This window comes from Urtica dioica, chromosome 4, assembly GCF_054948205.1.
Source record: "Urtica dioica subsp. dioica isolate 48M chromosome 4, U.dioica_male_clone48M_v1_H2, whole genome shotgun sequence".
NCBI classification, from domain to species: Eukaryota; Viridiplantae; Streptophyta; class Magnoliopsida; order Rosales; family Urticaceae; genus Urtica; species Urtica dioica.
The window spans coordinates 4478008-4540415 of NC_142759.1; the positions used below are offsets into that span (position 1 = coordinate 4478008).

Sequence of the window (62408 nt, forward strand, 5' to 3'; positions counted from 1 at the left end):
GAGTAACAAAATTGTTAATCCGTACCCGAGTTCCCAACCCGTTAACATTTAATAAAGTTATATTTCACTATGAATCCTACATTAATAGTTAAGAAAAATGTAAGAAAATAATGCTGATAAAAATGAAAATGGATCCACACATGAATTCATACTTCTTCTTTTTATTCAATTGACTAAGATAAAGTAATATATATGTTACCAACCACTGACCCACATGATAGTATATTTTCTTATTTGAAAATTTGAAATTAATTTTTAAAACATGGAAATGAGTGAAGGGTATTAGTTATTTTCTATTTATTTACCCGGCGAGTAACAAGTTTACTCGGTTAGCCTAGAAAATTGGATAAATTAGTATGAATAATTTACTTGAGATTGAGCAAAAGTTAATAATTTACTTGAGATGAATAAATAATGAAATAGGTGTACCTTGTTTAATTGTCATCTGTTACCCGTGAGTTAATCTTTCACTATTTAATTAGAGATAGCAAATAAACCTTTGGAGGACAATCCAAAGCATACATTTCGTTAAATGGCCAATCTAGTTGAGAAATATTTCATATGCATATATATATATATATATATATATATATATATATATATATATATATATATATAACCAACAAAGCCACGTGAAATCGTTATAATTACTAAATAGTCAATATTTCAATATTTTTGTTTAATTAGCCAATTCAGATGTGACAATTAAATTAAATATTTACTTCCAATTTTTTCATTTTTTTGAAATAATATATCTTTTTTCGGAATGCAAAAAAAAATGAAATATCATTAAAAACTCTCTCGCCTTCTCACTTTCTCATAAGATCGAATTCACGCTCAAATGGCGGACGAGAGAGACGAACCAGAGACGATTCTCGTTAGCACCAACGAAGACGAAAGCTGTGAGGACTCATTGTAGGGCCCTCGTTTTTCCACTGCGCTGGGATACCACCTCACCATAATTCCACATTTAATATGATATTGTCCGCTTTGGGCCCAAACCCGCATGATTTTGTCTTTGAGCACCTTCTCAAAATGTCTCATATTAATGGAGTTGGTGAGACTCTTTTATCAAATAATTTTTTTTGCCTATTCTTCCGATGTGGGACTTGGGTTGCTACCCCAACACTCATCGGAGGAGGAGAGAGAGAAGCGGAGAAGATTCCCCGATGACAGGACCTCAAGCTCGGGACAACGACGACACCAATTTGGGGAAAATCGACGACCTCGTTTGCCCTGTTAATTTGTACGGAGCCTTGGACCGACGTCGGCGATCGGCATATTATCCGATATCCAATCCCTTTCCATTCACTTCGGAGTATTTTGTCTCTGGAATTTCGAATTGAAGTCAATATCTGCTTTTACCAAATGTTGTATGAATTCTTTATGCTTCTTGAACAGGTATTATGTTATGCTTCAAGGAGGAATATCATGCGCAAGAGAAAACTCTGTATTTGTTAGTTTTAGGGGCCGTTTGGTTTAGTTTTCTAAACTCGTTTTCTGTTTTTAAATTCTGTTTTCTGATTCTAATTTGTAAATTTAAAAAACAGATTTAGAATTACGTTTCAGAATATTTTAAATGTTGTTTGGTTATGTTTTCCATTCAATTGTATAGAAATAAAATAGAAAACAACTTTTCATTGTTTTCTGTTTTCTAAACAAATTTCAAAGAAAACAGAAACATGATTCTAAATCTGTTTTCTAAATTCATAATCAAACAGTTTTTCTAAAACTGTTTTCTAGAATTTAGAATCAGAAAACAGAAAACGGGAACAGAAAACATAACCAAACGGCCCCTAAGGTTTTTTGGGAGGTCGTCACTGTGCTGTTGGTTTCGTTACAATTGTTTTTTTTTAATGAAAGGTATGTTGTTTTCAATGTTCGTTTATTTTAATTAACGGTTATTATGTAATATAAATCAAACGTTGATTATTTAGTATATTCTAAATTTTGTAATGGTTCTCCATCGCCCTAAGAAAAATCGCCCACACTTTTGGATCCATGATCAAAATTTTCTTTATCACAGCAAAAAAGAAAAGAAAAAGAAAGGAAAAGGAAAGAAAAGAAAGCAGTGAGCAAAAGTACGACTTTAATTCATTGGTGACGAAGCATTAGCACAAAAGTTAAACCATGTTTTTTTTATCAACCAAATTGAAAACTCGTCCCTTAAGAGAAAAAAAAATTAGTGACAACAACTAGCTAAGATTTAATGGTCTTTTATTAGTCCCTCTTCCAATTTATGTATATATTAATATCAATTCATGTTTTCTTATGCATGCACTTTTGTTTACGTCTCTTTTTTTTATTTTATTTTATTTCCCTCTCTTGTTTCTTTCTTGGCCAGCTCAGATACTGACTATGATAACAACAGGTCATTGACCAATTTACTCGTTATCCATTCTCATTTATCACTATATATTTGTCTTATAAATTATATTTAATTTAAATTGAAGAAGATATGGGTTTCTCTAATTTAATGCCTTTTGATACTATAAAAAAATGGATTTTGATAAACTTCAGTAAAGAGGAAAAGGTGGTTCTATTTTCAATATATATTTTAATCATGAAGGGCGCAAGACTTCAAGACTCAAGAGGTAGCATTGACTATTTGACTCCAATAATAGAACCCACACAGATGTAATCATAAATATTGCAGACTTATAGCTGAAATCTCTGCTATTTTTTTAAACGTTATTGGATACATACTTTTTTTTTTTTTTTTTTTTTTTTTTTAAGGCTTATTGGATACATACTTGACAGTGAAAAACATTTACAAGAGTGGAAAACACTGACAAGAAAAATGAAAAATAGATTTCACTTTATAGACTTAATTAATAATAAAGATTTATTCGGTATATTTTTTTTTTATAGAATCAGAGTTTTAATATATTTTTGGACAAATATATATTTTCAAACAATTTTCTTACTTCTCTATTTTTTTAACTCTCTCGATTCTCATTTTTTTCTACAATCTCCGACAAACATGCCCGGAACTAGTCTTAAAAATCTATTTATTTTATTTTTTTACTATACTATTGAATAAAATATTGAATTTCATCGCAAATGCAAACCATTGCAGATAAATCGGAATTTTTAGCAATGTGACTCTTTTTGTTGTTGCTGTTCTAAAAAAGAGTCGATGTTGCAAACAATTCCAATTTATTTATGATGGGATGATCATCAATAGTTTGCGATGAAATTCATTATTTTCTTCAATGAAAATTATTTGGAGAGGTATTTTTGTCCAAAAATTTGACAAATGTTCAATTTTAGACAGAATGCTAATAACGAGTCCAATCTTTATATTTGCTACTAGTTAGATCTAAAAAAATAAAATTTCTCAAATGAAATCCCCTTATTTTTTATCGAGAGAAAATATATATACTATTACATAGTAGATAATTATTTCTTTAGAAAATTAGGTGAAAATAAAGTAATTTAAATTACTATCTCTTAATGTCTGTAATTTCACCATCCTTTTACTTTTCTCTCTTCAAAATATAAAATTATGATTTTCCTTCTCATTTTTGTTTTCCCTCATATTTTCGGCTTCTCTTACATTTTTCGAATTCAGAATGAGCCTAAGAGAAAATAAAATTTTCCCCTAATTTTTGGATGTGTGATCAATGAAATAAAGTTACTTAAATATACAGTGTCATTTTTGTAATTTGTATTTCAAAGTGAGGATACCGATACACTCAAAAAGGTATTTATGACTAATAAATTCATGTCCTTATGTCATACTTGATATATCTATAATCTATAACATAGTTAATAAACGCAACCTCTCCCTCAACTTTCATCCTCAGGCCGCCACGTGGCGGTCTCTCTCTCTCTCTCTCTCTCTCTCTCTCTCTCTCTTTTTTGCCTTTCGGGTTTTTTTTTTAGTTTTTTTTTTCAATCTATTTTGTAAATTTTTTTTATGTATATTATAATCATAATTACTGATGCTATATTACACTATATCAATAACATACATTATTTTGAGTGTATGTTAGTTTTATATTTTCTTTATTAAATTCTCTTTCTTTTTCTCTTTGATATTTATTTCCCTTCACCTTATATGTGTCTCCATATTTCATTAGTTCGTTTTTTTTTAGTTTTTTTCAATCTATTTTGTAATTTTTTTTTATGTATATTGTTTTTTTTCTCCCTCTCTCATCAATATATTTTGTATAATTTTTTTTATGTATTTTATAATCATCATTACTGATGCTATATTATACTATATCAATAACATACATTATTTTGAATGCATGTTAGTTTTATATTTTCTTTATTAAATTCTATTTCTTTTTCTCTTTGATATTTATTTCCCTTCACCTTACATGTGTCTCCATATTTCATTGGAAAGCGAACGCAGGTCTTATTTTACCCATGAAAGTCTAATCAATGTACAAAATAAATTTTTTACATTTTATTATTCGTTCATGATTTTTAACAGTTTTTTTTTTCTTAATTACCAGTTTCTTTGGTGCCCATTGTTTACAAATCTTGATAACACAAATTAACCTCTACAAATTTTACTTGCTTTTACGTACATCACATAAACAAAAAAATGACAATGTCACGTAACTCCATTTTGCGAATTTGCTATAAAAAAAATTAAAGTGTGACCTAAGGACATGAATATTCGAGTCATAGACTGATTGAATCCCACATATATACCATGATAATCAAGAGCATGTTGTGGCCTCAAAACATATACGAAATATACATGTGAAAATTAAATATCGGAGCTTGCATGGTGACTGAATTCTCTACATCACAAAACCATTTCGTTCATGTGCTCAAAAAGAAGAAAAACAAAAGTCGACAATATAGCACTGTTAATGTTGTCAGATCTTCAGAGTGTCGTGAATAGTGATGTAGCCATGCAAGTTAAAAGTCACGGCATTGTGCCATTGTTACACAAATTTCCAAAGCGATGTTAGACTTAGATCTCATCAGTATCTTGTCGCCTTTAAAGGTTAGAGCATGCCATTAGCCAAGCACAACTTGTCGAGCGAGTCGCTAACGAAATTCCGTTCCCAAGTGCAATAAGTTTGCTAGACTGTTGTTAAATCAGCGGTTCAGTACTCAAGCCTGGCAAAGATGATCGGGTATAATTAATGAAAAATATGAGAGGAGTTTTCTTTTCTGGTTTCAAAGCTCATAACTTTTTTTTAGCTTTATGTTGGTATCAGAGCATGATATCAATGAGGTTGGAATCTCGTCGTCTCGAGTCAACAATCGACATCTCAATAAGACCTTGAGTCCGATGTTCACTTCTATGCTTAACGCGCAATTCCTTTTAAATTAGATACGTGATTACTCTGTTTGTAGATATTGGGCACTACCAAGTACCATCTATCATCATACATAATCTTCAAAGATTTGCGTTTGAAACAAAGACTTATCCTCCTAGAGCTCATTGGATTCAAAGCTGCAGAAGGTACAATCATAAACTAGTTTTTATTTTTTTTATTTGTCATTAGGTACAATGTTCGGTCTATAAATTTGGAAAGAATTTATGGACATAATAATTTCGTTGTGTTGTGTACATTTTTTTTTTGTTCTAGTTAAAGTTTGGCATAAACTTAGATTAAGTTTTGTTATAGAATAAAATGAATTTTTGAGTTATCATTTTTATCTTTAACTTTTCCTAAATATATATGAAAGTTTTTACTTTTTTCAAAAAAAACCTCAATTGGTATCCATAATCTCAAATATGAAACATGTGGAAAAAAGTTAATCCCTTGAGTTTATTGACTTGCACAATTTAGAGACTCGAGAAGTGAATTCAGACCCTTTACTACATGTCTTCTTACGTGATATTTATATATGTAATTTGTGCTCTTGTGTGCATGCTGACACACAAAAATGGAGAGAAAACATCGACACATTGTAGAACTAGGTCTTGTTATGTTTAGCCGAATTGAACTCACCTCTATCTATAATTTTTTTTTTTCAATAGGTGATGTTTAATCGCACTCAAAATCCAATTTTGACATGATCAATGAATATGACATAATATGATATATCATTGATCTATTTCATTACATATATTGAATTGACATATACCATCGTATATGATATATCATATTATGTAAACAAAATGCCTTATGTTTACAATGTTCTTCGATATATATACGATACCATGCGACAATATGCGATGATTTTTGTTTAACACATTTTGTGGATCTCATAAAATACCATTTTAGAGAGGCATAAAAGATTCATGGTGTAGAACATAATGGATTAGATAATCGTTTTGATGAGCGATTCTCTTCCACTTGTGAAATAAAACCTTAAATATATAGGAGAATATTTTTGTTTCCCAAATTTTGTCTTCTATAGAGTTAAAGAGTCGGTTTTTTGTGATCCACAAAGCTATGAATACCAAAACATCTTACGTGGCAATCAACTCTCGAGACCCCCAATAAATCTACTATCGACGTTGAGGCTGTAACATGCTATTGGTTATTTGAAGGTAACACGCTGGTCGGACGCAACACCGCACATATTTACAATTAATAGTCTTAAATAAGTTACAATAGTCCACCGGGGCCTCAAGAAGTAATAAGGTATCATCATATAAAAAGAACAAGGGAGACATGGCATACCCAAATTTATCACAATTGAAGGCCAAAAAGGTGCACCGTCGCTCAACCATTCCTAACTAATACCGTGAGGTCCTAATTGCATTTGCAAGAAAAACCATGAAAAAGGAAATATGATCACTTTATCGAAGGCCTCTACTATGGTAGAATATTATCGATCGCATCATCACTTACGAGCATCGAATTCAGGACATATGAGATACGACTATGAATCTTGCGAGTCCAATCTATGTGGAACTCTCATTTTTTTTTTCTTCTTCACATAATTTGCAAAGAAAATTTAAATCCATTCAATCATAACTATTTATAACATAGTTTAAAACATGATTTTTTTTATTATATTCCGTTACATTTCTTCAGTTGAGATTTTCATTAACTATCGAAAAATGGTTCCATTAAAAATAAAACCCCAAAATACTTGTTTTATTTTATCAAACGCACGCTAAAAAGAAAATGAAAAAAAAAAAGACAAACTTGGGCCTTTGCTAATACTTTCGCGCGGTGGTACATTATTACAATTTACCAAAACCCCAAAACCTCAGAAGCCTAAATTCACTCTCTCCGGTCAACAATCGGAAACGCAAGGTCTCCGGAGAGACTAATAGACTAGTTACCCTCCGATCATGAACTTGGACGATCTCGACATCGACGCGCCGACCCACGCGCCGGCTCGTGTGTCCCGTTTCGCGCCCAAGTCTTCAAAGTTTAAGCCGAAACCCAAATCCGAAACCCTAGACTCGGCGGCGACGACGAGCATTGACCCTCAGAAGCGCGAAGACTCCGAAAACCCCGCGCCGAATCCCGAGTCTCTGGAGTCGCAGGCCGGGAAGAAGGAGAAAGAGGACGACGATGTGAAGCCGACGAAGTCCGATAACTCGGCCGATAATGGCTTTGTGAAAATGGAGGCCAATGCCGATGCTGAGCCGAAGGATGAACCAAAAGATGAGAATGTTCCGATGGAAATGGGTGATTTCGAGGACACGGTTGTTCGAGAAATCGACGTCTTTTATAATCCAAGAGTCGACCAGGAAACTCAGGTTTCCATTTTGATGTTACTTTGTTTTTGTATTTTTTGTGTATTCTATATTTTGTTCATCTTAGAAGTTTTTCTGGTTCGCAGTTGTATGTTTTTCAGTATCCTCTGAGACCATGTTGGAGGCCTTATGAATTGGATGAGCGGTGTGAAGAGGTGATACATATGTATATATGGCGTATTTGGTGTATTTGATATTATAGTGTTTGTGTTCTTTTGTTTATTTCTATTTGTTTGTGTAGGTTAGGGTTAGACCTGGGAGTTCAGAAGTGGAGCTTGATTTGTCTATGGACATTGATTCAAATAACTATGATCAAGACTGTGGTAGCAAAATGAAGATGACAAAGCAGGTTATCTTGATTTTTTAGTTGTCTCTGAATTAATGTGAAGATCTTTGTTTCGTGAATTTAGATTCTCCCTCTAATTTTCTTTTAAGTTTTCATTGTAGTGAATGAGTTCTGGTAGGATTCTATTGAAATTCATGCATTTAGTTGATTAGCTTTTGTTTGTTTGTTTGTAGCAAAACAAAAATGTAACCAAAGTAGACGAAATGCTATATATTTATATGCATCTGTATTTGATTGTATTTGTGATGTTGAAGGTCAACTGGATTATATATGCATTTGTTTGCCACTTTTTCTCTGCTTAAGAACTACACAAGGGCATTATTTTGGTCTATTTCTTTGATTTTGCAGACTTGTAAACCAACCGGATGTCCTATTTCTTGTTTACTTTTTTAGACTTTGCACTGTGCATGGAAGGAGCCTCCAGTTAGTGGTTATGCCGTGGGGGTTTTGATGGGTAATAAGGTACCTATTATCCTTTATTATCTAGTCTTTGTTTACCCTTTTTTTTATTATTTATTTATCTGGGTGTGACTGAAGTATGAAGTGATTGATTAAGATAAGATAAGCTTGTTTGGTTTCATCAACTTGCCGGTCACGCGCAAAGATGTTTGACGTCTTAGCTATTGCTTAATGTGTCATGGCCATCTATCTTTACCTTATAGATGGCCACATAACCCGTGGCTATTTAGCCATATGAAATGTTAGAAATTTCTAAATAGCCAATGTTTCGTTAATTTTTGGTAAATAGCCGCGTAAATTTATTTACGCAGAGTAAATTTCTAGTAATATGTGTAAATAACGTTGGTTACATCATATTTTTGGATATTTACGAAATATGGCTATTTACGAAAAAATTACAAAATGTTGGCTAAAATGCAAATGCTTATGTTTTTGTGGCTTATATCGCTAATATTTGTAATATTTTTGAGATTACCTAGCTGCCCGAAAATTCTAAGAGATTTCTCCATTTTTTTTAATCTTGCAGTTACACCTGAATCCTATTCATGCAGCTGTGCAGCTTCGTCCATCGCTGAAGCATCTTAGCTCGAGTGGTTCGAAAAGGAAGACTGGTGGTAGAGTAGAAGATGCAGAAGAAACAGTTAAAACTGAAGAATCCGGTGGGAAAAAAGCTGCTGGACCTTCAAAGAAGCAGGTGCCACTTTGTATGTTTTTTTTTTTTGCCCTCAGGGTTTCAACCAAGTGTTGGTACAGTAGTTGGGCAGTGATGTGGCAATAGAAACAAATAGTGTGTGTGTGTGTCCCTATTATGGTACTTGTTTATTTTGTAATATTTAGAACAAAGCTCTTTGTTAATAGTTTCTGTGATCCTTTTTATTTACAAAAAATTGGCTACGTAAGCCACCTAAACTATAGGAATTGTAAATTAGCCAACCTTTGGTAAATACTTTGTAAATAACCAATTTGCATACGTGGCAGTCTATTAACTACCTTTTTTTACATGTTTGGCTGGATTAAATAAGTATTTTATTAATATGTTAATAAGTTAACTTGGCTATTTACAAAAAATTAACGAAAGGTGGGCTATATCCCAATTCACTATAACCGTGTGGCTATATAACTTAATAACCCTTTTATTTATGCTGCAGAATAAGGCAACAAACCCTGCGGTTGACGAGAAAACTTCAGATGGGGAGGTAGGTATGAGATGGTGTTATTGTAGTACAGGATTTAATTTAATGCATGAGTATTATAGTTACTATAAAATTCGATTTCCTTCTTCGATCAATGAGGTACAGGGTTTGTTTTCTCATGAAGTCCTACTATGTAATATGCTTAAGTTTTCTTCTCTGAAGTGTTGTAGAAGTTTAAATGGTAGAAAAAATGAAATCAATGGAGAAATTGTATATCAGTCTCAGTTCACTCTGACTTGTTGATTAATTAAATTTGTTGGTCAATTTGATATTTAAGTGATATTCAAAACACTTCTTTCTTTGGACTTGACCTAGTTGAACTACATGATATTTAGCTTAAATTGTTGATCTTATGTAATTTATTCCCGTATCTCAGAGTTGGGTTCCACTGAAGTACCAGGGCTCAGAGACTGAGCTGTCATCAAAATATTTTAAAAGCATGGAGGCTCAGGAATCTTCACCTGTACAATTTACCATGAGCCCGTATGTCTCTTATAATACTTTCAAACTATCTTTTGTGTTTTTTTACCCGACCATCTTTAATTTGCTTAGTTCAACCCAGTTAAATGTAAATGTGCAAAACTGCAAATTTATAAATATCATCACTGGAAATGTGTTAATGATGATAAAAAAATGGTTTATTGTTTCCAGGTTCGACTATCTTAACACCTTATGTCCTGGATCTTCCAACAAGGATGCTAAAGCTAAAGGTCCTTCAAATAAGTAAGTTTCAGTTTTGCCTTCAAAGACTGGAATAAATTCAGAAAATAAATTATATTGCATTATTTCAGTAAGAAGTGCACTAAAGTTAAGTCACTTCAGTGTAATTAATTAAATTCTGTAGCAAAGGATTTCTACGGTACATTCGGGAAACTGATTCACCGCCTTTTTTTTTGCAGCTTACATTAAATTTTGCTGCATCATTGTTTTTTGGTTTGATTTGGTATCTAGTTTCATGTGATGCATCATTGTTTCAGGTCGTTGCTTTCACTACCTCTTGAAGACCGTATTAAGAAATATTTATGTGAGGTTCGTTTCGGTTTTCCATGCACTACATATGACACTGTAAACTACAAGATATTCAGTTCTACACGATGCTTCCTTTCTCTAATTTAGTTAATAATCGTTTTTCATTTTAGGGACGTGTGGTTCACCGATTTAATGCTCTCAAATATGTTGCTCCTGATTGCACTGAAGAAGAGCTTATTGATGTTCTTCTATGTCATGCTCAACTAGTCCAAGGTCTTTGGGTTCCCAAAAACTCATTGCTTTATCCCGAGTCAAAAGACGGCGCTCTGCGCATAGCTAGAGATTACGTCCTCCATTCATTTCGGAAGAGCCCGAATATCAGCTTTTCTTCTCTACACTTTCCAGGATCTCTTAAAACGGCGGTTAATAAATTCCTGAATACTTATGCTGTCGAGAGACCTTTAATGAAGGACTGGAAATTTAAGGAGCCAGCTGATAATTCATTTATAAAGGGCTACCCTGATATTGTCCAGAAGCAAGAACAGGTCTGGGATGATTTGTGGGGTCATATAAAGAATATTTTTGAGGAATCGAAACTTGGGCGCGGTGCAAAGAATGTTCCCTTGGCAAGTAGGCAGCCTCAGAAACCATTGAATACTGGTAAAGTTGCAAGTGCAAGTGCAACTAAAGTTGCTGCTAGTCAAGTAGTTGTTGGAAAGAACATTCCTGATGATATTCGAGAGGTACTTTCTTCAAAGGTTCTTCCCAAAGTTATTCAAGATCACAAGGTTTGCAGGTATTAATCAGCTTCCTTAAAGAAGTATGCTTACCTTGTTTGAACTTTCAATCTCTGCAACATCATCATACATTATAGCGTTCAATCATCAACAAATACACTTCAAATTGCTGGTTTAATCTATTTACAGAGCTTCAGATTCTACACATTTTATAGTAAACTAGACACTCTAATGTAATTGCATGAGATAAGACTCAACTCTAAAATAATTGTTCGAATATATCTGACCCTTTAGCTATTTGGATATTTCCGAACAATTCTAGTCCAAGTTGAATGCGGAAAGCTCTTTAAGCTTAGTTTGGATAGTTCGCTAACAACTGTGAAACTTCGGCTATATTGCCAAACCTTAAGTTTCAAATGGCTAGACTTCTAGAGCGCCACTATAAGAGCTTTCACAATCTCGGTACTTTTTAAGTGATAGTTTACCATTGATTACTTGGCAGCTTTCAACGGATATGCCAAGGCTTACGTGATTTGGCACTCAACAAACTAAATCTTCCAAAGGCAGATCCTAGATTTGTAAAAGCCGCTGCATATGGTTCCGATTCTCCCGATGAGTTACGAAAACTTGCAGACCATGTTGCTATCAACATTCACGGTCTTTATGTCTTGAAGTCCTCCTCAGAGCATCCTCAATATGATTCATTCAGGTTTTCCCAAATTTATATCTTTATTAAATTATAAAACACCAGGCTTAAAATTTGGATTGTTTTCCTAAAGAAATCGTTATGATCATGATTTATAGTTATTTTATATTCTGACCCATCTATAAACTCTCTGTTTTAGGAGTGTCGTAGTCGGTCTTCTACAAGAGAATGGACCAAATGCCAAACTTAAAAAGGCCGAAATTTTCGATGCTGCTAAGAAAGCTCTCAACAGGGATGTAACGACTAACGAGTACAGCAAGGTTGGCTTCTGAACTTGGGTCACTTTATAGTGAAATGATGAGCCAATGGTCCGTTTTCAGTAAAAAAAAAAAAATTATCCATTGAACACACGTGCTGGAATCAAAGATCAACCCTTAGAAGTTCAATTTATGTGGCTTCTTTAAAAGGAGCACCAGTTTGACATGCATGATATCAAGTTTCTTAGTTGACTACAATATATGGTTCTTTGATTTGCATTTGCATAACGCACGACTTTCGATTCATACAGGTGATGAATGAAATCTGTACGTACAAAGGGTCATTTTGGATGTTAAAAAGTGGCGATGGAAACCCGAAGTAGTGTCTAACGCCTTGATGAAGTAAAACTCAGTGCAGACAGCCAAAATTATACCGGTCTGAGTTGGGTATAAGTAATCTATGGCCTAGCCTTGTGCACTTCCCTGCTTCCCTTCAAGTTCAAGATAGCTTTTAATAGGGTTAGAGATTCTCAAGTGGATGATGATTCTAGTTATTATTAATTTTTTTTTATAAAGTTTGTCACTTTGTCTATCCTTCCGACTTTCTAGATTCCTCAAGTGGTGTTTATTGTGGTGCTCATGGAATAAAATGGAATGGCTATACGAAATTCTGAAAATAACATAGAGGGCGACCTTTATAATTCTTATCAGTGACTAGATTGCTGTCTCAAATAGAAAGTTGAAGGTGCAGTTGTGTAATTACAGCCCCAACATAGTGAGTGACATTAGTATGAAAGGCAAGTATTGATATTTTTCAAATGATCAGTGAAGTATTAGTGTTATTATTCGGTAAATATATTTGTGTGCAATATTTTCCGGGGGTGTAGTTACGGTGCTTGAATAAAATATTAAAATTTATGCATGTTCTTTTGAACTTTATTTGCATAGATTCATCGGAAAAATTAATGCAAAATTTTAGAAAGAGTTTTTATTAGAGAAATTGCTCAAACTACCACCTTATCACTAATGTTTTCCAAAAATCCACCAAAGTATAATTTTGGCCAAAAATACAAGTTGGCCACTTGTGAAAAACCAAGTTTACCCTCCACTTTAAATTTTCTTTCAATCTCACACCTACCCTCTCATACCTCATTTATCCATTCTGAATTAAATTTTTTTTTTATCTCACTCTCTCTCTCTCTTTCTCTCTCGTCAGAAAAGAGCTCAAAGCTCAAGACCAAAAGAGAACCAAAACCCTAGATTTGAGCTCACCCAATCCTTGCCAAAGTTGAGTTGACCCAAACCCTTGGATTTGAGCTCCGACACGCTCAAGGAAGCACGACCAAAACTCATAGATCCGGTCACGACGAAGACCGTAGCTCCGACCAAGCACGTAGCTCCGATCCTCGCCGAAGGTTAGTTTTGTTTTTTGTTTTATCAAACTTTTCTTTCGTTTTGTGTATGTTTATTCTGGGTATGTTTAAATTTGGGGCAAAAATAAGGTTTTCGTGATTCTGGGTAATTTTTGAAGTTGTTTAGCGAAGTTCGTAAGTTTCGCAGATGTCAACAGTTTACGTCAACAATTGACGTCAACAGTTGACATCAATTGTTGACATCTTATGTCAACAGTTGACATCAATTGTTGACATCTTATGTCAACAGTTGATGTCATCTGTTGACATATATTGTTGATGTATAAAGTCAACAATTGACGTCAACTGTTGATGTCAACAATTACTAACTTTGGATTTCTTCTTGATTTGTACAGTGATAGCGGAAATTTATTTATTATTCAAGCAAGGTGGTACTTTGGTTGAACCTAGTCGGTATCATGAGAAAAGATCTTTCGGAATTATGATGTCGTCCGAAGTGAACTTCGCTAGCTTTGTTCAATACCCTTATGCCATCAATACTCGAGGAGGGGTGTGATTCGGTTGACATATATTGTTGATGTATAATGTCAACAGTTGACTTCAACTGTTGACATCAACTGTATGTCAACTGTTGACATCTGATTCAACAATTACTAACTTTGGATTTCTTCTTGATTTGTACGCAGTGGTGACGAAAATTTATTGAGGACGTCACTGCAATTGAGAGTTGGCTGAAGAAAGATGAGGAAAGGCATTGGTACAAGCCACTAGAAGATAAATTGTCATAGGGATGGAATTTCACAGAAGTTGAAATCAAATTGAAGACATTTTACTATGAACTCTGGACCGAAGAAGAATGGCTTGGCGATCAGGTACGACAGTCAATTCTACGTTTATGTCTCACGGCTTAGATCTGCAAGATGTCAAACAAGAGGAGATGTACATGCACCGACAAAAGTTCACGATCGACTTATACCGGCACGGGGCAGTGAAGTTAGCGACCCATGTTGGATCGGACATGGAGATTTATGACAATCAGGAAACAATGTAAACCATAAATAGCAATGTGTTTCATGTACTACTCTTATCTTAATCTTTTGGTATGCTTTTGATAGCAATGTTGTTCACATACTACTCATATCTTAATCTTTTCGTATGTTTTTGATAGCATGTTTAATGAATATCAACAATATATCAATTATCAATCTGTAGTTGTTTTTTTAATGGTTTTGACGTCAATTGTTGACATCAATGTCAACAGTTGACGTCAATTGTTGACATCTGTGATTTATGAGCTCTCTGTTTATTGACATTGATGTCAACAATTGACGTCAGCTATTGACATTGTTATCAACAGTTGACGTCAATTGTTGACATTGATGCTGTTGACATTGATGTCAACAGTTGACGTCAATTGTTGACATCAACGTCAACAGTTGAGGTCAACAAGTAGTCTGCACAAAAGAGATTCTCTTTAACAAAAGTAGTTTGAACAAAAAACATAATGAATTAAACAAATAGACTCTTAAACAAAAGTAGTATGAACAAAACATAATAAATTAACAAAAAGTAGTTTGAACAAAGTATGAAAAAATAGTCATCCAATCCTAATGTAGAACAAATTGACGATTCATGAGTTGAGACCGAATCACACTCCTCCTCGAGTATTGATGGCATAAGGGGATTCGATGGCATAAGGGTATTGAACAAAACTAGCGAAGTTCACTTCAGACGACACCATAATTTCGAAAGATCGATCATTTCTCATGATACCGACCAGGTTCAACCAAAGTACCACCGTGCTTGAATAATAAATAAATTTCCGCCATCACTGTACAAATCAAGAAGAAATCCAAAGTTAGTAATTGTTGACATCAGATGTCAACAGTTGACGTCAACAGTTGATGTCAATTGTTGACATTATACATCAACAATATATGTCAACAGATGACATCAACTGTTGACATAAGATGTCAACAATTGATGTCAACTGTTGACGTCAATTGTTGACGTCAACTGTTGACATCTGCGAAATTTACGAACTTCGCTAAACAACTTCAAAAATTACCCAGAATCACGAAAACCTTATTTTTGCCCCAAATTTAAACATACGCAGAATAAACATACACAAAAACAAAAGAAAAGTTTGATAAAACAAAAAACAAAACTAACCTTTGGCGAGGATCGGAGCTACGTGCTTGGTCGGAGCTACGGTCTTCGTCGTGACCGGATCTATGAGCTTTGGTTGTGCTTCCTTGAGGGTGTCGGAGCTCAAATCCAAGGGTTTGGGTCAGCTCAACTTTGGCAAGGATTGAGTTAGCTCAAATCTAGGGTTTTGGTTCTCTTTTGGTTTTGAGCTTTGAGCTCTTTTCTAACGAGAGAGAGAGAGATAAAAAAAAAATTAATTCAGAATGGATTAAATGATGGTATTAAATGAGGTATGAGATTGAAAGAAAATTTAAAGTGGAGGGTAAACTTGGTTTTTCACAAGTGGTCAACTTGTATTTTTGGCCAAAATTACACTTTGGTAGATTTTTGGAAAATATTAATGATAAGGTGGTAGTTTGAGCAATTTCTCTTTTTATTATGAGAATTTCAATCTTATCATAATTTATAAAAAAAATGTTAAACAAATAATCAACTGATGTGTCATATTAATTTATGCCCCTTGTTATTCTTATTTATTTAATTAATTAATTTTTTTTAAAAGTCTAATTTAAATCCCTAATTAATATGATCTCCCACTCTCATTTTTTTTAACTACTTTTCATATTTTTTGTTTCCCTCTCATTCTCAACGAGTCCATTTTTCTCTCTCTCGATTTTCATTTTGTTCTCTTTCTTCAGAATTTCAAAAATTCATATATTTCTTGTACGAACTCGGAATTGAGTGATTCCAAGTCCTATGGATTCGTAGTGAAGAGAGCTTCAAGAATATACTCATTGTGCTGGATGAAAAGTTATGTTTACTTCCGTATAAATTCTTCCGGATCTGGGTTCCGAGGGCGATATAGCTCTTCGTCTCTGTCAAGCAGATATTGACTCTAAGGGCGGCGAAGCTCTTCGTCGGACAAACAAAAGTGCGGAAGCACCGTGCATCGATTAAAGAGAAAAAGAGCAGCACGTTGGAATAGTCTGTAAATTTTGCATACTAAGTGATTTTTATACATGCTAAATTTTTTGTCACATTAGCTAATGGCTAGTTAACTAAAACTTATGAACGGTGGCTAAATTGAAATTTCAACGTTTCAATTTGACTAGTTTTTTAGAGTGCCCGAAATGGAACAAAAAAAAATATCTGAAACGGAAAAAAATAATTGTATTTTACTTAAAAAAATGTTATTTTTGCAAAAATAATTGTAGACATTAAGTTTACGATTACTTAAAAAAAACCTATTACATGCAATTTCCTAAACAAAAACTTAACACCAAGTTATGAAACTGATATCCTTAACTCGTACTTCCAATCTATCAATATTACCAAAGTACCCTCCCGCATAAGAGACCCCCCCGCTTAAGAACCCTCTCACTCCATACATCTATAAAATGAGCAAAAACCCCAATCGAAAGCCCTAGAACCATAACGCTAACTTATTCTCAACTCTCCGCTTTCAATCCTTCCCTAGCATTTCACTTCCAGTTTTCCCGTCAACGGGGCCGAGCGAGAGTGTTTTTCCGGAGCAAGAATTTTCAGCAACTATGGCAGATTACGACGCTAGGTACGAAGGTAACGGAGACGACGCCGAAAAATATGGCGGCGACGCTGTTTCCTCCCCCCAGCCTCGCGGCGGAAGCGAAGGTCCCCCGGAAGATTACAGCGAATCTAAATCTCAGGTATGGTGTATATATATATGCATGTGCGTATATATATATGTATGGCAGCTTATCTTTTACTTTTATCTTGATTACGTTTGTAAAGATTGTTCCTATAGAAAGCTTACTTCTGGTTGAAGCACATTCCGTCGGTTGGTTATTGTTGTTATGAACTTCGTTAGATGTTTCAGAGTCAGAAATTTTACCGAGAACACAAATTTGTTGATATTTTCGTGGAGTGTTTCTTGGTTTTTTTTTTTTTTTTTTCACTCGCTCAGTTTTTAGGCTGTGATTATCCTACTGCTTGGAGATTAATTTGAGAACTAATAATATCGCGGTTATTAGTGTTCATACCTGTAAATGTTCTATAGAAATGGATAAATAACGTTGATACTTGGAATAAATGTTGCAGCACGGCTCTCGTGATCGCGAGAGAGAGTCGTCCAAGAGTAGGGAGAAGGAGAAAGAGAAAGGGCGCGACCGGGACAAGGATCGAGATAGAGACAGGGATAGGGATAGGGATAGGGATAGGGATAGAAGTGGAGGGAGGAGCAAAGACAGGGATAGAGAGAGGGATCGGGACAAAGATAGAGACAGAGACAGGGAAAGGGAACGAGACAGGGACCGCGATCACCATCATAGGAGTGATCGCCACAGGGACCGCAGTGAAAGAAGGGAACGAGGAAGAGAAAGAAATGGTGATGACTATGATAGGTAATAATAGAATTGATAGAACAATTACCTATATGAGTTCAATAACTGTTATTTGATTTATTGCATATCAATATTGTACAGGCGGAAGGATCATGACAGAGAGAGGGAGGATCGTCACAGGCGCCGGTCTAGATCTGCTTCAAAAAGCCGGTCTGAGCATAGATCACGGTCACGTTCTCGTTCTCGTTCGCGGTCAAAGAGGTACGTGTTCGATATTGGAATGTATGTTTGAAATATATGATTTCAATATATATATATATATATATATATATATATATTTATCTATATGCCTTTTGGGTTGTATCCTCTATTAGTCTCCTAACATTTTGTACCCGCAGCAAAAGGATTAGCGGTTTTGATATGGCACCTCCTTCCTCTGCATTGTTATCAGTTCCAGTTCCCGTTACAGGTACTATAATCCCCTAAATAGGGTTATTATGACTTTCTTAACTGCTATCTTTTTTTTCTTTGTTGTGGTATAGTGTGGAAACTTCGTATCAAATTGCATGGTGTTATTTTGGTAAGATATGTTTTGTTACACGTCATTTGTGCTATAGCTTTGTACATAAGTTTTTCTGGATGGGCTATAAATTTTCAATACTTGGTGTAATAATTCTGGGACTGAGAGATCTTTTTTGGTTTTCTTTTCTTGTGTTTGGTGTTTTCTTGTTTTTTTTTTTGTTGTCTTGTCATTTGTTGTGAGAAGGCAAGGTTGGGCTACTTGCCCCACTGTGCTGACAATGGGTGTGAGCCGACTCTGTAGCTTTAATGTACAAGGAGGATTCATGCACTGGTTTGATGGATCTTGTTCGTCTTCAACCGGCCACTATTTCCTTTTTTGGTAGTCTTACAGATATTTACTCCAAATAAAATGTAAAAATTCCTTTCGTCTCCGCTGATAAATTGTACTCTAAAAAGCTAGGATACGTTTAATCCAAACGAATTCTCGGAAATTGAGGGTTTAAGGTGGTGCAATGCTGTTCTTAATTCCTACACCTCTGACGTGTCGTAAGATTGTTTTATAGTTCTGAGTGTAACGTTAATTTTCCTAGCAGGTCACCTTCCTGGGACTGCGCCGGCTCTACCTGGAATGTTCTCAAATATGTTTCCTTTAGTTAGCCAGGTATTTATTTTTTACTTCTTCATTTGTCGAGGAAAAAACCTTTTTGTTTATCTTAGTCCTTTGTGATTGATTTTTCATTGCGTTGGAATGCAGCCGTTTTCAGCCCTTCCTATTATGCCAGTTCAGGCCATGACTCAACAGGTTGGATGATTTGCTTTCTTCTTGCTGCTAATACTTACTTTGTGTACCTTCTCTTACCTGCCTTTAAGTTTGTTAAATTAATTTTTTTTTTCTCTTTTTCATTTTCTAGGCGACTAGGCATGCCCGTAGGGTATATGTTGGAGGTCTTCCTCCTACGGCTAACGAGCAGGTAAATTATCATTTCTACCCATGAATTTTTTGGTATCTCAATTTACGTTGTTGGTTTTAATGTGGTGTGCTCTTAAGTCGAGACTATCTGCCATCCCAACTCTTGAATTTCTTGTGCAATGCACTTCAACATATGCGTTTTTCTCATTATTATTATTTTTTTTATTGAGAATAACAAATTTGAGCTGTGTTGCAGTCTGTTGCAACGTTTTTCAGCCATGTCATGTCCAGAATCGGAGGAAACACCGCTGGTCCAGGTGTGTAGATTTTTTGTTCTTACCAATAGGTGTTCTTAACTAAGAATTTTGTGATAATGGTTTCATTTGTTTTCTACAGGGGATGCCGTTGTGAATGTTTACATTAATCATGAGAAGAAGTTTGCCTTTGTGGAGATGAGATCCGTTGAGGAAGCTAGCAACGCTATGGCCTTGGATGGGATTATTTTTGAGGTATTCGAAAGTATTTTATAATAATAATACAATGCATTTCAAGCACAAGGCTAATTGACTATTCGTGTACAGTTTGTGTGGATATTTACCAGCTTGGTTTTATTCATTTTCTTCGATTGTTCTTACAGGGAGCCCCGGTTAAGGTGAGGAGACCCAGTGATTACAATCCCTCTCTGGCTGCAACTCTTGGCCCAAGCCAGCCCAACCCGAATCTGGACTTGGGTGCTGTTGGGCTAACACCAGGTTCTGCTGGCGGGCTCGAGGGTCCGGACCGTATTTTCGTCGGAGGCTTACCCTATTATTTTACAGAGGCCCAAATCAAGGAGTTGCTAGAGTCCTTTGGACCACTTCGGGGTTTTGATCTAGTGAAAGACAGAGAAACTGGAAACTCGAAAGGATATGCCTTTTGTGTTTACCAAGATCTTTCAGTGACGGACATAGCTTGTACAGCTCTGAATGGAATCAAAATGGGTGATAAGACTCTTACTGTTAGGCGCGCCAATCAAGGCACTACCCAACCCAAACCAGAACAAGAGAACGTGTTGTTACATGCTCAACAACAGATTGCTCTGCAGGTAGGATAACGTCTTCACAAAGTCCTGTTAAATTTTTTCATCCCGGCATAAGACATACAAATACTGGTCATTAAAGTACAATTCTCGTTTTTGGCATCCTTATTATCTTATGTTTCTCCTTTGCAGAGATTCATGTTGCTTCAGCAACCTAATGCAACAGCTGAAGCAACCTCGAAGGTCATCTGTTTGACTGAAGTAGTTACTGCAGATGAGCTAAGAGAGAACGAGGAATATGAAGACATAATGGAAGACATGAGGCAGGAAGGAGAAAAATTTGGTATTATAATGCTCTCCTTTATTTTATTTTTTTCGTTCATACTTCATTTGGTAACCTGTGGTTGAGTCATTATTAATTTTTTCTTTCTTTCTTTCTGTCGTATCTTTCTGTTTTACAGCCCTTTTTGTTGTCCCACATTCTGCTATAAAGAATCAGGCCTAACATACAGACAGAAGCCTCTATGACCTTCTATCTAAATTACCTTGAATTGATTTTTCAAATATTTGTATATAGAACCTAAAAGTTTTAATCTTTTTCTTTCTTTTTTGGTCTTTCGATTATAATTTCTGGTGATGCAGGTCCATTGGTGAGAGTTGTTATCCCGCGACCTTCACCGGATGGTCAACCAATCCCAGGAGTTGGCAAGGTATGTACGAGTCTCATGTAATTTCTAGATCAAGTATCCCGTAGAAAAGGCTTTTTTTTTAAAAGTAATTTTGCTTGATGGTTTTTTCGCCCCTATTCTTCAGGTGTTTTTGGAGTACGCTGACGCAGACAGTGCAAGCAAAGCCCGTGCCGGATTAAATGGAAGGAAATTTGGCGGGAACCAAGTGGTGGCCGTTTATTATGCGGAGGACAAGTTTGCCGAGGGAGATTATCAGGGATAGTTTGTCTAATATCATAGAGGCTTTTGTTGCTTTTCATTTTGTCGTTTGGTAGATTTTATTTGCTCAAGTATATACTATTTGAACTGAGATTGTTGCCTTTTTATTGTTAGTCAATGAACGCAGCAAGTTGTTACTTTGCGTTAATTATCTTCTCTCTCTCAGTTTTAAAACTTCAATGGTTTAATATAATTAAATTAACTCAATATAAAAATCAAATCGAGTATTCCTCGTAGAGTGATACCAATTCAATTCTTGCTAAGGCAGGTAATGTATGCTGTATAATTATGATTATGTGAACGGCAAAGAAATAAAGGGACTTTTTTAAATAGCTTCACATACCATGATCACTGATCCTAACTTCTACAAAACTGAATATACCGTAGCCACGTGGGGAAGAAAATATCAGAAATTCATATTCGTGTAAGCTGCGAAAAACACAAGAAAGATAAAACTATTAATAACACAATCACCGGGAAAAAAAAACAGCGAATGTTCATAAGCTAAGTTTTGGAAAGAGATTAACCAGAAGATGTAAATAAATACCATCCAAGCCTTCCAATGAGCAGTAGAGCTTGAATTAAATATTTAAATGTGATAATGCTAGGGGGCCAAAAATGTCATTTTTCCATCAAATTAAATGTAGCTGTAGATTGGGAGCATTTGTAAGGTGCCAGCTTGGCTAAAGAAGTATTATTTTTGCTGACGTGTATCTCTTTCATTTGTTTCTCTGTAATTGGCTGAAACAAAAGCCTCAAATTAGCCTCAAGACTTTGTAATTCATGACTCAGAAATTTTCCTGTCATTGATTTCTATTATAATATCATACCTTCTACAGTTTCAGAATCCATAAGTGAAGTGAATTCGTATGCGATCACGGAAGACAAACTCACATCCTCTCTTTTTATGCTTCTGCAAACAAACTCAGACTCATACTGTATATATATATATATAAAAAAAAAATCATGCAATCAGCAAAAACTAGTTTACCTAAACACAGACTCAATACCTCATAAGGAGGACAAGAGAAAAATCTTCTTCACAGGCTTGTAAAGGACCAAGATGTTCTTTCAATGCTCGCGACTACACACGAACGATGCAGCCTTCAACCATGTTCATAAATTCAGATTCTCAATGCACATATAAAAATTTGGCTTAAAGCCTTTTTCGTTTGGTTTGATCACTGATGTATAAAATTTGTCAATGTCGGATTTTGATTTCAGCCACTTGCAGCAAGGAAGAAGTAGACATGTTAATTACACAAATTCAAAGCTAACCGGCATTCTTTGGGTTATACTGATCCGTACGTCCACCTGAACGTGAATGATTTTGTCTTAAAAAAATAATGGTATAAGTAAATTATGAAAGAACTATTTAAAGTTTCTAGCAACCCGTACCATCTCGGGAAGAAAATATCAGAAATTCATATTGGTGTAGGCTCTCCTCAATGTTGCTATAAGAATTGTGGTAGAGAGAGCAAAACAAGAGAAACACATAAAATATCATTAGGCAAAAAAAAAAAAAAAAAGAGTGAATGAACATAAGCTAAATTGAAAAAAGAGATTGATTAGAAGAAGTAAACGTAAATGTTTTTTGCAAGGCGGGGACGGCGGACGGGACGTGTGTACGATACCGTGGATCCAACGACTGCGAAGATGTTTTCGGAGTAGCGGAAGTGTGTGAGTAATGGCTGGTCATTGGACTTGAATGTCAAGTCTATACTACCATTGTGTACGACGGCGATGATGGAGCGATGAAAGAGGGGATGAACTCCGGCGAGCTTACCACCGACCGCCATGACTTGCAAACGGAGCTGCTTCGGATCGCCGTGTCTGAGTCCGGGGCTCGAGCCAGTATCTCTGACAATAAATCATCCGATATCTTCAATATCTTTTCAATTACTGAGTTGGACATCATAATCGATCATAACATATACCGAGTCACATCATGGAATACGGCAAACAACTATCTCCTATAATTTCTCTAACAAATATCTATAACAAAATATATATATTTTCAACAATAAATATACGCATTTACATAATTAAGTGTATAATTATCACGCTCATTTACTGACGAACGTATTACCGATTAGTGTATATATATATGTCACTACATTAATAATTACTATTTATTATTTAAAGAGAGATCTATTTTGATTTTTTTTATAATCATGTTTATTTTACGAAACACTAAATTGTTTTTGTTATCAGCAAAAGTTAATTTAAAAATATTTTATCAAACACCTGTATGCTTTAAAAAAAAAAGTTATTTTCTAAAACAGAATAATAAAATATTTTTTTTAAAAGTAAAGTTAAGCCAAACAACACCGATTTTGCACTCAAGAAGGGTATATTAATGTAAAACTATTCAGGAGGGTTTTAAATGGATTAAACGGCATGGTTTTAATTTTATATGGATAGTCCCGAGGTTGATGAAAGTATTATATTCTCCAAAATACCCTTTTTTTTGTAGTTGAGAAAATACCCTTTCTAATATTATTTTAAAATGTGATTAAAATTTTAAATTTAATTCTCGACGTTTTATTTTATTGGGTTATATAGGTATATAGCCACACGGCTATAGAGATTTTGGATTAGGCCAACATTTTGTTAATTTCCTGTTAATAGCCACAGCAATCTATTTACGGTCTAATAAAATACCAAAATGTCCCCACATAATTCCCGCCCATTTACACACCAAAAATTAAAAAATTTAAACCAAATATACGGTCAATAATTTATGGCACAAATCAAGGGACCATCATTAACAAACGAAATTAAACATCACGCACCACAAAATCCATTCAAAACAAACGCACCACAAAATACACCAAGATGCACCCTCGCCGACAGGCTCACCGCAAATCTTTTCTTCTTCTGTCATCTTCTTTCTTCTCCGGGGAGACAACGAGAAAAAAGAAGATGACAGAAGAAAAAAAGATTCGTTTAAAAGAGAAAAATATTCATTTGTCCACGCCGTGATGTCGGCCATGATGTTCTCCGCCGTGGTCATGCTCGACGAGAGCGATGAAGAATTGAGATTAGAGGATTTCTTGTATTATGACGATCCTTCATTTTTTTTTCTCTTCTTATTCTTCATCGGAATCGTTGGTGGTTTTGAGTATATGAGATTTGTTTCAGTGATTGTGAATTTGTTGAGATTTTGGTTCTGGTGTGTCTTTTCCAGTATTGTAAATACGACGTTGATTTACAGTTAATACCAATTGTTTCAGCGTAAAGCATTGTAAAAATAAAGATGATTTACATTATATTCGTGTAAATACAAAACTGATTTACAGTATATTCGTGTAAATACAAAGCATATTTATAGTATATTCATTGTAAATACAAAACATATTTACAGTATATTCGTGTAAATAAAATTGGAAAAAATTATGTAAATATTTTGGACGTTCTAAAATTATGAATATATGGAAAACAAAATAATATCAGTTTTTAAATCATCAGAGTGTTCTAATATTTAAATTGGAATTGGCGGCCAACTGAGATTAGAAATATCGTAATTGTAATATTTGAATTGTTTTCCAGAATAAAGTCAATAAATGAGAAATATTTTGCAGATTGTATATTATTTTGCCACAAAAATAGAAACTGATTGCCTAAGGTCAACCGGTAAATCTTCTATAACCACACGTCCAAATCTTCTATAACTACTTCCTAATCGGTTTCCTTCAAAAAAATTTAAAAAAAAACTGCCTTATTTATAAAGAAACTGATTGCCTAAGATCAACCGGTAAATCTTCTATAACCACACGTCCAAATCTTCTATAACTACTTTCCTAATCGGTTTCCTTCAAAATTTAAAAAAAAAAACTGTCTTATTTATAATTGAAAGCGATTTGATAAGGGCAAAGGTGTAAAAAAAATTTAATTAATGTCATGCCACGTAAGCGTCTTGTCTATTTACACATAATTAACGAAATGTTGGCTAAAACGCAATTGCTATCGTTTATGTGGCTTATGTGGCCAATTTTTTGTATTTTATTTTATAAGGAAAATAGATATGGTTGAACTTGGTTGTCACATCTAAGTAGGAGTAATTGATGTCTTTTTACCGTGTTTTTTTTTTTCAATTAGAAACGACCGTAATAATACCCAAACAAAACGACAGATTACAGTTTACGTAAGAAAAGTGAAACCAGAAATCTAAAACCCTATACCCTTTCTCCTTTCGTCTGCTGCAAAAAAATCACAGAACTCACCAATGGCCTCCTCGTCTCATCTCCGCCATCTCCGGCGCTTCTCTACCTCCATCTCCATTTCCAAACCGACCCCCAAGCTCCGATCCGAGAACGACCTCGACGCAGCCATAAAACCCTCCATCCCCGCCGGAAGACTCGCTGCTCAGTCCGTCTCTCGCTATGCCCCGGAAATCACCGTCCGAAACCTCCCCAAATCCCGGCGATTCTCCGACGTCGAGACCTTCATCGAATCCCACCAAAACGACCCCAAAATCAAGGACGAGACCTACTTGTCCACCCTGATCCGATCGTACGGCCGCGACGGGATGTTCGATCACGCCACGTGGGCACACGAGAACATGGAAGCCCTCGGGACTCCGAGGTCCGTCGTGTCCTTCAACGCGCTTCTCGCCGCGTGCAACAACTCGAAGCTCTTCGAGAAAGCACCCCAACTGTTCGACGAAATTCCCAAGAGGTTCGAGTTTTCCCCGGACGGCATGTCGTACCGGATTCTGGTGAAGTCGTACTGCGGGAAAGGGTTGACCGAGAAAGCCGTTGAGACGATGCACGAGATGGAGAAGAAAGGGTTCGAAGTCACCGCGGCCACTCTGACCACGATCATCGACGCAATGTACAAGAACGGAAAAAGCGAAGAGGCCGAGAAGCTTTGGGAAGCCATGAAGGACAAGGGGTGCAAAATCGACGCTGTGGCTTACAATCTCCGGATCGAAAACCGCCACGGAGGGAGACCCGAGGCGGTCAAAGCCATGATCGACGAGATGATCGAATCCGGGGTCAAACCCGACACGTCGACATACAACCATTTGATGATCTGCCACTGCAAGACCAAGGCTTTTGGGGAAGCCAAGAAGGTCTTCGACGAGCTCGAGGAGAAGGGTCTTAGGCCCAATCCGGCAACGTTTAAGATTCTTATATCGGAGCTTTGCAGGGCCGGGTTTTTCGACCGGGCCCAGAAGGTGTTCAAGAGGAGCGTGTTGGCAAACATGGTCCCAGATTTCACTACCGCGAGGGCTTTGGTTGAAGGTTTGGCTGGGAAAAAGATGACAAAGGAGGCAAAGAAGACGATTTTGGCCATCAAAAAGGGGTTGTCTCCGGCGGGTTTGGTTCCGTGGAAGAAAGTCGAGGTGAGTCTCGGTTTGTCCGCCCCCGACTTTCGGAGGAGAAAGAAAGTCTCCGACCATGGTGGTAGAGTGGCTTCGCCGTAATTTGATGGGTCTGAGATTTTTTTTATCCGTTTGTTTGTTATTCTATTGGGTATGACATGAATTCCAAGATTAGAACTTTGGTTGAAATAACAGTGTTGTTTATTATAGCCTCAAAAAAAAAATTATACGCAGAGAGGTCAGCTTATTTATCTAAAGCTAACAAAGAGAAATGGGAGTTCACTTATGAAGTAATGCAGTTTGGATGCCTTAAATATATTTTGTGATTAATCGTGTAAAAAGAAAGATCCTCTTGCTCTGAAGATACGGAATGCGCTAATGTACCACTTAGATTTTATGATGCTGTTATGATTAGAAGATCATAGGGTATATATCTATTATCTTAATCGTGTAAGAGTCAAAAAGTGAATGTTGCATAGTGCAACAATTTGTTATCCTTTTGTCGAAGGAATTTTTCTCGCATTTATCGGATAACAACGTGGAAGATACTGATAAATTTTATTTTATTTAATTCATTTTTTTTTCTTCATATGAAAGGTATTTTAAAAATTATTAGAAAAAAAATCAGCAACAAATAAACAGGGAAGAACGAGTTTATAACATTTGCAAATTTAAGGACTATGGTAATGTTAAGTTATTAGGATTTTAATCTTAATTTTTTTTTTAAGAGGAGCACATCTACTGTGAACCTTATCATTGTTTGAACTAACTATTAAAATACTGATACTCAGTACCGATATTGAAGATCTAATTTTATTAATATACTTAGTACCGATATATATCGATTAGTATTTTATAAAAATTTTAATACTAACTATCGATTATAGTGCCTTTACTCATATATATCGCTCATCAATAAATATACCAAATGATATCGAATAACAATTGGAAAAAATTAAATACTTACAAGTACATAGTCCAAACTACACTTACATAAAGTATTATAAAATAAACATGTGTGGATCATACTTACATAAAGTATATAATATACATATACATGCCGTATGATAATATGTTTGAGACTCTTTTTAAAAAATAAACGTTACTTTTATAATAATATGTATAGGGTTTACTTTATACCAAGTATAAGGCTACTAGGGCTTACCCTAATTAATCACAAAGGCTTCAAGGGGATTAATATGCCATTTTTTTAATGCACAAACGCGTCCTCGACAAAAAATAAAATAAAATAAAATAAAATATCAATTAAGAAAATAACCAATTTAAACGTTTGATATTACTAAATAGTCAATGTTTATTAAATCTTAGATAAATAATCATTTTCATGTATTTACATATATAAATCTTAGATAAATAACTGTAGAAAATCAGTTCGTCAGCTAGTCTCAGTTCGTCAGATCGTCTCACCATCAGTTCGTCAGCTCGTCTCACCATCACCACGTCAGCTCGTCTCACCATTCAGTTCGTCAGCTAGTCTCACCCAACTCGTCCTCAGTTCGGAATCCACCTCAACTCACTCCGAACTGACCTCACCATCTTGAAACCAGCCGGTTCCTTGGAACTCATCTCACTTTGGGCAAAGTGTTGCATTTATTTTTCATTCTATTTCCTATATCTTGTTCTCTGTGTATATTTATTATTATTATCTATTTCCTAGAAGTAGTTATTACGCACATTTATTACACTGATAATGTATTTAGTCTAGTCTAATGTATCCACCATATCTATAAATAGGTGATACAATTTCATATCAATAATAAGAAGAATATTTCTCAGATTCGAATCTCTCTCTCTCTCTAAATTTCAACAATAACCACTTCCGTGTATTAGGTCACATCATTATTTACGACTATTTACCTATGATTTACCAAACGTTAACTATTTAACAATGTCAAACGTTTAAGTTGATTATTTTCCTAATTTTTTGTAAAAAAAATTTGTACCAGCTTTTATTAATTAATTATTTGATGATTTACTATTATGTATATAACTATATAAATGGTACATATTAAATATTTCCCGCTATGCATATTCAATCGATTCCCCGCAGCATAGAATTCATTTCATACATCCATTTTCAGACTATCTTCTTATCCAAGAGTAGTTGTGAAAGGACCTTTTCTGTTAGTAAGTCGTTTTGCATATTCAATCAATTGCCCATATCATAGAATTCATTTGATAGACCCATTTTCAGACTAAGGATCTTCTTATCCAAGGGTAATAGTATGCTGCAGGAAAACATCAGCGAGATAAAATAAAAAAAATAAAAAAATAAAAAATAAAAAAACAGCTGAGAATACATTAGTGACAAACTCAGTAACACAACATGTTGCGACACATTGAAAAACAATAACTTGCCAAGCACACAAACCCATTAGCATTATAAAAATCACCAATATCACCACATACCGTTAACCAAAGGACCAATCCCGATTTGCCAAGAACTGGATGAAGACATAATTGAAGTTTGAATCTTCAACACAAACTGTAAGAAAATACAAACAGATAATCGAAGCCACAATCATTCATCATTGAGCACTTTTAAAAACATAGTTGTTAGTTAAGGCTGGTTATAGTAAGTAAATTGTTTGGGCTTCAAGTCACTCACCCTAAACGTTATTTGACAAAATGCTTAGCATCTCCACATGGTGAATTAACTTTATACCATAATCATTTAGGTGATTACTAAAACTCACCGTTTAATAAATTTGCAAACGGTACAAAAACATAAAAAAATTTCGAACCAAAACTCACCGTTATAAATCCATTGGGGTAATCTGATCTGCTAACGACTTGAAAATTTTCCGAAAAAGCATCCCTGGAAAAAAAAAATGTAAACTTCAGTGCCTTGCATTATATCAACGTTACAAATGGTACAAAAACATTAAAAAATTTCCGCAGCCAAAACTCACTGTATGAATCCATTGTGCAGTGTCGGGTAATCCGATCTACTTACAGTTAAAAAATTGCTGGAAAAGGCATCCCTGGAAAAAAAAATGTAAATTTCAGTGCCTTGCATTTTAACAACACGAAATTTCTTTACATATTTTTCTTTTTCAACCAAAAAATATGCAGTTAAATTCTATAATAAAAAATGTGTTTGTTAGTACAAGAACAAAACTGCACTTTATTTACTTTATAAAGACCCGATAAAAACCAGAAAAGTTGTATCACCATTGGATGACTTGCCATTTGTACAATTCATAATCATGAGTAGACAGTTCATGTTCCCACTTCTTCCATCCACGAATCTGAGACAGCAGAACCTACTCAACTTTTGTCTGCTGATTGAAAATATATAAATATAAATATTAATTAACCATACCTGAAGCCTCCCGAGCATCACTGTAACACCCTGTCAGTACTAATCGCATTAGAGGTCTCATTACTAGTTAATTCGTACGTGACACCAATGGCAAAAATGTTCATTAAAATTCATTTCAAGTCCGAGAGTGGACCGTAACAGACAACAGTGAAGAAGCCTAATCTAGCCATTCAAGTTCGCCACATATTACATGTTATTACCATCAATCTCATGAGCATGCTGGTTTCTTTTTCGGATGCAATAGTAGATACTTGCGTTTTCTCAAGTCAAGCGTGACACCAACGGCGAAAATCTTCATTAATAGATCGGCGTTCAAAGTTCAAACCACAAGAGCTTTTCCCCCGTATTCCTCGTTGCTCGGTTTCGTTTCTATAACAGAACACAGCAACTCTCTTCTAATTTAATGGCGAGGCATATTTTGGCAATGAAGATCTGACATCATAGAAGAAAACAAGAAAAAAGAGAGACAGCAGAACTCAGTTAAATCTCCCTGATTTGACCTTCTCAAGAGCTTCAAACAGAGCTCTCTCGCGCCCCTCAGTGAAATGAAATATTTGCAAATAGTTTAACAAATAACTCAAGAAATGATAACAAAACTATAATATAACCAATACTCATGAGCCAGTTCAGTTTTATAGGCCTGTATAATAATACCTTGTAACTTAAGACAGTAAAATTAGATTAATTGAATCAGAAACTCATTCTTTCTCGTTTTCTTTTTTTCTATTTATGTTTGTGTAAATTTACCTTTAAAACGGTCAGAAACACGGACCAAAACCCTAATCATTTTCCAGCACCAGAAAGAATCACAACACATACTAACAGCTCGAACCTTGTGAAGGACATCCTCCAAGACAGTGGAGATGATGATTATAAGTTTATAACCATGTTATTATACGAGAGAGAGGAGAGAGGACCCTGAACATTAAGCAGATTAGATAGCTGATCACGAGGCATCTTGTGTGATCATAGTGAAAAATCAAAGCAGAAACATAACCAAACTATATGTATCCATGTTCTCTATGTTCCAAATTCCAGTCAGGCAAATCCAAAATCGTCCTAATTAATGAAAGAAGAAAATATCAGGTTACAAACAAGAGGCCTTAAATTCGAACAAAAAAACTTAATAACAGGGAATAATCTCTATATACACCTATTTTTTCGAAGGGGTTTGGGGGCTCTAGGATAGTGACCTGAACCTCGTGGACAATGAAGCCGCGTATCTGAATCCGTCGTCACTACGTCTTTCGGCCCAAGATGTTCGGATAGCAAGGACTGAAAATGTCAACGACATAGAAAATCATAAAAACCAAACAATCAAGTCAAAATCAAAACCAAACCTGCACTGCCATACAGAATCCAGAAATGGCTAAGACAGCTTGCTGGGGAATTCAGAATCAAAGGAATAGTGGCATTTTAGAACAGAGGTCTGTTGGGACAAAATTTTCAGAAATTTCCAAAAAAAGCATCCCTGGAAAAAAAAAATGTACAACTTCAGTGCTTTGCATTACACCAACACGTAATTTATTTAGTTCTTTTTTGTTTTCAGACAAAAACTAAGAAGTCACTGAATTGAGTTAAAAGCTCTTACAATGTAGAAGAAGACAGGAATTATGGTCCAGAAACTTGTATGCCCTATCACAAATGCATCTCATGAGTAAGTCCGAATCTTGAGGATCTAGGGTTTGTTATAACTAAAACGACACTGCATTCTATTTAATTGATAAGGAATATATTAAAACAAAAAAAATTAAACCGCCATTGGATGACTCGCTATCCGTGAATTCATAATCATGAGTAGATGTTTCCTGCTCCCATTTCTTTCATCCATGAATCTGAAAAACTAGAACCACAGTTTACCTCTCATTTTTACACAAATGTAAATTATTATTTAAAAAAAAAAAAGAACTTTGTTCATTTCAATAAATTGGCAGAAACCAGGAATACAAATGCTAATTGAATAATAAATAAATATAAAAAATAATTAAAAAAAAAATTAATCATACCTTTTGCCTCCCGAGCATCATTGTAAAACCACTAAACATCACATGAAATAGCACGAAAAATAATGTGCAACTGATGCGAACCATTTACAGAAATGAGTAGTGGCTCATATTCCTGTCAGCAATAATCGGATTAGAGGTCTTGTTTTCTAATTAACCCATATGTGACACAATGGAAAAAATCTTCATTAAAATTGTTTTCAAATAAGAGAGTGGACTGTAACATTCCAGTTCACCAGACATTACATGTTTTTATCATCAAACTCATGAGCATGTTGGTTTCTTTTTCCAATGAAGTAGTGGATACTTACGGTTTTGAACCACAACAGTTTTCTCCCATGTTCCTCGTCGCTCGATTTCGTTTCTTTGATAGAACATGGTAACATGGTCTCCGCAATTTTAATGGGGATACATACTTTGGCAATGTAGGTATTAAGAAATGAGCTTTGTATTTGTAGTCAGCGGTCTTTTGCTTGTATTTTACGTATCCTTGTTCTGAGAGTTTCAGTTTATGTGTTTTACGCTTTTACCCTTACTTATCTATTTGTAAGTGAGAGGTTTTTTGTCTTTATGGTATCTTTGTTACCGTTGCTCTTTATATATATTTGTATTGTTTTCTTTTCTGAATTAATGAGAAATTCAAGTCTTTTTCTTCTTTCTCTTCGTCTCTATTTTCTCTGAAACTCAAATCCCTAGCTTTCGATTCAGATCTTGAAATGGTATCAGAGCTACTTTTGCTTCTCTGAGACTGATCGGAAATCCTGTACATCTTCTTCCTTTCTCCTTGATTTCTTTCGTGTTCTTCGACAATGTCGACTAAAGAATCAATGACCGAAGAGATGTCGGCGATTAGAAATGCTGGGAAGAAAACTTCGAGCGATGAGATCATTGATCCCTATTTTCTGCATCACTCAGATTCTTCGGGGATGATCTTGGTTACTCAACCGATGAATGGCGAGAATTATCATTCTTGGAGCCGATCGATGAAAATGACGCTCTCTATCAAGAACAAACTCGGATTCATCGATGGATCGATCGACAAGCCAGATGGATCGAATTTCAATCTTCTCAACGCCTGGCAAAGGAACAACAACATTGTCATCTCTTGGATCCTCAATTGTTGTACCAAAGAAATCGCATCGAGCATCGTCATTAGCGATTCAGCAACTGATATCTTGAAGGATCTCCAAGAGAGATATGAGCAAAGCAAAAGACCGCTGACTACAAATACAAAGCTCATTTCTTAATACAGAATTATGTTCTTTCCATCTCAGATAACTATGAACCCCAATACTATCACCAAGCTTGTAAGCACAAACATTGGCAACAAGCAATGTGAGAAGAGCTAAAGGCTATGGAAGACAATCATACATGGTCTATTGTCCCACTACCACCATCAAAGAAGAGCATTGGATGCCGATGGATTTACACAAACAAATATAACTATGATGGGACACTGTCAAGACATAAAGCCAGATTAGTGGCTAAAGGGTACAATCAAAGAGGAGTAGATTTCATTGATACCTTCTCACCTGTCGCTAAGCTTATCACTGTCAAAGTCTTATTAGCTTTAGCTGCTTCACAAAATTGGTTTTTGGCTCAGTTAGATATTAACCATGCTTTTTTGAATGGCGACTTATTTGAGGAAGTCTATATGGACTTACCTATGTGTTATGAGAAACAGGGGGAGCAACAACATGGTGAAGGAAAGCTTGTGTGCAAGTTGCACAAATCGATATATGGCTTGAAAACAAGCATCTCGACAGTGGAACATCACCTTCACACATGCCATATGTGGCTCCGGTTTTAAAGTTAAGAGCAGCAAAATGAACTGTGAAATGTTGATTTGGGTTTGGAACCAAGGTCAAAAAGTTTGTGATTTGATTGAATAAAAAATTATTTGACATTGTGAAAAACAGAGAAATAAGGAGAGTTAATATTTCTTTACTAGTTTGAAAAATAACAAATATAAGTTTTTTATTTTAAATCTGTCAAATTTAACCGATTGTTATACGTGTCATTGTATCTAATTTGAAACATATTAATTATTAACGAAAATATAATTTTGTAATATTGAGTATTTTCTCGCAATTTAAAATATGTATAAAATTGTAACAAATTAAAAATATCAAGTATTTTTGTCACTAATAAACTTGTCTTCATTCCATATTTTCTTTTATCTTTGAACCGCGTTAATTATACGCTACACTGTAAAACAGAAAAGGAAACTAATGTAAAAACAAGTAACGGTTACAAATGGACAACCACAGCCGTTGGATCAGAAAACAATCCAACGGCGATAAGATGAATGATGAAGTTAATTGAGCCCCAAGTCTTAACCTTGTTATAAAATGTCACCTGAACAACTTGTAGCGGGTCTCATTTCTTATTCGATTCTCTCTCTTCACTTCACAGCGATTTAGGGTTATAGAATGGCGATCTAGGGTTTGTTATCTCTGTCCGCTCGCTCCCAGACTGTCCCTGTCTGCCTCGTCGCCAAACCCCGACGCCGTCGCAGGGCCGATCGTCATCGCCGACCCCGGCAACAAGCTCGCCGGTAGGGGTTTTTCAATCTTCTGCAGAGCCTGGAGTTGGTGGTGTCGATGAGCGGCTTCGTCCGCGAGGCCAAGTCGCGCCGCCACCTCCAGGTTTCAACCCCTTCCGTTGCTGGATCGGAGAACCTTTGCCGGGGCTCCGGTGATGGAGACGCCTGAGAACTGAGCGGCGGTGATCGGGCTAAAAGCGCGGGTGGAGAGCGCGATTTCCTGTGGAAAGAAAACAGTCCCGTCGCGTCCCTCAAAGAACGAGTATAAACCCTAGAAAGCCGAACGAAAACCCTAGAGAGTTAACTTTCTCTATCTGATTCCGTTTTTGGGATTCTGTTCACTGGGAAGCCACGACGCCGTCGCCGGAATATAGCCGCCGATCTTCGGCCCGTCCCTCTCAGAAGCTCTTGCTAGTGCGGGGCGGGTATTGGTTACCCGTCCGTAGAGCCTATGAGTTGGATCGGTGACAGTGAAGCCAAGAGAACCACGGCGGCGTTCCGACGAGATCGTGCTGGAGAAGAGAGACAAGAGACGACCACGACCACACCGACGCCCAGTGAAGCTTTTCCCTTCTTTCTTTGTTTTTTCAATAACAAGATTAAATTATTCTTATTGATTTTATAATTTTGTTATATCGATTTCAGGTTGATAGTGCAACCAAATAGGCGAGGAAGTTTGTTGGTATTGATGGTTAAATTCGTTTATCTCTCCAATAGACAAGATTAAAGGAAGCCAAGCGGCTTTCAAGTTGGCGCTTAAAATCTGTTCTCTAAGGGTCAAGTCGTTCATAAGCAGTATTCCAATGCTCCTCCAGGTAATCAACACCTTCAATAAGCTTTTCTTGCTTTGAGAGACTTATTCTGACTGTGATGTGGTGGCTTTTGCAAAACATTAGTATTCGTCTTTTAAAAAGTAGAACGTCTATAACAGAGATTAAAAGTTGGGTCTAGCAAATTGTTGAGAAAAAGGACCCCAATAAATAATTTAATATAAACTAAAACAGTTGGATCGCATCACCGTCCCTCAAAAGTTGCAATATTCGTAAATTCGGTGCCGGTAGAGACCTCCTCTAATGTATTTGCTTAGATCTGGTCATCTATGATCTTCTGTGTGTGTTTTCAGGTTACGCCAGAGATTTAATGTCAACGACGAGGGAACGCTGTTGGCTGTGGAGGCAACCGAGACAAGGATCAAGATCTTGGCATCATGAACTAGGCCTCTTTTCTGCACTGAGAGCTTCCGCGGGAACCCGTCGTCTTGGTTGGGTTTACCCCCTTGTTTTGTTTCTTGCAGCGCAAGTTTTTTCTTTTCCCTGTGCTTTATTCGTTTCTTTTTTACATTATGCAGTGTGCCAGAAAATTAACTCAAGAGGGGGTAAAATTGGTTTTAAAGAAGACAAAGGCTATACAATTATCATTGTGGTGATGACCAGACCTCCAAGGTTCGAATTTACGAAGAAAAAAGTAACAATTTTGGGAAATTTATTTTGAATTTACGGCCTACAGTCCCAATGTCAACCCTGGTCGGAAGCTTGGCGTATTCAAGTTGGTCCTGTCAAGCTGCTCGTTGACCATTTGGCCGGAACGAGATGGAGCTCGATATACACTTGCCATGGAACAACTCGCTCAGGTTTGTTTAGTTTTAAAAAGCATGAGAAATATAGGAAAAAAATATCAATTCCATAAGACTGTACAAAGAACCCAAATATCTTGTTGCATTACGAATTTATTTTTTAAATGTATTTTTTTTCCAGAAGAATCTAAATTAGAAGTAAAAAAAGAGGGAGAAAGAAAGCTTCAGCTAGACTAAAACAAAATACAATCTAGATAGCCAGTCTCATGTGAGATCTAACAGGCAAAAGTCTTATATTGTTGAAATTTTTTGTGTAAAAAAGCTTTTGTTGGAAAATGCCACTGTTCCTTTCATTTCGTATCCCTCAGCTCTGCCTTGGCTCTTGGACCACAAATATATTTCTGGAAAGGAGGCTTATGAAACAAGGGGCGTTTGGCAGTGGTTGGAAATAGCGCACAGAGAATAAAGAAGAAGCTTTAATAAGTGAATTTGGCACAACTCAGGTTTGGTTTTTATGATTGTCTATGTTTTTCTTCTTTTATTTTCACCTCCATTTCATACTATCTCAACATCACGGGCCGAAAGAGACAGCGGCGGTGGATTCAGATACGTTAGTGAAAAAATTGGTGTATATAGATTATTCCAAATTTTTATAAATTTTTTGTTCGAATTTGAGTCTTCTCTGGTTTATAACCAAGCTCTGATATGGATTCATATGGTTCGGTTTTGTTTCTAATTTGATTATTTAACCACTTTCCCAAAATCCAGATTAGATTCCTCGTGATCAGCTATCTAATATGCTTCCTGCAAGTCTACTTTTATGTTTTCTCGGTCCTCTCTCCCTCTCTCTATCATTAAATTTTATTCTCTCGAAAAGATGGTTGTAACATTTTATAGTGTTGGTGCACAATAACATCTCCTCCTAGCAAACGTTCATGCAATCCTGAATTGGCCACAGTTCGACGGTCAAAAATCAACTGACCATTTTCCAACTTTGCATATTGAGGGTAAGTGTTTTTTATTTTTTATTTTTATTTTTTTTTTATTTTTTTTTTAAATATCAGTCATTGTTGGGTATTTGTTTAAAATGCGATATGGATTGTCATATTTGTTGCTGAGCTCGGAGTTTGGTCGGAAAACCACGGCGGAGACGGAGGTGATGGGTCAGTTGAGGAAGCTCGATCGGATGCCAACCTGGGCGGTTGCCAAAGTTTGTGCCGTCATAATCATCATCTCCATTGTCTTGGAGAAAGTCCATCACAACATCGCCGCTGTAAGTCCTTAGTTTCTTTCTGATGCTGGGAAATGATTTGGGTTTTGGGTTTGTCATCATCTCCATTGTCTTGGAGAAAGCCCATCACAACATCGGAGCTGTAAGTTCTTACTGTGTTTCTTTCAGATGCTGGGAAATGATTTGGGTTTTGGGTTTTTTTTTTTTTTTTTTTTTTTTTTTTTTTTTTACTGTTTTGAAAGGAAATTTAGTTTGTTTTGTGTATTTGATATTCTTACAAAGAGTATAGTGGACTAAATTTTACACTACTTAAAAAAAATGTAAGTCTGATTAAATGAACCTTATTTTGCTCTCTTGGGTTACAGGGTGTATTATATTGACATATGAAATTGAACTGGCTAATGAGTAGTGGTTATATTTTAGTTTTATAATAATTTCTTGAGATTATTGTTAAACTATATAATAATATTTCATTTAAGTGGTTCACTGAGAGGCATAAGAGAGCTCTGTTTGAAGTGCAGTGTCGTTTTACATCTACTCATGATTATGAATTACGGATGGTGAGTCATCCAATTGCCATTTTTTTTTCCTTTGTTTAATTATGAATTAGATAAAGTGCAGTATCGTTCTTGTAATAACGAACGTCTTTTTCACTATTGATTCTTCAAGATTCTGACTTGCTTATGAGGCGTTGTTTGTGAGGCACATACAAGTTTCTGGACCAGAATTATCGTCTTCTTCTACATTGTAAAAAAATTTAACTAGTTCATTTTGATTTTTTTTAAAATACAAAATTGAGTGTGGAAAAAGAAATTTGACTGTATATTTTTTGTTTGTGCAAGGAAAAGAAAATAAATTTTGTGTTGATATAATGCAAGGCTCTGAAGCTTGCATATTTTTCGGGGATGCTTTATAACGGTAAGTTTTTGGTTGTGGAAATTTCTGCAACTTTTTGTGCCGTTTGTCCAAATTTCCTTGGCTGATGATAGCGTATTTACAGTTTCACTTATCTCATGGGACAAGATTTGACTTCCAAAAGTACATCAAAAGTTCACTGGAAGATGAGTTCGAGTTAGTTGTTGGAGTAAGGTAGTGTATCATTTCTATCTGCACTTGCTTTAATTATTGTTTTCTTACTTTGAGATCTTAATCGGTGCCGTGATTTGCTTCTCATCTATGTTTTGAGCTAAAAGAATCTGATTGAAATTTCAAATTGTTGTTGCTTCTTTTTTCAGGATGGCAAGCATATTCTGGGCACTTTGACTCTTCTTAAAATAAGCAAAATCCCTTCTCTCTTTTTAGGTTTTGAGATGTTCAAGCTAATGATTCAAAAAGAAAATGAAAAGAAAATATCATGGATATATAATGGATTGCAGAATATCTTTAGCCTCCAGAGTATAATATTAGTCCATGTTGACAAAGATGGCTCTTAAAATCATAGAGAGGCATGTCATGGTGCAGGGACTCCACTTGTCTAGGGGTCAGACAAATATTTCTGGTTTGGTCAGTCATGCTTGGTTCTTCATCTCATCCATTTTTCTTTGTTTCAGGTATATATATAACTTCCATAATTCCGAATCTGAATTTTACTAGGGCCAACTTTTTATTAAATTTGAATAAAGCGTTTTTTTACAAGGCTCGTGATTCTTTTACCAAAGCTAGCAAAATCATTTCAAGTCATGGCACTCTCGTTCTGTTATATTTCGGAATAGTAATTATGGGAAGGTTTTTGTTGTTTTATTGGCGCATCGTGGTTGTGATATGTGATCAAAATGGTTGGCATTGAAGGGGAATCTTTGAAATATGTTGTCGTTTCATTTGAGTGCTCTGTTTTCGCCATTGAGATATATTAGTTCACACTTCCGAAGCGCTAATTGGGTTGTTCAGACCTCGTATACCAAGCCATTGATGTATGTGAATCTTATTTATGTGCACAGAAGTTTCATATTTTCCATTGATGAATTTTCACTGTTGGAGTTTTTTTTTAATAGTTTGGCATTATCTCTCTACTTGCAAGATAAGCCAAACAAATATTATACGAAGTTTGTTTGGTTGGAAGAGTAAATATGTCATGGCATAATTACTTTTGGTGTTGGCATAATCACTACAGGAGTGACCTTAGAAAAACCTGAGCGAGCGCTAATAAACTCTCAGGTGGGTTTAAATGATGGACTATGTTATTGATGGATCTTATTAAGTTTTAATAAATTAGGAATGAGGAATTGAAATGAGGTGGTCTTACTATGCCAGCTGTTTAGATATTGTTGTTTTAAGTAGATTGTGACGTTGAACTGGGACAACTGAGAGAGCTTGCAGAACATCCTGGGCCAACTGAGAGAGCTTGCAGAACTCCTGGGCGTGAAGACGGTGGTGATGAATTCGAACACGCAATTCACATTGTAGATTGTTTGGTTATATCAATATGTTACATGTCTGAACATTATAAAATATCATAGAGGTATGATATTCTAAATCTTTTATTTGACTTTTCTATTTCGGATTCATTATTTATTTTATTTTCCTTTTTTTTTATCTTTTATTTATTTTAAGTGATGTTTACAGTCGACTGCAATATAGAGGTGTGATCCCATATATCATGCAACCAGGTTGAACATTGAAGACCTGGTGGCGAGATATGATCCCGCATATCAGGTCGGTTATATTTAACATTTCATAGTATTTGATAAGATTTTATGCCTGCCTCAATGTATATTCTATTTACAGAGATATTAACTGTGGGAATTGTACTATCTCATGTAGAGCGCAGAGTGGTAGAATTACTTGACGCAGAAACTCCGGAAATGACAGTTCTGGTGGGTTGATTCTGAGAGCTTGACTTCGCTCAAGATTCCCATGCAAATCACGAGAACTTGTTATACTCTCTTGCAAGATAACTTCCCAAACCATCTAGGCTGTTCATTCATCGTACAGCTTTCACCGGTTCTTATCATCTATAGCTAAAACTTTCATGCAGGTAATAGCTTCTAATTTACTGACTATTTCACTTTCGGGACCAATTTCAGCTTATTCTTTATTTGTTATTATCTTTTCAAAGTCAACCACCCTGTGCTCTAAATTCTCTGCACTTTCATATCTATTTACTTAGTTTCTATCGGGCTTTGTTCGTTTCCATAATTATATAATTTATGTTTCCTATTTACTATTCATGTACATTGATGGGTATCCCAAAAATCACTCTCTCTTTTCTAGGGTCCCACCTCTATCTTGTGTTACAAATATCATGGATTGTGACCTATGCTTATTGCTTAGGATGAGAGGAGTTTATATTTTTTGTATGACATATTGACTATCTGATGCTCTTGAACCTAACACGTGACTCTTTTTGAAGTGATAAATATGAAACATCGACATGATCAAGGTAATTTTATCTTTGCTCCTAGAGGGTCAATGAGTCCATATACTGAGCTATGATCTGCTGTCGTTTGAATTCAATTATCTTCTAAAACTTAAAATAATTATTAATGTATTGTGTTTTGCTATGTAGGCCTTTATAACTTGCATGTTTATCATGACAATTTTATATGCTGTGCTACCATTTGAATTGTCCCGAGCTTATTGGGAGACTGACTTATTTTGCCTTTAGATATTCTTCTCTGGTGGGCTTCGTAGTAGTTCAATGTTCTTTTTTGTCATGACATTTGTGTATGATTGAACCACGAGAATGAATCTACCTAGGTTTTATGTGTTGACTCGTGATGGTGACAAAAAAATGTCTAAATGCTTATGCTAATGTATCGAATGAATGTTGATTCATGTTGGGTTTTGATTTGTGATTTGATTCAGAAGTTGTATAAATGTCAGATTTTAATATCGTGGTCTCTATTTTGTCAAAAAAAAAATATCGTGGTCTCTATTATATATAATGTGGTACTATCATAATTTAATGCTACTAGATTTTCTAACTTTTTTATTTTGTGAAGACATTGCGTGTATATTTGAGGCTATGATTTATTGGTTGGTAGTTTTAGTGATTATGCATAATTTTTTCGGTGTTACTTACTTTTGTTTCCGCATGATATATTTATCTTTCTTGGTTGCTCTTTGTTGGAGCACTTTTACTCGGGTCGGCTTTTTTTTTTTATTCAATTGAGATTATTGTTATTTTTTGGTTTTGAGTGTTCCGTGTGTATAGAAATTGTTTTTGTACCGTGTTTTGATAAGCTTGTTGTAATATTTTGTTCTATAAGATGTTTATTTTGAGTGATTAATTAGCTTTGGTTAATGAGCTTGGATATTTAGCCTCGAAGTCATCTTTCTGTGTTATCAGTATCACACAGTCATCTTCTCACTTCAATAAATTTTAGTTTTAAGTTTGTCTTTGCTGAGTTATTGTTTATTTAATTAATTTAGAACAAAAATAATGCTACAATATAGTAGGTATCGGGTATTTTTTATAATATATATAATTGAATTATGAAGGTATGAGAGGAAATGGCATTGTGCCCCTATTTTGAGAATGTGAAGCATTTATGCCTCTTCCATCTTTTCCTTTTAAAAATGCTTCACTTTTACATAAAAAAAAAATTTAAACTAAAAAGATTCTGCAATCAATTTTATATGACGACCCTAGCAAATAAGTACTCTTATTTTTAAAGATCATCATGTACTACTGATGTTATTATTGTTTTTTGTAACAATATAGGGATTGAATAATTTGTCGAACATTTAATTACTATTTTAGTTAAAAGCGATTTGGGAATTCATTTTCACGCTAAATCCATTTTCATAAGACTCTTTCTTTCTTTTTCTTTTAAAAAATCATTGTATTGCAAGTATGGAACTATACAAAAGTGCTTTTTTTTTTTTTTTTTTTTTTTTTTTTTTTTAAAGATAAGTGATATTGATTGCAAAAACAAAAATATTGGGGCTGGACCTTGTAGTTGGGTCGATCGTGATGAATAAACTAGTTCCACATGTATTTGAGTTTCACATATAATAATTTTTGTTTTTACAATAATCTTAGAGCTGAAATTATTTTTGAAAATTTAGTTCGCATTTTTATTAGTGACAATTTACACCCTTATTATGATTATTATTAGAAAAATTTGTTGCAACTAGTAAATCTCCTAACTTCTTTTATAATCAAGATTATAGTTAAAGTTTCATTTTATTTAAAAAACAGTTCGAAGTAAATTAAATAAACTAAAATAGTTAATTGAATTTAGTATTTACTTCGGTTTGATTGAATATTTTATTAATAAAATGAAATTTTGACTATTTTTTTAAAAGATGTGAGCTAGTTGTCCAAAACAATTTTGTGCATAGTACACCTTTTCATCAATTAAGTAATCATATTCATTTTTGAAAATAAAATTTCACTAATTTTCTAATCAATTATATAAAATCGATAATAATAAATGATCTTGTTATTGAAAATTGAAAAAACATAGAAAGAAGGAAAAAGCATAAAAACCAAACAATCAAATCAAAATCAAAACCAAAATCAAACATGAGCTATGCCAAGTTCACTTCTTGAGCTATGACATATATTTTTCCGTGGTTCAAGAGCCAAGGCAAATCCAGTAAAGCCTAGGACAGCTTGCTGGGAGATTTGGAATAAAAATTTCAGAAATAGAGCTTTGACTCTCTACTCTAGTTTCAGCTTGTTAGATTTCATATGCGACTGGCCGAGTGCTTATCTAAATTGTATTTTGCTACGGTCTAGCTGAATTGGGTTTTTTTGAAAGTCTTAGGCTCCGTTTGGAACCCGGAAAATAGGAGGGAAAGGAAAATGAAAATCCCTCCTATTTTACTTAGGTTGTTTGGATTGATGAAAATATGGTAGAAAAAAAATATGATGAAAAATGCGAAGGAAAGTGTATAACTAAAATGAGTTTTTCATTTTCCTTCGAAAATCAAATGGAAAATGAGAATCTCTCCACCTTTGTCTATGAGAGGATCACATTTGTCTAGGGTAAAAATGTAAAATTTTTTTAAAATGGGCAAAAAATGTAAAAAAAAAAATTAGGGGGTCTAATTAAAAAAAATTCAGGGGTAAAAATGATTTTTTTTTAAAAAAAATGGGTCAAAAGTGAAAAAATTTTAGGGTAAAAATGTAAAACTTTTTAAAAATGGGCAAAAAATATAAATAAAAAAAATTTAGGGGGTCTAAATGAAAAAAATTCAGGGTAAAAATGAATTTTTTTTTAAAAAAATGGTTAAAAGTGTAAATTTTTTAGGTTAAAAATGTAATTTTCTAAAATGGGCAAAAAATGTAAATAAACTAGTCTCTTCGTTACTTTCCCGTCAATTTTCTCTCATATTTTCCATGACTTCCAAACACAATTAGAATTTTGACTTTTTCTATTATTTTCTCTCACATTTTCATTTTCTCTATTATTTTCACTTTCTCTCTTATTTTTCGGGTTCCAAACGGAGCCTTATGGAATTGATATATTTTTGACCCAAATTGCTCATGCTTTTTAGAATTAACCAACCCAAGCGAGTTGTTCCACAGCAAGAACATGGAGGGCTTTCAAATGGGCCGTCCGTATGTAATTATTAAGAGATGCTAAAAAGAGAACCTGTTGAATTCGCGACATCATCTTCAGGTAGTTTTCCACCATGTTGATCAGCAACGTGAAATATTGGGAAAAATATATAATACAAAATTAGGAACTGAGATCAAACCCAAGATTTTAGACTCGGAAACTAGAATTGAAAAATTGAAAAGCCAAACAAAACTAACCATCCATATCAACCATTCTCCATCGGATGAAACGTAGGGTCTCCTAATTATGGGGTTTATTTCTGTCAGCACCTGAACCGCTTCCAAAAACTTCCTCGCCTATTTGCTTGCACTGTCAACCGGAAATCAACATATCAAAAGTATAAGATCAATAAGAATAAATAATCTTATTATTGAAAAAACAGAGAAAGAAGGGAAAATCTTCGCTGAGCGTGTTCTTCTCTCGTCTCGCTTCTCCAGCCGCGATCTCGCCGGGTCACCGCTATGCCACCGTGGTTCTCTTGGCTTCACCGTCACCGATTCAAACCCTAGCCTCTACGGACGGGTAACCAATACCCGACCCGCACTAGCAAGAGCTTCCCGGCGACGGCGTCATGGCTTCCCGGAGAACAGAAACCCCAGGAACCGGAATAAGAGAGAATGTTGACTTTCTAGGGTTTTCGTTTGGCTTTCTAGGGTTTATAACCGTTCTTTGAGGGACGCGACGGGACTAGATTATTTCCACAGAGAATCTCGCTCTCCATCCGCGCTTTTATCCTGACAAGCGCCGCTCAGTTCTCAGGCGTCTCCGTCACCGGGGCCCCGGCAGAGGCTCTCCGATCAAGCAGCCGGGGGGGTCGAGACCTGAAGGTGGCGGCGCGACTTGGCCTCACGGACATCGCCGCTGATCGACACCACCAACTTCAGACTCTGCAGAAGATCGAAAACCCCTTCCGGCGAGCTTGTTGCCGAGGTCCGCGATGACGATCGGCCCTGCGACGGCGTCGGGTTTGGCCACGAGGCAGAGAGGGACAGACTGGGATCAAGTAGATACGGTGGCGGACAAACCCTAAATCGCCATTCAATAACCCTAAATCGCCGTAAAGTGGAGAGAGAGAGAGAGAATTGAAGAAGAACTACAAGTTTCTCAGGTGACTTTTTATAACAAAGATGAGACTTGGGGGTCAATTAACTTCATCATTCATCTTATCACCGTTGGATTGTTTTCTGATCCAACGGCTGTCATTGTCCAGCTGTGAACATAGCTGATTACAACGGACAAAAATCTTCTTTCCTTTTTTTTTCATCACTTTGTTTCCATTTTTTATTTATTAAATGTTTATAACACTCAACGTGCTTGGGCTTTCGAGGCTTGCAGCCTCAAACTTAATGTTGATGCTGCGTGGGAGGAGCGGACAGGATGCGGGGCGTTGGGTTGTATGGTGAGAGAAGCGAGGTCGTCGGTGCTTCGGCTACGCTGATCGAGGGAGTAGACTCTGTGTTGACGGCTGAATGCAGAGCCATCCACTGCGGGCTTCAATTTCTCCAGGCTAGGGGGTGGCGTGTCTCGTCAATGGAGTCCGACTGTCTACGAGCAACTCAACTTGTCAACAGCAAATCCCTCAACGGGGTTCAAGGGCCGATCATCGCAGATATCGGAGCTTTGGTGGAATCGCAGGTTCTATCGAAGAGATGCCAGTGGGTTCCCAGATCGTGCAACGAGGTGGCTAATTGCTTGGCCAAAGCTCGTCTTGATTTTTTGGTTTCAGACTTTTGCTCTTGTACTTGCCCTGCGTGGCTGAGAACTGTTGTTCAAAGGGACTCTAGAGCCCTGGTTTGTGGTTAATGAAATTTCTTTTCTCCCTCAAAAAAAAAAAAAATGTGCTTGGGCTTCAAGTCACCCCAAATATCAATTAGCATCTGCACAATAATAACGTTAAATTGATTATGCGCCTGAATCGATTTATGGCTTTTTTTTTATCAAGTTATTACAACTAAAAAAAATCTTCTTTAAAGATTTGTCTCGCAGTATTGATCACTCCAGTTCGGCAATAGTAAAAAAAAAAAACCTGTGAGTTTTTCATTTTCATATGAGTAAATGAGAAACTTGTATATATTTGAAAATAAAAAATTTGTATTATTTCTGTACCATATTTTGTTTGTCCAAGACGCAACTTTTGGTCCCTTTTCTTAGACTTATTATCTATTGTCATTGTTTATTTTAATTGAAAAAAAAAATTAAATAAAATCTATTGCCATATATGCTCTAGAAAGAGAATTAGGTATTTGGATGTAGAGAGGAATAAGAACTCTCTATTTGATTCTCTATATTTATATATGTTCAATAGCTTATGCATTGTGTTATATACACTCAGACGTATCTGTTACAAGTTTGTTTTATTCTACTGATGTGGCTTCTTCTCTTACAGCTCTCGATTTATCATCTCGTGAATACTAAATAATACAAAGCGGCTTTAGTACTTGTAGTTATTATTATCTACCCGAATTTAGTTCTGAGATGCCATCACAATTAAATAAACAATTTGGTTCATATTGACTATTCCAAATACTCGATTATGTAAGGACAGTGGTGTTTATCATTCTAAAATGTGTAGTGCACAATAATAGTTTAAAAAACTTCTCTAAATACAATTTAAAAAGGTCATTTGGGATAAAAATATCATTTATTAATCCTAATTTTAAAATAATAGATTTCTATGTCTCATTCGTCATTTTTTTTCCCTAATAATGACCCATATAGATATATACATCGCAAGATGAAAAAAAAAAAACAAGCAAAAATGAATCGGGAGGAAATAATTTGTAACAATCCCGAAATAATTTGTAACAAATTGTAAATTTACGAACTATCACGAGATTACAAATTTATAAAAAAAAAATCTAATTATGAGCTCAAAATATAAAAAGTTAAATTTGTTGTAACTAGCCAAGTTTGCCATTCTTATTGGGAGAATAGTCCAAGTTTTATTTTATTAAGTAAATAGCCCATATTTTCGGCTCAGACCATAATGTCATTGGTAAATTCGCGAATAGGTTAATTTAATTAACATGCTGGAGTGAGTTAGGTTAATTAATTAACTGATTCATGAAAGATTTGAAATTCACAAAAAATTTACAAAAATCATAACTTAAGTCAAATTTGTCATTCAAAGCATTCAATTAATTAACCTAATTCCTAATTCAATCATTTAGTAAATTAAATTTACTCACAAAAAAATTCAGAAAACTAATCTAATTTTTTCAACCAATAAATTAATTTAATTAACCTAACTCAATCCGGTAGGTTAATTAAATTAAGAGATTTGTAAGTAACTAGACAACTTTAAACATGTGATTTTGGATCAAGCTTATGTTTGACAATTTTTAGGGATATAGTCAAATGGCTTATGTGGTAATAATTAAGGTCTGATTTACCCTTTCTCTCTCCTATTTTTTTTCAAATAATTTTTTTTGCATTAAAACTTCAAAAATTCGTATATTTCTCATACGAACTCGAAATTGAGTGATTTCAGATCCTACAAATTCGTGGCGTCGAGATCTTCAAAGATAGACCCATTGTGTTTGATGAAAAATTATGTTTAATGTATTATATTTACATTTTCATTTTTTTTTTGATAAATTTCCATTATTTTCATATTTAAGGTAGTAACATGATTTTTCTACATCCATGGTATTAAAAATGATTTTTCATCAAACACAATGGATCTATTTTTGAAAATCTTGGCGTCACGAATCCGTAGGATTTGGAATCACAAATCCTACGGAATCCGTAGGATTTGGCGTCACGAATCCGTAGGATTTGAAATTTCCGATGAAGACCATCGGAATCCATCGGATTCGGTCGGATCTGACCGAATCCGATGGATTCCGATGATCTTCATCGAAAATTCTCAGATTTAAAAAAAAAATATATTCACCTCCAAATCTCATTCAAATCAACCTTAAAAAAAAATAAAAAATTCACCTCCAATTCGGTCGAATTTGGTGTGGTGGGCGTTGAAACTCGTCGGATTTGGTGTGGTTGGGCGTCGGAATGGGGCTCACGTCGGATTTGGTGTTCTTTGGTGTGCAGAGAAAGTGAGAGTGAGAATGAAAGAGATGGAGAGATGATTTATTTTGAATTAAGGGTATTTTCGTCCAAAATTGGTACAAAAGTCCAATTTTGGATATTTTTTAACTAGCGGGTCTAATTGAGATATTTTCATAACTTTTGGGTCTAGAAAATGAAATTTCTCATATGTTTTCCCCCTTTCCTAATTATGCAATTAAAATACAAATTAAAAAAACAAATTTCTAGAAAAGGAGAGAGAGAGAGAGAGAGAGAGAGAGAGAGAGAGAGAACTCTGTCAAGTGCGGGCTTAACATTTGTGGGCCCAACTGAATGGGGCCGTATAAGTTGACAAAGCCCATGAAAGAACCCACAACGCCGGTACCGCCTCTCGCCAGAATCTCTCTCTCGCTTAACAAAGAGAGAGTTTAGAAGAAGAAGAAAAAAAAAAGGAGGGAAGAGTAGAAGAATGACGACGCGAATAGCCCCCGGAGTGGGAGCGAACTTGCTCGGCCAACACTCCGCCGAGCGAAACCAGGACGCCACCGCTTATGTCGGCAATCTCGACCCTCAGGTTCTCTTTTCCCGCTCATTTCTCTCTCACTTTCTTTGGTTCCCGAGCTCACAATTCCCGTCTGTTTTGGCTTTGTGGCTCTAGATTAGCGAGGAATTACTGTGGGAACTCTTCGTCCAAGCTGGTCCAGTCGGTATGTCATTTCCTAATTTATATCAAATATCAACTCATTTGTAGGAGTAATTAGGTTATGTCGAAGTGGAGTTCTTTTCGTGTGTGGCAAATTTGTGTTTTTATTGCTTTTCAATTGAAATTTGGGGTTCTTTAGGTATGGATTCGTCTTGAATTTGAACTTATGTGCGTTTATGTTCTTTTTGGCTGTTTACTTGAATGTGTTTTTCGCCTCCTATATCATGCAAACTCTTATTATGTGTTGGAATTGATGTACTGAGAGATCGTTTCGTTGCCAACAACTTTGTTTGTCTCTATTTTTTTCTTGAACAGTTAATGTGTACGTCCCCAAAGATAGAGTTACATGTCTTCATCAAGGATATGGCTTCGTGGAATTTCGAAGTGAAGAAGATGCTGATTATGTAAGCGCATATCTATGCTATAACGCCGTGACATGTTGATTAGTTATGAAATTTGTTTTCACTAATGCCTGGTTTGATTTTATGTGGCTTTACTACGTAGGCTATCAAGGTGCTTAATATGATCAAGCTTTATGGGAAGCCAATTAGAGTGAATAAGGTACTTTTTCCTTATTTTCCCAACCTAGTAGTTTTGCGTCCACGCTATATTATTTACACAACTATTACAGGGCATAAAATTTATGCTATGTTTTTTTTTTTTTGCAACGTTTTTAATTATAGGCATCGCAAGACAAGAAGAGCTTGGACGTCGGGGCTAATCTCTTCATCGGAAACCTTGATCCTGTAAGAAGTTAAATAGTTTCATGAATTTGAATTCATAATGGATTCGTACACTGCGTAATGGATTTGTGACTGCCCCTGAATTTTTTTTTGCAGGATGTTGATGAGAAGCTTCTTTATGACACTTTCAGTGCATTCGGAGTCATTGTTACAAACCCAAAGGTATTCATTACACCTTTACTTTTCTTGCATAGACGACAACATCACTCTTGGTTGCGTTCCCTTAATTTTTACTACAACTAATTTGCAGTCACTTTTCTTATATTGGGAATCGTAAAAAGAGGAATGATAGTTGCGTGAGATATTTTTATGACGATGAGCAGAATGACCTTAGATTGCTATGATCATTGCTTCTCCGATACATGATTGCATGACTAGTTAAAATTATTATATCGAGTGTTTTATATTTTTCTAACTACGTTTTGTTTTTTTAAGAAATGCTTAGAATAATCTCCAATTTCATCCTAGAGAGTCACGGTCAGGCTTGTATAACTTGATTGAGCTTAGAATTTTGTCCGTCTTTCATTGTTATTGTCCAATGCCTGTTTCGTTGTCATGTACTGTTCCTCGGAAACATCTTTCACTCTTTATTTGTTTTACCAACAAACTGTAATGACATACTAAACGATCTACAAATGGTAGAAACAAGTTTGACTGCTTTTCGGAAAGCAACTCGGAATTTTTCCAACCTTTGATTATTTATTTGTTGCGAAAAGGGAATATCCAACTTTTTCCATTATACAACTTTTTTCCCTCTGAAAAGACCATCAGTGTTTATCCAAGTAGACCTATTATTTCTACTATCAAATCAATTATTCAATCTCACTGGCCCTCTATTATTCCAGATAATGAGAGATCCCGACACGGGGAATTCCCGAGGCTTTGGTTTTGTTAGCTATGATTCATTTGAGGCATCAGATGCAGCGATCGAGGTATGTATCGCTCGCTGCTCTTTAATTTAAAAATTGTGATATTTACAAGATCAAGACTGACTTCTTTCTGTGACAGGCGATGAACGGGCAGTATCTATGTAACCGTCAAATAACAGTATCGTATGCATACAAGAAAGACACTAAAGGAGAACGCCACGGAACTCCCGCAGGTTGGTTTTTTATTTCAACGAGTGTCCGTTTGTGTGCTTTAAGTTTGCCTTGTCCTTTTTTTACCAATCGGAATCAACATCATTATCTGTACAGAAATGTGATACAAACCCCAGAAAGTTTGGAACACAAAACTGAACTCTTATAGACAAATAAGCTTATGACTACACCAAATGGGCCTATCCAATATCTCTCTTTAAACGACACTATTCATGAAATAACTAAACCAATTAACTTTACTCTCACGAATCTGAATGAACTATTTGTACGAACAAACAAAACCACTAGTTTACACTTTCCAAATCGATTCAGAGTCCTAAAACAACATCAATTAAGAGTATGCATGATAAGTTTGGCTCACACTTGATACGATCTTGTAGACTTAAATAGGCGAGAACATATAACAAAATGAAATACAAGTCTGACAATTTTCATCATATCCTATTCTCTCTTACTTAGCCTCTTGTATTTATACGGTAATACTGACTCGTAATGCATATTACATTGGCAGAGAGAGTTCTGGCGGCGAGCAACCCGACATCGAAGAGCAGGCCTCACACGATGTTTGCGACGGGCCCGCCGGTGCTCCCGAACGGGCACCAGCAGCCCAGCCCCGGGATGGTTCTCCCGCCGCCGCCGCCGCACCAAAGGCCGTTCGCGAACGGTGGCCAACCCATCCCTCCGCCGATGCAGATGCTCCGTCCGCCTCCGCCACCCCAAATCATGGCTTTCCCGCCAATGCACCAACAGCAGTGGCAGCAGAATCAGCCGCCGCCGCCGCCGCCGATGCAGCAGCAACAAGGTCTCCCGCCGCCTCCGATGATGATGCAGCAATTCCGGCCGCCCCCGAACATGCCTCCGCCGCCACCTCAGCAGCTTCAACACAGGCCTCCTCCTCAGCAGCAGCAGCAACAGCCGCCGCCAGGCTGGCGGGGCCCGCCTCCGCCGGCCCTCATGCACCAGCCCCACCACAATTACCCGCCTCCTCCGCAGCAGCAGCATTAGAGGCAATAAACTCTTACTATCATGTGTTTTGCCATTTCTTTTTTCCGTTATTTCTTGAGGCTAGTAAATGAAAAAAGAAAAAAAATAGTGGTGAGAAGAGCCTGATGGGGTGGTGGTGGTTGTGATTTTTGTGAGCTTAGTTCTAATTAAACACCAAAAAAAAAAAAAAAAAGTTATGGTTCTTGTTCTCGCATGCTCTTTGCACATCAATCATGTTCTGTTAAGTCATGTATTCTTGGATCAGAGGGAACATTGTGCGACATCCAAATGAGACCACGTACGGCAGACAGAATTCTCATATTATTATATAATTATTGCTCTGTTGATTCGTGACCAGGTTTCTTGCTCCGCACGTCACGTTTATTTCCTTCACCCTACTGATTGAGAGTTGATTGTAAAAGTATAGGGCATCTTTGTAGAGTGTAGACTACTAGATTGGCCTTGAGAACCACTTTGATTGCTTGCGAAACCGTACCAGAAAACTCTTCAGCTATGTGTTTGGATTTTTTTTCCCCTCATTTTTTTGCTTTTAATGTCTGCAAAACTGGGCATCATAAGACGTGGCAAGCAGAAACCTGAGGGCCAATCTCTGGGGCATCTAGATCTGACTACCTCCGAATCCCAAAGCGCGAATCCAACGGTTACAATGCGCCATGGAAAACAGAAGTCCCTTTGCTTATCCTGATTCTTTGAAGCATGCTTATCAAATGCAGAGAGTAGATATGTAAAATACAGAAAATCTATTAAGTGTGGTTTTTTAGGAGAGGGTGTTGAAAATTGAAGCAGTTTCTTGAGTTTGGTAAGGAATATCTGATGCCGTGTGTATGTGTATCAGACGGTAAATCAAATCATTTTCCTGAATTTAAAGATTCAGATTCGTATATTGGAAACAATATTTGGAATATAGCTTTGAACTGGATTAGCATTTGTAGGGGATTTTCTTTAAATTATTACATGTTTATAGATATATTTTTATATAATATAAATCTCAGATATATAGTCATTTGCTGTGTACACTAATAGCACAAAATAATTATGATAGTAAGCATCTACAAACATCTTCTAATTGAACAGCAATGCACATTTAGTTTGCTAATCACTCTCGAAACTGATTTACTCTCTTACAGAATTAAGGGCAGAACGTGACTTTTCGATTCTAGCTGAATCTATCAGAAACGCAATTCTAAAAATTGAGATCAATTCAAAATTGAGGTATTAGTCGACACCTCGACGGTTGTTCAAAACTATCTCAATTCAAACAAGGTAATATTGAATTGAGCTGCCGGAAGGGTCAATGTGATCACAATGAAATTGAGAAAATTACGGATAATTCTTCATTATAGTTGAATAGGTATGATCGTAAATTTTGAAAGAAAAGACGTCCCATAAAACCATATTTTCTATTCCATTTAAGTCGAACTGTAGTAAAAAAAAAAAAAAAATCGTAGGCCTAACTAAGAAATCGAATTTTGGTTGTCATACTTGTGTTTGTTTCTATGTCTCTCCAATCAAAATAAACCAAGTCATATCTTATTATTTATTATTAGAGCTTAGAGGGGCGTAGATGAAGACAACGAGACGATAGGATCTATGTTCACACAGCTCCGAACAAATAATATATATATATATATATATATATATATATATATATATATATATATTCACAATCTTCATCCTTCCATTGATCTGTTTTCTTTTGGGACCAGTTGTTATAAATATTAAATGAATGAGGTTAGAAAACTACCCTTATCAACACTTTGGCGTGACATTTACGTAACACGGTAGAATAGAAAGAAGATAAAATTACCTATTCACGTTATTAACAGAAGAAAAAAAAAATGGATAAGAGTAGTTAGTTATGACTTCATGCACAGTTAGCGAGAGTTTGCAAATATATACCTGAGACAAATTTGGGACTATTGTTGAGTACTTGGGTAAATGTTTTTCTTGTTCTTATCCTCATTAATAGAAGGGAAAAAAAAAAAAACTGCTTTTGAAGAATCCATAATAAACGTGTACATTGAAAAATGGCTTTGCTTAATATGTTTCTCTGCTTCTGCATAACTGCTTCAGTAATACTTAAATACACAACACAGCAGCAAAAAGCTTTGCACACTTAAATGAGGAACCTATTTATGACAGCAAGCCATGCGTGTCTTGGATGATTTATTTATGATTTTATTTGGCAATATGAGAAAAAGTTAATTGTGTGATTGTAAACTGGTATTTTAAACAGTAACTTTAAACATATTACTAGCCTGAATGGTAGTTTCAGATTTTCACTCACGATCATAATAGCGGATAATTTGTTGATGGTCCTGGATAGCGGAAATGCCGACGAAATTTTTTGCAAAAATAGAAAAATTTAGACTTTTCCATACAATAAAATGCATGTTAATATATATACAGAGATGCTCACCTAAAATTACTTCAATTATACAAAAAAAATAGATAGAAATTTACTAAAATTCCTACATTAGTAATACAAAACTAACCACAATTTATCGCAGTAGTTATCGAACAAACCACCGTTCATCTTAATAAGAATGAACTAAATGTTATTTAGTTATTAATCACAAACATTTTTTTGAATCTTAGAAATATGAAAAACCCACAGTTTCGAAAGTTCACCGAAAATCAATTTATTTTTTACATGAAGAAAACTAAATACCAATTCTATTTGTCGATACAAAATCGGAAACATGTCAAAATTTACCGAAAAAATACAATGGACTGCCTAAAAATTTATCTCAACTAATAGCCACAGAAAAACAATTTTCCATGGACCGGAGGCGTTTAATGTACTGTTTTATTGTCATATATTTGGTGATAATGTTTTTCCAATTCTTTTCTACACAAACATATATGGCTAGATTATATAATTGACATTTTGGCTAAATTGATAGAATTTCATTTGACAATTGACATGATGGAGATGGCCTTGATCATGGGTCAATCAAACAATAAAACAAAATGCGAACAAAGCTAGAAAAAAAAAAAAGTTTATTGGGTATCTGCTTGGATAAATTTTAGGTACAAAATCGAATCGAAAATCGCATAAAATCGAAAATCACATAAAATCGATAACAATTGATCCAAATCGAAAATCAGTGCCACGTCATAAAATCGAAATACAGACTTGGATATTGATCCAATTTCAAAAAATGGACCGAATATCGGATATTTCACCGATTATTTTTTATTAAAATATAAATAAATTTATAAATAATCATGTTAGGATGTCTAATTGATTTTTCCTCGAATTTTGATGATATTGGAATCATAACCGGGTATGGATTTAAAAACTAGTTTTAAAGTGATGGACTTTAATAACTAGATAATCGGTTTCTTTAAATCAGTTTTATAACTGGATCCGGATTTTAATGAAGCGGATAATCAAATTTTGAAAATCGAACATTAAAACTAAATATTGGATTTAAGAAACCGGATAACTGAATATTCGTATAATCGAATTTGAGTTTTTGGACTAAGCTGTACCGGTTATTAGACCAAATTCTTTTAAACCAAAAATTCATAGTCGGATATGAAAAAATGATCAAAACTGATCCGAACACCAACTCTACCCTTAATAAATTCACGTGTAGCTTTGGCATTGCCGACCAATGCCCACAAAAACAGCAAAATCATTAATTATGATCAATCCTCCAATATATGGTCTAAACTCTGTCACGGCTCATCCATATGTTTATGTCTTAGACTGTTTGCGTCTTTTGTTTTATTCATTCAAATAATAACATTCACTATTTGTTTATGACACGTAGTTGCTCTCTGTTGAAAATGACATAAAGATTAGGTTTTCATATGTTAGATCCTACTGGTATCCATGGCAGCTCCCATTATTACACAATCTGTAATTTTTTTTTTTTTATCAATGTATAACTCGCGAGCGGGAATAGTTTATGTAATTCATCACTATAATTATGTAGGTATTTGATGTATCGGCGAACTTATGATAACTCGAGTCCTTTCTTTATCAACGCACGTATATACTCATTTGATACTGCTAGTACATATTATAAACTAGCAGGTACGTTATAAGTGTACGCACACCTATAAAGTAATAAGAAAAACTAGTGTGCGTACAAATTAAGAGCGTCACATGTAACTCATTGAGAGCGATAATGAAACGTATATAATATGGTGTAAAATTAATATATTGGGTGAGAGATAAAAATGACGTATACCTAAATTTTTCCCAACGCTCTTGAGTGTGATCATGTGTGTTCTTCTTTCTGACTTAAGATGATCACCTTAATCTTAGTTGGTTTTTTCGACAGTATGAGACACTTCAAGGACATTCCGTATATTGTACAACCTCAGCAACAACATGAATAATGTTCCTTTAAAATAAAAAAAATAAAAACATGAATAATTAGGTAATGACTGTTTTGAGTCCATAAGTTCATATAAATTTTAGAAATAGCACGAAACATCTTTTGAGATATATGGGAATTAAATAGTATTTAATTATAAATAGTTATTTATTTTTTGGAAATAATTTGAGTGGGCCCTACTCGTATAAAGAGACGGTTTCAATCGAATTTTTATCCCTTTTAACGAGGAGTATATAATTAATTAAATCTGAGCTAAAGTAAATGAAAATTTGATAATCAAAGTATGCTAAAAAAAACATAAATTTGTGAAAAGAAATGTATTAAAAAGTAATTTGGAAAGATTTTATAGCATGTAGAATTAATCGGTTGCAACCGTTCTTTAATGGTTAATGGTGAGCATTTTCTAACCGTGCTTTGATTGTAATTCATTTGGCCTATAAAAGAAAACCTTATCATCTCATTCGAGATATGCTAAACATTCATTTGCATTCCTCTTCTACCGTTTCACATTTTCTTTTTAGTCCAACAATAGTTTATCGAGACATGTTCAATAGTTTGCCGAAGTAAATCGTTATCACCACTCCTTTTCTCGTCATTGTATTCTTATTCCTAATAGTAATCTGCTCTTTGATTCTGGAGTCTGTGGGAGAGCAAAAAAACTTCAAAGAAATTATCAAAGTTTCGACGCCTTTCAGTTATACATGTATTTTTTAAAAATTCATGTATTTGATTAGCCGTGAGTCTTAGCCATGTTAATTGATCGGAAACTTACGAGTCAAGGAGTAAGAATTGATACAACTACTTTGATATAGTATATATGGAAAATTATTTATAATTCTAACTTGCTATATTGAATGAATCAATTCCTTTGATCTGTCGTCAAAAAATAGTTTTGTGGGGAAAAATTTCATAATTTAGATCTCATGAGTAGCTAAATATCAAAGATAGACTTCTTATTTTCAAAATATTCATAAATGGACTTTTGTCTAGAAAATAGACAAAAATATCCTTGGAAAGCAAATAAACACATTCTCTCTCTCTTTCATATCTCATCTTATCCTATCATATTCTATCATAACCATCGTATATTATTATATCTTATCGTAACTTATTGTATATTATCGTATTCCATCGTAAATTATTTTAAGTGAATATCAATTTTATCGCAAAAAAATGGTATTAAATCGTATTCCATCGTAACATATGTGAAATTCTATATTTTTCTACGCTATATCTAAATAAGTGAACTTACTCATTATTCAGCGAACATACACGAAATCTACCGATGAAGAGAGGATTTGAGGGGGTTTGAGAGTTTGAGAGAGAGAGAGAGTAGAGAAAATGAAGAAAATTATGGTCAAAGAGAGTTAAAGAGGCTCAAAGAGTTTTTTTTTATCTGTTTTTCATCAAAAATTCTTTTGCAACTATAAGATACATCGTTCATATTTCATGACAGAAGTTCAATTTTTGAAATTTCTCTCCGTGGGAACCATGAATTAAGCTCATGCTTGGCCTACCACATTCCAACGAAATCCAAATGAGAATGTCTAAATCCCGTCAGTTTTATTTTAACGGCGTATCACGCTTAGTTTTGCATATAGTGATGGAAATCTTAATGAATTTAATTCCAACACTAGTCCCAATTTCAACTACTTTATAGCGCGCGACACGCTTTCAAAGATATATTAAATGACCAATACTTTTTTCTTTTTTCTTTTTTTCTTTTTTTCTTTTTTTTTTCACCTTTCTATTGCGCTACTAATCGCCAGCCAATTTCTGTACCAACTCAACGTAAAGATAGATAATATTTCATTGCATTAAAATACATATATACACAAACCCTACGTACGTACCCACTTATCGACTAACATATTCATTGATTATATAGTACTAAAAAAAACCTGCAAATTAACTATTAAAAATTGATAAAATCACAACTGGCAAACATATTTCAGTTACAAGAGACATGTATAACCAAATCACAAGAGATTAAAAAACACAGTTAAAAACAAATAAAAAAGAGCGATCTAAAAATTAGTGACATTATTTGCCAAAATTATTTATATATACGCTACAATACAGCATAGACAATATAAACTTGGATTAAACATTGACTAGACCAATCTTTTTAATTTTAATAATTCATTAATTTGATTTTGATATTAACTCAAAGAGCTCTAGAGAGCCTTTGTGTAGAAGAAACAGTGGACCTTGCAGAACCGGAAAAAAGCGCTTCCCAAATCTCGACAAAAGCTTCGACGATAACTCCGTGATGGCTCTTCGAGTTCAACGACAAAAAGCAGTGCAAAAGCTGCTCAAGATCTTCGTCGTCGAACATCTGCTTCTCCAGAATCATCTCCGTCATCGATCTCTTGAAATCCTCGTACGGATCTTCCGATCTCTTCACCACCGCGAAGCTTTCCCTCACTTTTCCCTCCACTCTGCACGGAATCATCCTCTGAAACACCGAAAGCCTCGCCGGAGTTGACCACTCGCTCTCCGATAAGCTCCGAGAACTTATCGTCCTCTTCGTCTTCTTCTTCTTCCTCCTATTCCGCGTCGTCGTTTTGTCGTTTTCGTTTACCTTCGAGTCCGACGAGAAGCTTCTAGAAGGCGAGACTAGGGCTTCGGTCTCGTGGATTTCAGTAAATTTGGGCTCTAAATTTACTCTTCGTCTCTGTCTCTGTCTGTTGACGTGGCATTTCTCCATCTCAGCCTCGGCAGAAGAGGGCGGGGGAGGAGAAACGACGTCGTCGTTTTCGTCGGCGAATGAGGCGTACACTTTACGGCGGGGTGTTTCAGTAATTTCGACGACTTGCCAGTACTTTTCTTCCTTCCTCCACTGGGAAAGACGACAGGTGGTTGGCTCCAATTCGTCGGAGGAAATCGCGGGCTTAGACCCGGGGCTAATTCCGCATGACGTCAGCGCTCGGGACACGTGGCGGCCAAGGGACGACGAGCGACGGGGCTTGGGTTTTGGGACTACGGTGGGGAAGGCCGTAGAGAATTGGAAAGGGAGATGATTGGAAGTAGCGTTTTTACGTGAATGCCCTTTGGAACAGCAAATAGACGGAATTACTTTGGAAATCCTTAGCCGGAATCGGCTTCCCATTTTTGGCCCCTCTCTCTCTACAAGTTAAACGGCAAATACACTGCTACTGAGAGGGTGATATATAGGACATATATATATATATATATATATATATATATATGTAATGTGACGTATTCTTTTCCTTTTATTTAAACGGGAAACTTCAGTCAATTTATAGAGAATAAAGTTTTGCTCTTGTTATGGTATCTCGATTTGCTCAATTAATCGCTCCATTAGTGGGTTAATTTTTCTTTTTGTTTTGCTGGAGCAACCAAGCTCTCATTCTTAGAGTAAATAAACACTTTATAATAAAATAAAATAAGGAATTGATTACACAATGCACAAATTAGAGCTCTACGACATAATATCAATCTTCACATGAAACACAAGAGTAATTTAAATTATAAGCATCTCCGCTGCCCTCACGTTTGAATTAGAAACCACGTAACTATGAACATTATTTCATTAAACAGCCAAAACTAAAATATAGCATTTTAAATTAACTAGTAATTTTTAGTCAAATAGCATTTCGGGAGAGTTAGGCTCTTATATCGTCACTTTAGATGTACTATCATAAATAAAATTCTAGTCTAGTTATCTCATAATTAATAAATAGCCCGAATTAAGATCATAATATACCATTTTTTAATCATTTTTATGATAGACAGATTAAACTATGGGCTATATTATTAATATTTGAATATTTAAACTATAATTTTAATTAATGATACTCATTCGTATATTTAGTATAGTTTCTTATATAGTTAGGTGGGTCAAAACTATTCAACTTATATTCTTTTATGTTATTGATTACATTGAATATTTAAGCAAAAATTACAAAATAAGTTTTTTAAATTTCAATAAGGAAATCATGTCAATATATTTTGAGATTGCACACACATTCTTATCTTAGAGGAAACCTCACCTTATAAAAATGAGGTAGATAACGGGAGTTATTTAACTTATACTCTACAACTTAAGTTTATAAGCAATTATAAAATTTATCTGAATTACAACCATACAATAACAATACTACCAAACTTAAAGTGGATGAGTTTTGTCTCTGAACGGTCTGTTTATTATCAGGGCTATTCATTGTATTAGTCTGATAAGGAAGTGACGACTCCATGGTCATTTCATTTAATAAGATTTTTTGTTTGTTTTTGTTTATACCAATTTATTCATATGATTAATAAAGACGATAGACATGCAACTTTAATCTGTTTGGTTATACAGCGGCAAAAACTAGAACCTTGCTTTCTAAAAATAAAGGTCAGAGTATTGGAGTTTATACTTTATATAGATATTTTAAAACATATATTAATAAATTCATATCATTACCAAAAACAAAAACAAAAATTAAAATTAGACCATTTTATTACTAAATTCAGGGGAGAGAGAGAGAGACCATTTTATTACTAAATTTGACCATTTTGTCATAAAAATATCATTTCGTGATTAACCTGTCACAAAATTTTAAAATCGTTCATGAAATGTAAAATTTCATTATGTCCGAACTATCGCGAAATTCTATATTTTGTAGAAGGGTTTTTACAGTTTTTGCATAACTAATATAGTCAATATTGAATTTCAACTTTTTGGTTTATTTTGATAAAATGACGTGAGTTTATTAATAATTGTGTCCAATGTCAAAGGAAAAATCCAATATAGCTTCAAAATTACTGTCCATTTGTACCTTTTTTTGTGTGGCTAAAACGAGCAACCTTATACAATTTTTTCCACATTTTTGTTTACGAATTGTGCCCAAACTATACATAGATTGATGAGTTTTTGAAAATCAAATATACTCGACGTTATAGAAACTTTCGTCAATTACCCGAGAAATTATGTTAAAAATATATATAAGAAGGCACGTAGTTTATTATTCATTCAAATATGCACTTCGTTTCATTTTTTTCCTTTTTAATTAAAAGATGTGGATGGAGCAAAGAAGCGCCAAAAAGTTCCTTTCACGCTCTCGTTTCATTTTAAAAGAGGTGTCAATAATTACATTGAAGTTGAATTCAATAAGGATCCGATAAGATTAGAGATGAATAGAAGATTAATAGGGGTAAAAGTAAATCTATAGAGTAAGAAAATCACCCTGCGGTTTGAAGGATCGTGCTAAGCGATACTTTTTTTTTTTTTTTTCATGAGTTCTAATTTTTTCTCTAGGCTCCTCGTGGAAAAAGACAGTCGCTAAATGCTAGTCAAAAAGATGGTTTTAGAATAATAAAAGGTTTACGGCAATCATTTGTTTTTTTTTTAATTAATATTAATTTACAGCTAAGGAGATTTTGTATGTGTGATTGAGCTACACGCTGTTGCTCTTTAGAGCTTTGTGTTTTTTTCTTCTCCGGTAGAATAAAGGCTCGATAAGATTTAAGAAGCACATCACGAAATTCGTTTTTTACTTCAATTGATATTATGCGTCGTTTTGGCTATAAATAATGATATAGATGGTTTTGAGTTAGTTATTTTAGACTGCTTTTATTCTTGCTTTTAGCTTAAGACATTGTTTTAGCCTTTATGTCGTTTTTGGTTATACGACACTGCTGTAGTTTTTTAACTTTCTTTATTTGTCTGCTTTGTATAAATATGTGATAGAGGTTTATTTTGAATCTCGATCAATCAATCAATCAATCAAAGATTGTTTTCCTTTTCTCTTCTCTCGCTTCTTTGTTCTTCTTCATCAATCTTTTCTCCGAAGCTCAACTGTAAAATGGTATCAGAGCAATTCCGCGAAGTTAATCGGGATTGAGCTTCGTTCAAGCCTCACTACAGAGAGATCTTCTTCGCTCTGTTGTAATCTTCAATGGAAGGATTGACTGAAGATTCGGCGGCAAGATTGGGGACGAACACATCCGGAGAATCGCGACAGAGATCGGAAGTTGATGATCCGACCGGAGCATATTACATTCATCATTCAGATTCACCAGGAGTAGTATTGGTGTCTCAGCCTCTCAATGGCGACAATTACATGTCCTGGTCTCGCTCGATGAAAATTGCGCTCTCCGTCAAGAATAAGCTAGGGTTCATTGACGGAACTGTCTTGAAGCCGGCGATTTCAGATCCAATTCTTTGCAACGCCTGGAATCGAAGTAACAATATCGTTCTCTCATGGATCTTGAACTCTGTATCCAAAGAGATTTCGTCGAGCATCCTTTATGGTGATTCCGCATATGAAGTGTGGAAAGATCTTGAAGAGCGTTATTGTCAATCCAACGCACCAAGAATCTTCCAATTGAGGCGAGAATTGATGAACCTTGTTCAAGATCAGAAGCCAGTAAGCATGTATTTCACAAGACTGAAGGCAATTTGGGAGGAGCTCTGGAGTTTCAGGCCTAACTGTTCGTGTGGGAACTGC

General features: G+C 35.2%; 7 protein-coding genes and 3 long non-coding RNA genes across 15 annotated transcripts; 7 read left to right on the plus strand and 3 right to left on the minus strand.

The window, feature by feature from the left end:
* The first annotated feature begins 7046 nt into the window (after positions 1 to 7046).
* Positions 7047 to 13085, plus strand: LOC149399514 (SIN-like family protein). Its single transcript, XM_089613285.1, has 13 exons — positions 7047 to 7639; positions 7723 to 7791; positions 7878 to 7985; positions 8376 to 8444; positions 8968 to 9135; positions 9590 to 9637; positions 10011 to 10117; positions 10286 to 10357; positions 10612 to 10663; positions 10774 to 11399; positions 11843 to 12049; positions 12186 to 12306; positions 12555 to 13085. Exons 1-13 carry the CDS (start codon positions 7226 to 7228, stop codon positions 12624 to 12626), a joined length of 2133 nt encoding a protein of 710 aa, XP_089469411.1. The 5' UTR covers positions 7047 to 7225; the 3' UTR covers positions 12627 to 13085.
* A 4078-nt stretch (positions 13086 to 17163) lies between these two features.
* On the plus strand, positions 17164 to 21627 carry ATU2AF65A (U2 snRNP auxilliary factor, large subunit, splicing factor). Of its 4 annotated transcripts, none has more exons than XM_089611628.1 (13): positions 17166 to 17449; positions 17841 to 18142; positions 18224 to 18343; positions 18481 to 18551; positions 19195 to 19265; positions 19359 to 19406; positions 19516 to 19575; positions 19771 to 19831; positions 19911 to 20023; positions 20152 to 20598; positions 20725 to 20875; positions 21175 to 21242; positions 21346 to 21627. In XM_089611628.1, the coding sequence occupies exons 1-13, from the start codon at positions 17315 to 17317 to the stop codon at positions 21481 to 21483; spliced, it is 1785 nt and encodes a 594-aa protein (XP_089467754.1). In that variant the 5' UTR covers positions 17166 to 17314; the 3' UTR covers positions 21484 to 21627. The 4 variants fall into 4 exon arrangements, with proteins under 4 accessions (XP_089467756.1, XP_089467754.1, XP_089467755.1 ...); XM_089611629.1 differs by having other exon boundaries at positions 19198 to 19265; XM_089611630.1 differs by lacking the exons at positions 21175 to 21242; positions 21346 to 21627 and adding an exon at positions 20994 to 21174 and having other exon boundaries at positions 17164 to 17449.
* Positions 21628 to 25615: 3988 nt separating this feature from the next.
* Positions 25616 to 27345, plus strand: LOC149399516 (Tetratricopeptide repeat (TPR)-like superfamily protein). The gene has a single exon (XM_089610324.1). It carries the CDS (start codon positions 25708 to 25710, stop codon positions 26908 to 26910), a length of 1203 nt encoding a protein of 400 aa, XP_089466450.1. The 5' UTR covers positions 25616 to 25707; the 3' UTR covers positions 26911 to 27345.
* Positions 27346 to 28855: 1510 nt separating this feature from the next.
* Positions 28856 to 29848, minus strand: LOC149399517 (uncharacterized). The gene is made up of 4 exons (XR_016296771.1): positions 29742 to 29848; positions 29584 to 29647; positions 29239 to 29314; positions 28856 to 29057 (listed from the first exon to the last, which is right to left on the minus strand). It is a non-coding gene; the product is annotated as an uncharacterized LOC149399517 (long non-coding RNA).
* Positions 29849 to 29983: 135 nt separating this feature from the next.
* LOC149399518 (uncharacterized) lies at positions 29984 to 32267 on the minus strand. Of its 3 annotated transcripts, XR_016296731.1 has the most exons (6): positions 32161 to 32248; positions 31746 to 31989; positions 31348 to 31625; positions 30355 to 30586; positions 30155 to 30184; positions 29984 to 30080 (listed from the first exon to the last, which is right to left on the minus strand). It is a non-coding gene; the product is annotated as an uncharacterized LOC149399518 (long non-coding RNA). The 3 variants fall into 3 exon arrangements; XR_016296730.1 differs by having other exon boundaries at positions 31746 to 32267; XR_016296732.1 differs by lacking the exons at positions 31348 to 31625; positions 31746 to 31989; positions 32161 to 32248 and adding an exon at positions 30902 to 31030.
* A 717-nt stretch (positions 32268 to 32984) lies between these two features.
* Positions 32985 to 33404, plus strand: LOC149399519 (uncharacterized). The gene has a single exon (XM_089613539.1). The coding sequence runs from the start codon at positions 32985 to 32987 to the stop codon at positions 33402 to 33404; it is 420 nt and encodes a 139-aa protein (XP_089469665.1).
* Positions 33405 to 35192: 1788 nt separating this feature from the next.
* Positions 35193 to 37279, plus strand: LOC149399520 (uncharacterized). The gene is made up of 6 exons (XM_089613399.1): positions 35193 to 35259; positions 35348 to 35517; positions 35826 to 35963; positions 36051 to 36144; positions 36209 to 36332; positions 36644 to 37279. The coding sequence occupies exons 3-6, from the start codon at positions 35843 to 35845 to the stop codon at positions 36725 to 36727; spliced, it is 423 nt and encodes a 140-aa protein (XP_089469525.1). The 5' UTR covers positions 35193 to 35259; positions 35348 to 35517; positions 35826 to 35842; the 3' UTR covers positions 36728 to 37279.
* Positions 37280 to 37804: 525 nt separating this feature from the next.
* LOC149399521 (uncharacterized) lies at positions 37805 to 45106 on the plus strand. Its single transcript, XR_016296336.1, has 8 exons — positions 37805 to 38066; positions 38176 to 38253; positions 38349 to 38424; positions 38507 to 38595; positions 38742 to 39964; positions 40069 to 40158; positions 40267 to 40480; positions 43954 to 45106. It is a non-coding gene; the product is annotated as an uncharacterized LOC149399521 (long non-coding RNA).
* Positions 45107 to 48398: 3292 nt separating this feature from the next.
* Positions 48399 to 51928, plus strand: EMB2444 (RNA-binding (RRM/RBD/RNP motifs) family protein). The gene is made up of 9 exons (XM_089613332.1): positions 48399 to 48618; positions 48703 to 48751; positions 49063 to 49151; positions 49252 to 49308; positions 49431 to 49493; positions 49587 to 49652; positions 50336 to 50422; positions 50499 to 50592; positions 51102 to 51928. Exons 1-9 carry the CDS (start codon positions 48514 to 48516, stop codon positions 51593 to 51595), a joined length of 1104 nt encoding a protein of 367 aa, XP_089469458.1. The 5' UTR covers positions 48399 to 48513; the 3' UTR covers positions 51596 to 51928.
* A 6042-nt stretch (positions 51929 to 57970) lies between these two features.
* OFP7 (ovate family protein 7) lies at positions 57971 to 59124 on the minus strand. The gene has a single exon (XM_089612699.1). It carries the CDS (start codon positions 59060 to 59062, stop codon positions 58118 to 58120), a length of 945 nt encoding a protein of 314 aa, XP_089468825.1. The 5' UTR covers positions 59063 to 59124; the 3' UTR covers positions 57971 to 58117.
* Between the last annotated feature and the right edge of the window lie 3284 nt (positions 59125 to 62408).

What these genes read in the sequence shown, in the direction of transcription:
- LOC149399516 (XM_089610324.1), top strand. Translation starts at nt 25,708, where the DNA reads ATGGCCTCCTCGTCTCATCTCCGCCATCTCCGGCGCTTCTCTACCTCC.
- LOC149399514 (XM_089613285.1), top strand. Translation starts at nt 7,226, where the DNA reads ATGAACTTGGACGATCTCGACATCGACGCGCCGACCCACGCGCCGGCT. An exon ending in TGGATGAGCGGTGTGAAGAG is followed by an intron (nt 7,792 to 7,877) that starts GTGATACATATG and finishes TTGTTTGTGTAG; the next exon opens with GTTAGGGTTAGACCTGGGAG. An exon ending in GTACAATTTACCATGAGCCC is followed by an intron (nt 10,118 to 10,285) that starts GTATGTCTCTTA and finishes TATTGTTTCCAG; the next exon opens with GTTCGACTATCTTAACACCT.
- ATU2AF65A (XM_089611628.1), top strand. Translation starts at nt 17,315, where the DNA reads ATGGCAGATTACGACGCTAGGTACGAAGGTAACGGAGACGACGCCGAA. An exon ending in TCTCGTTCGCGGTCAAAGAG is followed by an intron (nt 18,344 to 18,480) that starts GTACGTGTTCGA and finishes TTGTACCCGCAG; the next exon opens with CAAAAGGATTAGCGGTTTTG. An exon ending in AACAACAGATTGCTCTGCAG is followed by an intron (nt 20,599 to 20,724) that starts GTAGGATAACGT and finishes TCTCCTTTGCAG; the next exon opens with AGATTCATGTTGCTTCAGCA.
- OFP7 (XM_089612699.1), bottom strand. Translation starts at nt 59,062, where the DNA reads ATGGGAAGCCGATTCCGGCTAAGGATTTCCAAAGTAATTCCGTCTATT.
- LOC149399519 (XM_089613539.1), top strand. Translation starts at nt 32,985, where the DNA reads ATGACCGAAGAGATGTCGGCGATTAGAAATGCTGGGAAGAAAACTTCG.
- LOC149399520 (XM_089613399.1), top strand. Translation starts at nt 35,843, where the DNA reads ATGTCAACGACGAGGGAACGCTGTTGGCTGTGGAGGCAACCGAGACAA. An exon ending in GTGATGACCAGACCTCCAAG is followed by an intron (nt 36,145 to 36,208) that starts GTTCGAATTTAC and finishes TACGGCCTACAG; the next exon opens with TCCCAATGTCAACCCTGGTC. An exon ending in CCATGGAACAACTCGCTCAG is followed by an intron (nt 36,333 to 36,643) that starts GTTTGTTTAGTT and finishes CGTATCCCTCAG; the next exon opens with CTCTGCCTTGGCTCTTGGAC.
- EMB2444 (XM_089613332.1), top strand. Translation starts at nt 48,514, where the DNA reads ATGACGACGCGAATAGCCCCCGGAGTGGGAGCGAACTTGCTCGGCCAA. An exon ending in TCATCGGAAACCTTGATCCT is followed by an intron (nt 49,494 to 49,586) that starts GTAAGAAGTTAA and finishes TTTTTTTTGCAG; the next exon opens with GATGTTGATGAGAAGCTTCT. An exon ending in TCATTGTTACAAACCCAAAG is followed by an intron (nt 49,653 to 50,335) that starts GTATTCATTACA and finishes CTATTATTCCAG; the next exon opens with ATAATGAGAGATCCCGACAC.